The 72,089-nt window shown below is 38.7% G+C and overlaps 1 protein-coding gene across 2 annotated transcripts; it reads right to left on the bottom strand.

The window, feature by feature from the left end:
• Window positions 1-27,688: 27,688 nt before the first annotated feature.
• LOC107766286 (putative protein phosphatase 2C 75) lies at window positions 27,689-49,407 on the bottom strand. 2 transcript variants are annotated; one of them, XM_016585038.2, is made up of 4 exons: window positions 48,820-49,407; window positions 46,719-47,102; window positions 46,017-46,122; window positions 27,689-28,190 (listed from the first exon to the last, which is right to left on the bottom strand). In XM_016585038.2, exons 1-4 carry the CDS (start codon window positions 49,207-49,209, stop codon window positions 27,859-27,861), a joined length of 1,212 nt encoding a protein of 403 aa, XP_016440524.2. In that variant the 5' UTR covers window positions 49,210-49,407; the 3' UTR covers window positions 27,689-27,858. The 2 variants fall into 2 exon arrangements, with proteins under 2 accessions (XP_016440524.2, XP_016440523.2); XM_016585037.2 differs by having other exon boundaries at window positions 48,808-49,403.
• Window positions 49,408-72,089: the final 22,682 nt, after the last annotated feature.

Genomic DNA, 72,089 nt, shown 5'->3' with positions numbered 1-72,089 from the left:
ACTTCCTTCAAAACTTTTCTCTCTCAACATTGTTAGGGATAAAATGTTATCAGCTGGGGATAACGCTGTCGAGGATAACATTGCTGGGGGATTTTGATTCCTTCCAAACTAGTGCTTCACTCTTCTGAAGGCTGCTGGGAATGACACTGGCCTTTTGCTTTTTCCGAGCCCAAGTTTCATCCTTTTGTTCTGTCCGCTGGGGAACAACTTCCTTCATTAAAACTTGTTATGCTGGGGGGTAACACTGGTTCAAAGACCACTTCCCTTTAGATTGGTGCTATTTTTATTCTTCCCCAAATGGATAATTGACTTCCAGAAAATTTGCTAAATGAAAGGAAAATTTTCTGCCCAAGTTTGATAATCTCCCTTGTGGCATGCATTTCCGTCATCAATGCCATTTCTTTTACCTGTTTCAAATCAAACAAAATTTGTTAGTTTAAAACGTGGTGGTTGGTTGTGATACTCCTACTGGGGATGGATTTTCCCTTTCTCGTTTCCTACTCTGCGTTCCTATTACACTATCAAAACTTGCTTGGGATGATATTATTTGTTGGGGATGATATTCCTGCTGGTCTTAGAACGACTTGCCCTGCTTTGCGTCGTTTGACTATCTTGAAACTTGGGTGATAACCTCCGACCTTATCGTCGAATCCTTATTCACTAACCTCTCAACGTTTTTTTTTCATCTGACCAGGTATCTTTTCAATGATAGTTGATTCCCCTTGAGGATTTTGCAATGTTTTGCTGGTAAACCGCATTCTTTGTTCATTCGTGCCACTGAAAACAACCTTTTCTGCTGAGGATATCCCTCTTCTTTTGTGGCATAGCTCGAAAACTGGCATTTCCACGACCTTTTAGTCTCATATGAATTTCTCAAATCATGCCCATTGCTCTCCGTATTGTTCTTTCTTGATTTGTCCACGGGCCTTGGCCTTGAGGTTTATAACTTTTGATTTCGGCAGGGATATCCCTCTTGACACTCGTCCATCCTTTTGTCAATCTCCTTTTGCTGGGGATATCTTTCTTGACACTGTCCTCGCGCTTGTTCCTTCCTAACTTAGACCATTTGGATGTTCTAATCGGATCTGGTCTTGCATAATTGGAAAGCTGATGACAGATTTTGAAGTCATTTCTCACTTGTTCTGACCAAACAGACTCTACTGGGGAATTTTTCTATGAAAGGAGAAAGATAAACAAAAAGGAACCGAATAAAAGACAAAGGAAAAAGAGGACTCTTTAACAAGAAAAACTATAAATAAAAACCTATCAAACGCAGATACCGACTCCAATGGTCATGACATGCACATGTGGCCTATCCTCTGCCGTCAATCGTCTTTCAAGATCTTCATTTGGCGATTCCCCACCTGATTCTCAATCTTATTCGACTTGTAGTGCCCGAAGGATTTTCACTATCAAGCCTCTCTCATTTTGGTTTTTCTCTCAGCTTTCATCGCCTTATGGTGCCCGTGAAGGTTTTCACCGATAAAACTCTCTTATTTGTATTACTTTCCAGTTGGGGATTGGGGTGTTACTGATAAGACTCTCCTTTCTATTTCTTTTCTGCAGGGGCCGGAGTCTTTTCTGCTGGGGATCAGAGTCTTCTCTATGCTGGGGATTAGAGTTCTTTCTGCTGTGGATCAGAGTGTTATGTTTATCGGTAAGACTCTCATTTGTCTGACTTGGCATCTTTTGAAGACTGATCAGAAGGTCTTTCTTTGGACCGTAATGTGGGTTTTTGGATAGGCTAGAAAGAAAGGGTATTAAAGGCTCAAAAACAAATCAATTTGGGGTTCAAAATTACAACCTTCGGAACCATATTTGTTTACAACAAGCGCAACCCTTGCCCCAGTTTCTTGCTTGGGGATTTTTTAATTTTTTGTTACACTATGACCGAGCCGTGAGGCGCCTACGTATCCTCTTTGAGGAATCAGGTCGAACGTAGTTCACAATTCCTTTGTTTTCTTGTGACTTTTTTTTTGTTTTTTTTTGTTTTTTTTTTGTTTTTGTTGTTTTCTCTTTTTCTTTTCTTTTCTTATCTTTTTCTGTTTGTGTTTCTACTCTTTGCTACTGATTCCGAAAGAGGGATATGAAAGAAAATAAATAAGGCTCAAAGGGTTAACGAAGGATAAAGTGGTTGGATAGCAGAATAAAAATGCCTCCGTCATTCCAATCTTCAAAACATGTCAATCACAAACAACACAATTAAACATCGCAACATTTTCTGATTGTGCCAGACTTGATAACCATATCCACGAATTCGCCTTTTTATTTGTCATTTTTAAAGTACCGTTGGGAAATACTCTCACTTTCATCACCACGAACGGCCCCCTTGTCAATATTACAGTTTTCTTTATGTTTTACCTCACCCCAGTTTCACACGGTTCGGGCTTCAAATGATCTCAAACTGTTCTTATTTTCAAAGGGGTCCCGATCATCCCCAAATGGCTTTATGATCAACTTTTAAGATTAGGCCTAAACTGTGCGCGCATATCGTGTCACTAGAATCGGCGTTGAACAAAAGCAAAACAAAAGGGTAAAGAAAACTAAACAAAGAAGATGACTGGAGATAATAAAAGACCGGAATTTGCATTTAGACAAACGGTGGAACTGTTTAAACAACAAAACAAACAGTTACAACCCTAAAACCAACCCAGATAACACCACATTAGGTACTAGACAAATAAAAGGATAAGGGGGTTTGACCACAAGACAATATCCGGATTACAACCCTGAAATAATCCGAACGACAGAAATGACAACAAAATAAACCACCAAAACTCCTCTCTGGCTGACCAAGAGATGGAGCGCCTTTCCAATTACCAAGCACGACATTTTAGCCACTGAGTTCTGCATCATTATTGCCAAGACCATTACCAACTTCAATATCATTATCATCAGTTAGCAGGTTCCTGAGAGGATTTGCGTGCTCCCTGTTACTGTCATTGATCACAATCAGGTTTTCATGGGTCTTGTATTTCCGGCTTACCACAAACCGACCACCTCAATTTTCTTCACAATTCAAAGCAAAACAGGTTAGAATGGACTCAATCAGTCCTCATTATTAACAACATTTTTTTTCATTTCAACATTTTTTTTAGGTGTGGTCGAATCTTATAGAGATTGCCTACGTATCATGACCCCGCATGAATCAGACCTTGCGTAGTTCGGACACATAAAAGGTAAACAACAATAAAACATTTTTGAAATCATTTAAAGACGAACAACAGGATAGAAAGTCAAACGGCCCACATTCTCTAATCCAAAGAAATACAAATTCAAGCAAAATAAAATGACAGATTCCTTCCCTTATATGCAGATTTTGACCAAACGGCTGTTTTTGCAAACGTGGCCCCTTCCCAATTTCACATGAATTTTGAGGCCGGGAAGATTATTTTATGACATTTCACAAACTTGTCCGTTCTTTTACGAAAATAGCCTTTTGAAAATTGAAAGATACTTCAAGGCTATCTCGGCAAGAACGGTTTAAGACACCGCCGAAGTTGGCTCGGCTTATTTTGACTAAAAATCCAAACAGTATTCACCTGACCGCTGACTCTTTATTTTTTCTTTATTTTTTTAATTAAAATAAAAAACCTCGTGTTGCAAACACGGCCTTTCAGCGTCTCGGGTATGAGTATTTTAAGGTTGCGTTAGCTAACCAGCCAAAATCCTAAAAAAATGACCCAATGTGGCTGTTTATCCAAAGTCAGCCTTCTGGCGTCCCTTTCGGGAACATTCGGCTATTTTTGACAAAAACAGCATCACTCGACTTATTTATGACTCTCTTATTTTATTTTATATTTTTTTTTCAAAATAGAAGACCCAATATTGCAAACACGGCCTTTCAACGCCTCGGCGACGAAGATTTTAAGGCTGTGTGGGTCAATTGGCAAAAATCTTTAAAAAATGACCCAAAGGTGGCTGTTTATGCAAAGTCAGCCTTCCGGCGTCCCTTTCGGGAACATTCGGCTATTTTTGACAAAAACAACATCACCCGACTTATTTATGACAAAAATTAAAATTTTGACATTTTATTTTATTTTTTGGCTATTTTAGCAAAAGGGGAAGTTGGACCCGATTAGGGCTGCCTACGTATCTCACATCCGGTGAGAATCAAACCAGCGTAGTTCGTCATTAGGAATAAAGGAAATAAATTAAATTTATGTTTTTCTGGATTTTGAATTTTCTTTTCTTTTTTACTTTTTTTTTCAAAAGAAAGACTTATAAGGAAGAAAGAGAATATTTGTGGATGTTATTTTTCTTCAGCATTCTTGCAAAGAAAGACTTTTAAAGAAGAAAGATTTTTTTTTCTTCTGAATTTCGACTTTTATATATATATATATATATTTTTTTTTTTTTTTGTGATAGAAAAACTTCTAAGGAAGTAAAAGAATTTTTTTAAAAAAAAAATTGGGGGCCGGAACCGATGAGGTTTGCCTACGTATCTCACATCCGGTGAGAATCAGACCCGCGTAGTTCGGGCGATTAACTGAACTATTTTAAAACAAGACTTTTTTTTCATGGCAAGACAAACTATTTTCCTTTTCTATTTTTGAAAACAAGACAGAACAACGACTCTTTTTTTCTTTTTCTTTTAGTAAACAAGCTAATAAAACATTTTTTTTTATTTTCTCAAAATTTTGGCAAAGTTTCGACAATATTTGGGCATTGGGTTTTTCAAAAATAAACAATTAACTCCCTAACAGCTATTTCTCTTTTTTTTTTGTTTTCCTCAATTTCATAATATTCCTGATATTCAAAAGCCGGTCAGCATGCGGGCGCGAGACACATAAATGAACGAAAAACAAATAGGATGCATCAGGATGGTCTTTTCATCTCAGATTCCTAGTCCTAGTCGGACCCAACCCCTGTATTGAGTCCCCTAAGTCAAATGCAGCGTGATGCAAATAAGCGTTCCTACTAGGGATCCGGCATGAAGTCACGTTATTCTATGTTCAAAACCTGGGTCGGTGTTCTAGACAGTGTACCCGAGCGGACAACTCGAGTTGAGGAAGGAGCTCCTTTCCGGGAACCAAAAGGCCAGCCGGCTTAGAAACTTTTCGTGCCTCTTTTATTTAGGGTATGACACTAATAGAATAGGGAGTCTTAACCAGTAAGCACATCCCCAGAGGTAAGAAGAGAAGGTTTCGGCACAGTTTATATGTACAGTTCAAATAATATCAAAGCAGTAAAAGCATCATTTTGCACATTTTAGGCTAAAACATGTAATAAGATCAAATAATAAATAAAGCCAAATATAACAATTCATCTAAGCTCGACTTTTGAACCCTGAACCAGAGATTCTGGGTTAAAAATTCCCAAGCAGAGTCGCCAGATCTGTCACACCTCCTTTTTCACCCGCGCCGCCCGTGAAGGGACGCGGAAGGGAGTTTTTCCAATTAAAGGACGATCGAAACGGGATTTATTTATTTATTTCAGAGCCGCCACTTGGGAGATTTATGGTGTCCCAAGTCACCGGTTGAATCCCGAATCGAGGAAAAGAATGACTCTGTTTAACAGTCTGCGCACCAGAAATCCGGATAAGGAATTCTGTTAACCCGGGAGAAAGTGTTAGGCATTCCCGAGTTCCGTGGTTCTAGCACGGTCGCTCAACTGTCATATTCGGCTTGATTATCTGATTTTATACAAATATGAACTTATGTGCAGATTTTAACTCTTTACCGCTTTCATTATTATTATTATTATTTTACAGGGAATTGCAACGTTGTGAAAATGTATCTCGAACCGCGTCACAATCAATGTACCCGTGGTCGTCGACACACTTTGACTCCGTTGAGATTTGGATTTGGGTCACATCAATGTACACCCACATTTTAAGAAAGTAAATTATTAAAGGCGCGCCTAAAGCGACTAGCGCATTATTATTTTTGAGAAGGCCGTGAAATCTTGCTAAAACGGCCCATCCGAAGTTCAATTAATTATTAACCATTTATTGAGGGCCCTGTAGCTTGCGTTTTATTTGGCGAGGCTCGTCTCATTTATTTTTAAAAAGGGTAATCCTAAAGTGACTACATTTCTATTAAGTTTGTTTCTAAAAATTAAGGGAAGAATCCTAGTTAATAATACTTCCTAACTCATATTGCAATTAACCTTAACTAATTATCCACAATCATTCAAATATCCAATTATTAAAAATGCAAGTCCAGAATCAATTTCCAAACTTATTTCCGTTAACAGAGTTAATCAATAAACTATTCTAGGCTAATTAGTGTCAAGCAAATCCAACAGTCAAATTACACCTCCCGTTTTGAAGTAACTCACAATTGCCATTACTAAGTACAAAACAGTATGACTCCGGGATTGCACTGCCAATTATTAGGACGAGTGAGGACTGTGAATCACAAGATCGCTTTATGTCTTGAATAACTTCTGATTTTTAAAACTTAACTACACTAAATGAAATTAAATTACCACATGTCTTAACAAACTATCAAATATCCCGAACAGTCCATGAGTTCGACAGTCCGAACCAATCTAAATCGTTGTAAAACAATTTTAATTACATTCCAAACTACTACAATCCATTATGATAAAATACGGCAAGAACTAAAGCTTTCAATGAAGTTATATTTCCATTTTTCATTTCATTCCAAATGGACAGCTACATGGTTTGAGATTCAGGATATATACCTGGAAATGGCAATACAAGAAGAAAAGAAGGAGGAGTCAGCAACAGTAATAACACAGCAACGCAACAGCAACCCAACCGCAGCAAGTCGAACCAGATTCGAGGCCCGGGAAAGTTTGAAGAAAACCAAGCAAGCTCAATAGAACAAACCCCAAATGTTTGTAGAAGACTAAACAACAACAACCAACCTCACCACAAACAGACTCAACCACGCGTGTATTAAACCCAAAACTAAACTCGTCCCTCACTTTGTTTTTGTTTTCTCTTTTTAAACTCTCCAACACTCTCTTAAGATTTTCAGAATGTATTCCTCTCTCTAAAAAAATCCTCTCTCAAAAAAACCTCCCTACTTGTGTCAAAAATGACTCTTATTTATAGCAAGACTCTTGTCTTGAACCACTAACCCGAAATATTCTTTTAAATGCATGTCTTGCCCCCACTACTTAATGTTTTTCTTATTTAATTCTCTTGTCCCCCATGCATACATGTTTTGTCCCCCACTACATTAAACAAATACATTATTCTCACTCCACTATATCTTGTCCCCCATGCCTACCTTAAACAATTATATTATTCCCCCACTATATTATGTCTTGTCCCCCACTATATTAAACAATTATATCAACCCCCCACTACCTCATGTCTTGTCCCCCACCATGTACTATTTTAATATTATTAATGCCTAGTGGACGGAGCACTCAGATTAAATAATTGTTCAAATTTTCAATTCCGAAAATACCCCTCCGACCTTACTGAAATTACCATTTTACCCCTGAAAATACTGCAATTTACCAATCTACCCTCATCAGCTATAACCAATTCACCTAATCAATTTCAACCAAAATACAGCAAATATAACCAATTCCTAAACAAATTTAATCAACAAATTCAAACTAAATCTAACAATATTACAGTCAAGACGAAGGACTAACATATTTCTATATTAAAAACTAAATCCTCTTAAATTAATAAGAACAAACTGAAGAAATAATTAATTGAACTTCAACTTAAAACTAGCAACATTATAATTAAACTAACAATTTCTACATAAAATCCTCTTAAATTAATAAGAACAAACTGAAGAAATAATTAATTGAACTTCAACTTAAAACTAGCAACATTATAATTAAACTAACAATTTCTACATAAAAATAAACAAGAAAAAAAATGAAACAAACTGAAGAAGATAACAAAATGATAAACACGAAATTAATATCAAACATATCTGATTTCATATCCGAACACATCAAACAAATTACGGACAGAAATGAAACTTAAACCAACTAACCGGATCGGAACGACGATGAACTCGAACGAAAACAAATCTGCCCGGAAACAATTATCGCACCAAAATAACTCGACGCCGAAGACGACCACGAACGGACCATCGAAGAAGATGGTCATTTGGTGTCGTTTGAAAAACGAAGCAGTTGCGAGGAGAACGAAGCTGGACCAAGCAGAAGGCAGCAGCAACGCAGCAGGTGCAGCTGGTTTTGAAGCAGATGCTCGACGAGGCAGTCATGGGAGGTGAAGCAGAAGCGATGGTAGTGGTTTGGGCAGTGGTGAGCGGAGGAGAACGACGAAGAAGACGAAGTAGCAGAAGTAGCAGACATGGTGATTTGGACGTGAAGCAGATGCAAAAAGGGCAACCATGGGACGTGAGATGTTTGGGTTTGCTGGAGGTCAACGAGCTGTTCGTCGTTGATGTCTGGATATAGCAGGAGCAGCAGTGGCGATGAAGCAGTGGCAGCGGGGTCGTTCATGGCTGGTCGTTGGTTGAAGATGTGAGCTGAGTGGTCGTTTGAGAAGATGAAGGTGAAGGGGCAACCATTGTCGAGCTTGAGATAGACATGGAGAAGACGAATCTGAAGGGGAGGTCGTTCATGGCTTGGGGGGTCGACGACTGTGTGCGTGCGTGCGTGTGTGTTGAAGGAGAAGAGGAGGCAGCCATGGTTGGGAGCTTGGAGGGGTTGTTCATGGTGAGGGTGAAGAGAGAAAGAGAGGGGGGCGGATGGGTTTAGGTTTAGGTTTAGTAAAAATGAAGTAAAGATTATGAGGGGTTAGGTCATTTGGGGTTATGGGGCGGACCGGGTCGGGTCGACCCGGTGGGTCTTTGGGTTGTATAAGGGGTTATTTAGTTTGGGTAGAGGTGTTTTGGGCCTAGGTTCAAAATTGAAGAAGAGGCCCAATTCCGATTTTTCTTTATTTTTTGCTCTCTTTTCTTTTACTTTCTAATTAATAAAACTAAAATTCTAAATTAAGTTATAAACTAAATTAACTTATCAAAAATACTAACTAATTCCTAGCAACATTTATCATACATAATTAAACACTCATTAAAACAAAATTGCACAATTTGACATTGAATGCTAAAAATGCAAACGATGCATATTTTTGTAATTTTCATTCTTGTAAAACAAACTTAATTACTCCTAATTGTAAAATTAAATCCTAAATGCAAATGCGACATATTTTGTATTTTTTGTTAATTTAACAAATAAACATGCATGGACAAATACAAATAATTATCCTAAAATGCCGCAAAAATTCTCAAAATTGCACACAAAGGAAAATCCTTTTATTTTGAATTTTTTGGGAGTAATTCTTTCATAGGGAAAAAATCACGTGCTTACAGTTGGTTCCGCTCCTGAGCGTTGATTCCTCCAGTTCCAGGCAGCTTTCAGGGATTACGAGGTAGTTGTTAACGTCCGCAGCCCCATGTCTCCATTATCTTGTCATTTCTATTCCTATCGAACATTGTACTAGTTATTGGATCTAGCATACTTGTATTATAACTCGTAGATGCTCATGACTTGTGACACCCCAGTTAGGGCTGTGTCTGAATTTTCTGCATTGTTATCGATATTTCCGCTATTCAGTATTATTAATCATGTTTAGACTATTTTGTGTTGATTAGCTGCTTTAAAAGACGAAATGGGTTAAACTGGCTAGCCTTGTCTTCATGAGAGGCGCCACCACGACCGAGTTTAGGGTTAGGGTCGTGATAGTTAGACAGCAGAGAGAATGTTCTAGTATATTTAGTATGGAGCAACAGATGTTTCCAAAATGATAAGGATCTCCTTTATATAAGAGGGGGAATCCCAACATGGTACAAGTGTATTTATTACAAAGATATGGAGATGGGACACCTAGTTAATGCCCCGATACGGGCTCAAACTAGCCTGACAGATTTGTCAGCTCTAACTTCACGCCTTGGGAACTCCCCACTTTCTTTTCATAACCGTTGGTCTCATACAGTCTTGAGGTCAAGCATCGATATCCCTCGAGGGATGAAACTCGACCGTGATTTTGAGACTTCGAGACATTACAACGATGGAGAATTGGACCCTCTGATTTTACCGAATACAGAAGGCTAACCATTGGTTATGCCTTGAATGTCATAGGTGGTACTATTGGTTGTAACGACCTGACTTGTCGTTTTTAGAATTTACTCCTCGTTCAGCTACTAATGTCATAAAGAAGCTTCATAATATGCATTATGACCCGCATGTGTGGTCGAGTTTGCTTTTCGTAAGATTTAGAGTTAAATTTAAAGAAAAAAAATCTTAATTATAAGCTTAAATGGAAAGAGTTGACCGAAGAGTTGACTTTTGAGCAAAAGAACTCAGAATGGAATTTTAATAATGTCAATAGCTTCTTATGATAATTTCAGAGTTAGGCGTATGTCCGAAATTGGGGTTGGAAGGATGTAGAACAATTCGGCACATTTTGGCGAAATTAGAATATTGACGTGTTCTAATTATATTATTGTATGTGCGAACGAGGACTAATAATATGATGGATATCAATTTGATATTATAATAAGTGTACGAGGAATATTATAAGAGATATGGAGTCTAAGGAAAGACCTAAGTCTAGGTCAAGTTGGAAAATTGCATGATAGTCTAAAATTTTGAAGAGTACGCACAAGACCACACTTTGGATGAGCATATCTACATATATATAAGGTGTTATATTATGAACAACCTATCAAATGAAATATTTTTGAGTCTAGTTTCCAACTCTTCAAATTATTCATCATTTGGGCACTCCTACACAAAGTTATGACCATATTACCAAAAGCTGGAAAAATGCGATTCTGCGGCCAATTATGCAAACCGCAAAATTATTTTGCGATCGCAAAATGGTCGCAGAATGGCCCAGTGTAGCCCAGTTCTGGGAACCTTTTTTGTGATCTATTCCGCAACCCACATAGCTATTGCGCGATGCATTCTGTGATCGCATACCTGGTTTTGGAGGCTTCATTTTTCTATTTTCATAACTCGACCCTATTTGATAAATAGGCTTTGGGGTTTATTTTGGGGTGATTTTTGGAGCATTCTAGAGAGAGGTGAGAGCTTTTTATAGAGATAAGGAAGAAACCCAACATTCAAATCATCCAATCTTGCATCAATCTTCAAGAATCAAGAAACACAATCACAAGATCTTCATCTAAGATGTAAGGATTTGATACCCTAGTCTTTAATTTCGAGTTTGGGGGGTAAAGATGGGTGATTAGGAGTATGATTCTTGGTTGTAAGAGTATTATGAATACATGTATGTAAAAATAAGGTTTGTTGGAAGATTGTTGAGTTCAAATGAGTAAAGATTAGGTTGAAAATGGTAGAAATTTTCAAAGATTTTAATTGAAGATTTGAAAGGCAATCCGATGTCGGAATTCGATAATTTTTGTATGGTTGAACTTGTATCAGAACAGGTGTTCGGATTTTGTAAGTTTTTTGAATTCAAAATGTGGGTCTCGCGTCGATTTTTAAATGAATTTTGGATTTTAATCCGGAATATTAGTAATTTCATATGGAATTAATTCCTATGACTCGTATTGAGTATATTGAATTGTTTGTGACTAGATTTGAAGCTTTCAGACACGAATTCGCGAGGCGAAAGTTTATTGGAATCTTGAATTTGGTTGCAAAACTAGGTAAGTATCTTGTCTAATGTTATATGGGGGACTTTCCCTTAGGATTTGAGTCTTCTATATTAATTGTCGTCCGTGTACGCGAGGTGACGAGTGCATGCTCAGACTTATTTGTGGAAGTTGGCCATTAGGGTTCTTAGGTTCTTATATTCACTGTGTATGATGTTGTTCGTGATACGTTTGAGTTTCTATTTGCTGGTTTCACTTCTACATACTTCAATTAGAATTAATTGCCTTAGGATTCACTCTTATTGCCTATTTGACTTAACTGAAGATTTTGCCTCTTCTATCGTCATGCTATCTTTTCACAATTGTTTACTTTTAATTGAAATTATTACTATCTTATCCTATAATTGTTTATTCTTAATTGGAGCTATGATTATCTTTTGCTGCCTACCATTATTTGAATTGTTGAATATCTCTCGCAAATTGCTCAGCCTTAAAAGGAGTTTAGATAACCTATATCTTAGTTGACTTGCCTTTATTTAGGACTGGACTCGTGTTGACTTCCTTATTATTGACTTGTATATGTGGAATCGTTGCTATATAATTGTCTTCCTTTGTTGAACTGTTTCCTTTATGCCTAGTATTCTTTATTGTAGTTATTCCTTGTGAACTGGTTCTACCGTTTCTTTGTGATTTAAAGTTCTTGAGTTGATTTACTCGTCGTACTTTGTATTATTATCATTTTTGCTGTTGCACTTGTTGTGGTGATGTGTGAGGTTTCTGCCATGCTATAACTGTTATTTCTGTTGGTTGCGCTGCATATTTACTTTGGGGCTATGGGACGGTATCCCGGTAGATCCCCCTGTTCTGCATATTTACCTTGGGAGTACGGAACGGTATTCCAATATATCCCCCTACACATTTACGTTTGGGACTACGGGACGGTATCCCGGTAGATTCCCATGTTCTGCATATTTACTTTGGAACTACGGAACGGGATTCCGGTAGATCCCCCTGCACATTTATATTTGGGACTACGGGATGGTATCTTGAGAGATCCCCTATTATTATCATTGTGTTCTAAGTTGTGCTTTTCATTGATCATATCCCTGTGTAAATATTCTACATGTTGTCCGTTCTTTTCCTTATGCTTACTAGCTGGCATGAACCATGTTAGGACACTTGCACAAGTATACACGTGGCTAAGCACCCTTATCGGATAAAAGGCTTCTTGATATTGCTGAGTATAGACGCACACCCTTGTTTATTTACCTTCCATGTGAGAATGGTTCTATTTGGCACGTGAGTTGTCAGTACGATTTTGAGGCGTGATGAGGGCACATGATGTCAAGTGTTAGGGTTCAGGTATTGAGACCTGTATTGTGTGATTATGAGATGAGGTATCACAGGGTAACTTATAACCGAAGGATATTTATTCGGAAAGATTATATCCGAAAGCTATTTATTTTGAAAGAACTATTTTTGAAAATATTTATTTGAAGAAAGTATATTTCGAAATATTTTTATCACTTGAAGGATTTGACTAATTGATTGGAGTTTGTTGGCCAAGACCTAATGTGAAAACTGTCGTAGTTGCTAAGTTATGACTTGCTTTTATTGCTTTCAGATTCAGATTTGGGTTGTATTTCCGTTCACTCGTTTGTGTCCTTATTATGGTGTTCCACTGTTACTTGCTATTTTCTTTCCTTATTTCAATTATTGTATTGTTAGCCGCATCGCATAATCTTTATATAGATGTCATGTTCTGTTGTTTCTATACTTATACTTGTTCAGTTTATTAGACCAGTAGGTGTCTTGACTGTCCCTCGTCACTACTCCACCGAGGTTAGTCTTGATACTTACTGGGCATCGCTGTGGTATGCTCATACTACACTTCTGCATATTTTTGTGCAGATCCAGGTATTGTTCGTTAGTAGCTGTGCGGATTCTTGTCAAGGAGACTCAAGGTAACCCTGCTGTTGCGTTCGCATGCTTCGGAGTCCCCTTCCTATTTTGTATTCACATTATTGTACTTATTTCCTACAGTAGTGTTAGAAGTTGTAGCGAAACTCTGTAGAGCCTAAGACTTAAACTACCGGTTTTGGGAATTTGTAAGTATTGTGAAGATTTCTATATCGAAACTGTTAGACTTTCTTTATTATGGTTGTTTTCAATAAATATTAGGCTTACCTAGTCTTTAAGATTAGGTGCCATCACAAAACCCAATAGAGAAAAAATTGGGTGGATACATTGGCATTGAACGTTTCATGTTTAGCTTCTCTAAAAAAGTCCACTTAAGAAAAATAAAAGCCTCTATAAACAACTTTTCTGCCTATATAAATGTATAGCTCATACTCTTTGCATCCACCATGCAGCATCAGCTCATTCCATTTATATAGGCCACTCATGAGTTGATTAGTCTTGGAGCGAAAGACAATATTTGTTCTGGGATCGATACTTCACCTAGTTAGAAGTATCCTTATATAATGATTTTCAAATAATGTTTGTTGCATCAACAGGCCTAGCAATCATAGGATATAACCTAACATTCCTATGTCATGGTAATTCCCATAATATTGCATGAGATCAATATCGAAAATGCACCAAGTTGTATCAAATATTATTATTTTCTTGAGGAGGGTCCTTCTTTGATTTTATACTATAAATAAGTTTCCTAAAAAATCTTATCTCATTGAAGATTTAAGATTTATACAAATACTAGTATTTATGCACATACGTTGCACGTGCATAAAAAGATGCACAACGTACGTACGTGCATAAAAAATGCACATACACTATACATGCATAAAAATTGCACCTACACTATACGTGCATAAAAATTGCACCTACATTGTATGTGCATAAAAAATGCACATGCATTGCACATATGTTTCACGTCAGCTAATATAAAATTAAAGAAGATAAAATAATGTGACACATATCTTTAAAATTAACTTATATAAATGAAGATTACTTAACCTTGAATTTTAAAGGAATACACTATATAGAATTTTTTTTTAAAGAAGTAAAGATGATTCATTTTCTACATGAAGTTAAATAATTCTAACACTTCATAGAAAAAAAATATAAAGAGAAAAACTACATTCCTGCAATTCCAAATGTAAATAAAAAAGGTAAAAAAGTACATTCATAAAAAATTTAATATAAATAAGTGAGAAAAGTACTTTTGGAAGAAGGAATAAACCAACATCCAATAATTCTTCTTGAATCTCATCGAATGAAATGCCATTGCTGGTAATAGTGACACATTTATTTCTGATATGCCGAGATCAGCTAATGAAGATGAAATAGTTTCTGAAGCTAGTGATGTAGATCGTCAATCACGATTTACTTTAGTCATTGCTAGCAACTTAATGCCAATATTTAGGGGGCTAACCATTGGTTATGTCTTGAATGTCACATGTGGTACTGTTGGAATTGAAGATTTCATGGTTAGATTCTCCAAAGAAATTCACTTAAGACCAATAAAACCTCTATAAACAACTTTTATGCGTATATAAATGTATGACTCCGTAACACTTCGTAAATTCGGATTACAATTCAGTCAGCTTCAATATTTACAGTTCTTAGTTTTAGTTGTTTTACACACCAGTACAATTCAAATGTACCGACATCCTTTTTGCCTGGGGCCTGCATCTCACAATGCAGGTAACAATTTACAGGTTGACGATTCTTCTTGCTCGGACATCTTATATCAGCTATTGGTGAGCCCTAGTCTCTCGGGGCACTATCCCTCCTTTTTTCTCAGTCTTTATAGTATTTCAGTTAGTAAGGTATGTGGGGTACTTTGTCCTAATAAATAGTTAACATTTCAGTATTCTTTCGAGGCTTCGTAAACTAAAGTCTAATCAGTCAGATGTTAGCAGGCTTTTATGTGTTAGCCATGTTGGCTACTCATTATACTTGCAGACTTTTCAGCACTTTCCGTATTTGTGATATTTCAGTCATATTATTTAGTAGATCAAAATGTTGCATGTTTATTCAGCTTACAATTATAGCACATGTTGGTCCAGCCATCCACTTGGTTCGCTCGGTCACAAGCAGTCAGCCACCGAGTGCCATGTTATGCCTAGGTCATGGTTCGGGGTGTGACAGACTCATTCTTTTTGCATCCACTATACAGCTCTCAGCCATTCCATCTGTATAGGCTACTCATGGAATGATGTAGTCTTGGAGCGGAAACCAATACTTATTCTTGGATCGATACTTCACCTAGTAGAAAGTCTCGTTTATACGGGTTTCTAAATAATATTGTGGCATCAACAGGCTTAGCAATCATTGGTTGTAGCCTGACATTCCCATGTCATGGTGATTCTCGTAATATTACATGAGATCAACGTCGAAAATGCACGAAAGTGTATCGAATTTATTATTTCTTGAGGGAGATCCTTCTTTGATTTTATAATGTAAATAAAACTCCTCAAAAATCTCGTCTCATTAAACTTCTAATGCTTATACAAATAATAGTCTTGATGCATATACGTTGCACGTGCACAAAAAGATGCACATACGTATGTACGTGTATCAATAAACATATATATTGTGTGTGCATAATAAATGCACATGCATTGCACGTACATTTTATATTAGCTAATATAAAATCAAAAAAGATAAAATAACGAAATGCATATACCTTAAAAATTAACTTAGAGAATTTTTATAAAGATAAAGATAATTCATTTTCTATATGAAGTTAAATAAATCTAACACTTCACTAAAAGATAGGATCTCCTACTGAAAAGAAGAGACCCAACAAAGAAGCATGCCTAAGCATGCAGAGACTAGAGTCCTCCGTCGATCGAAGAAGTTGTAACTCAAGTAGATTAATTTCTTTTTGCGAAGTATTAGATTTATTTAACTTCATGTAGCGATTGAATTATCTTTATCTTTATAAAAATTCTCTATAGTGTATTTTCCTCTAAGTTTCAGGATTAAGTAATCTTCTTTTATAAGTTCATTTATGTTGGCATAGCATTTGTTATCCCCTGATAGTCTGCAATATTTAATGTTCTCTTAGACTTGTGATTGGATCGAGGCATCCTACTTCAACAAGATCAGAGTGGTAGGTGCACCTTGAGAGACGTGCATAGCTTTGCTCATGCCACTAGTCATGAATCCGACAATTTTGTTGCTCCTTCGTTCTCTCAAAGTTTGGATATTCATGCTTTTTGCTGCTCTGACTCTAGAAATATGCTTCTTAATTTACAAGCTATTACCTGAGAGAGAAAAGAAAGATGGTGAAGCATTAAGGAAGAAATTTGAAAGCAACATTGGCTTTGGAAGAGATTTCTTCCTGAAAATGGCAATGGCAATAACACTACTAAATATTTCTGAAGAATAATATAATGTCATGTGAAAATAACTAATAAAATTGTCAAATTCGGATACACTAATATAAATGAACTCCTCAAAAACCTTATCTCATTGAAGGTGTAACGTTAATATAGATACTAGTCTTGTGCACATACATTGCACGTGCATAAAAATGCACATACATTGCACGTGTATTTTAGTCTTAGGAATAAATTTTGGATTAGCAAAGCTAGAGAAGAATTTGATTTACTTAACTTTTGCAGGTATCATTTTGACGGCTATCAAGACACCTTATATACACAGAAGTAGATAGTTCTATAGGAATTGTGAAACTTTTGGCACCATAGATTTCTTCTTGTTCCAGAACTGCTTAATCGAATCGCCCATGCTATTGCCCCAGCAGTATAGCACAATCACGGCATAAGAGAGAGAATAAGAGAACACCAAACTAGAATTATGCTACAAAACTGCAAGTTAAAGCAATGCCGCAGTTGGAAAATGGGTAATGTCACTACATATTTAGTTTGGCTGAAATTTAGAGAATAATACACCATAGAGAATTTTGATAAAGAAGTAAAAATAATTTTTTCTGTATATGAAGTTAAATAAACCTGACATTTCGCAAAAAAGAATTAAATTATAAAGATAAAAACTACATTCCTACAATTCCAAAAGTTAAATATAAAAAGAGAAAAAATATATTCGCAAAATTTCTAACATAAATAAAAGAAAAAAATACTTTTGAAAGAAGGAATAACCCAATATCCTACTTGCATTTTATTAACGTGATGTCATCGCTGGTAGTAGTGTCACATTTATCCCTGACATGTGGAGATCGCCTAATAAAGATGAAATAGTTTCTGAAGCCTGTGATGTAGAGATTTAATCACGGTTTACTTCAGTTGTTGCTAGCAACTTAATAACAATATTTGGGAGGCTAACTATTGGTTATGCCTTGAATGTCACAGGTGGCACTATTGCCATTGAATGTTTCATGGTTAGATTCTCTAAATAAATTCATGTAAGAGCAATGAAGGCCTTTACAAACAACTTTTATGCCTACATAAATGTATGGCTCATCCTCTTTGCATCCATCTTGTAGCTCTTGGCCATTCCATCTGTATAGGCCGCTCATGGAATGACATAGTCTTGGAGTTGGAAGCCAGTACTTGTTCTTGGCTCGATACTTCACCTAGTTGGTAGTTTCCTTATGTACTGGTTTACAAATAATGTTGTAACATCAATAAGTCTAGCAATGATTGGATGTAGCATGTCGTTCCTATGTCATAGTAATTCCTATAATATTGCACAAGATCAATATTGAAAATGCACCAAAGTGATCTCACTTGCTTTCAGCTCTATGATGCTATGGAGAAGCACCTTGACAAAACGTGTAAAGATGGCGATATCTCACAATTTTCGATACAGATGGCGCTGATCATTTGCATTTATAATTCCAGTTCTTGTACTATCTTTATTTCTTAATGAGACCCCAAGGTTTCTCATTAAGAAAGGGTTAATGGAGGAGGGAAAAGTAGCGCTCATGAGATGAAGGAAAAGTGAAGCAGAAGCAAATTCACATAGATGTTCGCGGGCTTAATAGAAAATAAAGGCAAGGAAAAGAAAGAAGCTATTACACCCACTACTTTTAGTGTTTAATATAGTGTGCAAGTTTTCAAGCAAGTTTTGGGCTTATACTCAATATTCTTCTTCGGACCTTTATTTCTTTAATCAATTGGATACACATATAACTATTTCATTTGTCGCTCCACTCATTGCTGGAGTTGTTCGAGCTGGAATTGCCGGACTTACTTATTTGAGTTATAGCTTCTTCGATCGACAAAGGACTCTGGTCCGCATGCTTAGGCATCCTTCTGGCACATGTTTCTTTGTTGGTTCTCTTCCTTTCAATAGGAGTACTCTTGTCTTTTAGCTGAGCCGACAGAGTGCCTATGTTGGCATAGCATTTGTCATCCCCCTCATAGTCTGCTATTTAATGTTCTATGGGCCTTGTGATTGGACTTAAACATCCTTACTCGATGAGATCAGAATGCTAGGCGCATCTTACGAGCTTATGTCACCAATCATGACTTCGGCAATTTTGCTCCCTTTGTCCTCTCAAAGCTTGGATATTCGCGCATTTTGCTGCTCTGACTCTAGGAATATAATTTTCAATCTACAAAAGGTTACTCAAGAGGGAAAAGAAATATGGTGAAGTAGTTGAGGAAGAAATCTGAAAGCAACACTAGATTTGGAAGAGATTTCTTCCTAAAAAGGGCAATGCTAAAATATTAGCACTACTAAATATTTCCTAAGAATATTATCATGCATGTCAGGTGAAAATAAGTAATAAAATTGTCAAATTATGACTTAATAATATAAATGAACCCCTCAAAAACCTGATCTTATTGAAGGTTTAAAGCTTATGTAAATACTAGTCTTTGTGCATGTACATAGCACATGCATAAAAAATGCAAATATATTGTACGTGTATTTTTACCTTTAGGAATAATGTTGGACAGAGAAGCTACTTGTAGTATAAGAGCAAAAGCTGATTCACTTACTTTCTATAGGTATCGTTTTGATGGCTATCATGACACTTAATACACATAAAAAGCAGACAGTTCTACAATGATTGTAAACTTTTTGGCACCATAGATTTCATCTGTGGTGAGGTGATAACCTTGTTCTATATTGCACCGGCAGCATAATACAATCACGGCACAAGGGAGAGAATTTGAAAATGCTACAACTGAGGTCGTACAACAAAACAGCACATTTGGAGAAAATGGGTAATGTCGCTAAATATTTAGTTTAGTCATGAGCACATTTGGAGAAAATGGGTAATGTTGCTACATATTTAGTTTAGTCATGAGGTGAATTCTCTAGGACAATGGTCTTATATTGGCTGATCATATATGAAGGAGAGAAAATGTTACTACATATTTATTGTTTACCGTGAAAATGGTAATAACAATTAAATTTGTTGATGGGACTCTAAAAATACGTGATCTATTTTTATGCTAGTTTGTTAAGCAATTGATGCTAAGTATATGAGATTTAGAGGCGAAATAGAATTAAGAAGAGAGCTACAATCAAACCGATAGGTCAGTTATTCAGGGCTCGAGCTTATCGATTCGGAGCCTCGAGGTCGATTCCGGGGATCAGACTCGAGCTATCGTGGGTGATCGGATTGGGGCTAACAGATATGAAATGATCAATGAAGGCTCTTTATGGCCAATGATAAGCAATAAATGATGAACAAATAAGAGGGTAATAAATGAAAGCAATAATATCAAGAAAGTATATGAGAGAGCAAAGAGAATGTTTTCTATATTTCTTGTGGAACAATGGGAGCAACAGGGGGTTACAAAGTGCCAAAGATCCTCCTTATATAGGAAGGGAAAAACCCCAACATGGTACAAAATACATTAATGATAAAGAAAACGGGATGGGACAGCTGGCTAACTTCATGATGCAGGTTCAGACTAGCTTCAGAGTAGCCTGACAGATTTTGCCGGCCCCGGCTGCACTCTTAGGAAAATACCCATGACCGTTGGGGTTACGGCCAACGTTATCCCTAGGTCGGGTGCCGATAGACCTCGAGGGAGGGTACTCGGTCCATGGTCCCGAGCCTTCGAGGCAAACTTCCGAGATGCCTTATTAGCAAGAAATTGGTTCCTCCGATTTCGACGTATACATTTATGTTTCATAATTCAAATTCATAAATTTTATATGTTGCCCTATTTGCTGAAAATGGTTTCTTTTAATACATTCTTTATTTCAGTCAGTTTGAAGTCAATTCTAAGTACCTAAAAAGTTTAAGGTTAGACATAAAGATTCTTTCACATTTTTAATTTTGAAACCACACGCAACATTAACTCAAAAAAGTTTAAGGATATGAAAGCATCAATAATGTTATACCGCTTCTGGCGATATACTTTTTTCAAAATTTAAATGAAATTATAAGTTAAAGATTTTGAAAATTAACTTCCATTCACTAATATTAAAAAAAAACTAATAGATCACCAAGAGACAACTGTAGGTACATCAAATGTGAAATAGTAACTTAAAAGATAAATTAAAATCCATGTAAAAAAATTTTGCACTGTCAATGTATTCTTCGATAGCCAAAATCCCATAAAACCACCATTTAAGAAATGAATTCACTAAGGATCCTTCTGTTGTATCGCTGATGTTAATTTTTACGATGAAATTTATTGGAATGGATCAATTCACTGGATTAATCCAAGTGGAAACTTGAATTGTTTATGTTACAATATTGATCTTGAGAGCTTAGCGGTGGTGCAAATGCCACCTATGCCCGATAATTATGAATCATTAACCATTAGCTATTTCGAGCAATCTTGTGACCGTTTGCACCCTATACAAATTTTTAGTATACAAATCCAGTTTAATGTATATCTTCTTTTGTTTTAGCAAAAAAGGGACTATTCCGAATGGTTTGTTAAATACAAGGTTGATCTTGAACCTGTTGCTACTGCTTTTCCTAAGATACTAGTAATACATATCTTGACCCTTTTGAAATTGATTATTATAACTTCGCGATATTATTTCGTGGTTGCGGTATAAGAGAAGATGATGCATTTTTGGTATTGACAATTCCTGGCAATCGTAAGGCAGTAGGTACAATCTTGTTTCTTAGTGCAGCTTGTGCTTTGTATTGTGTTTGACTCAATTGCAAAACTTTCGAAATATCATCTGATTTGATTTATAAATTGTGAACTTCATTTGGTTTGTATTTTAATAGTTTCAAGAATGATAACAGCTAAAGCTGAAAATAGCAAGCAGTATTAAAGTTGAAAATCTGTATCTAAATTTTCATTAGACTCCTTCTACAACTAAATATTCTAATAAATCAAATATTAAACTCCTTCTACAACTAAATAACTATTTATTCTAAACTCCTATTGTTAAGGTTACAACTTTCGAATATCAATGCACTCTCTAGGGCTTCATCTCTGCCGCTGCATGCAACCACCACACCTACCGGAGAATCCAACTTCTTCTTCTGACTGAATAAATGAATGAAATAACGTAACTGCCTTCTATGAATAGGAAATCCCCAAATTCATAACTCTTGGGTCGTCCAATCGAAACCGAATGTTCCGGCAAATGAAGACAGCACAGCTATAAGTCAAAGTATGAAACAACGATAATAAATGCTTATAATTGTTAAAGTGAGTGATCGTCCCATCTTAAAGCTTAAATTGTTAGAGATAATACATTTATAATAACTTAAATTATCTCATTGACATACCCCTAAGGCCCTCATGTGCAGCTCGACTCCTTTCATGGGCCAACCACATGAAAATTTTCTAATCTAGTAACGAGTAGCGATGAGACACAAATTCAACATTTTTATTTATATATATATATATATATATATATATATATATATATATATGACGAGCAAAATGAATCCTTCAAATGGAAAGTTTAACCACCAATCAAGAATTAAAACAGTGGATTAGAGATTAATTATTGTTTAATAGTTCAAAGTTCATACCACTAGTCTAAATTTGTAATACTAGTTCAAAATTCAGACCACTTATATTAACTTTGTTTACTTGCATGGTTGTCTGATGATAGTTAACTTTTTTCATGGGAGAAACAACGGCAATCAAAAATGGTTTTAGAATTCCGTTAATTTTATCATGCTTTAGTACATGTTGATAATTTTACGGACGATAAGTACATGTATAATATTTCCAATTCATTGATATGTGCGAGCACTATATAAACAAATTTATCAATTTTAGAAATATTGAGAGAGAATTGAAAATGTGGAATTTTGCCAAGGTGGAGATTTGTTGAAGTTTGGCAAAATGCCAAAGTCCCACAATGGTTGGGAGTTAAGTTTGGGGGGATTTTTCCCCTATAAAAGAAGGCCTAATGTTTAGGATTGAAATACACCTCTCATTTGCCTTCTCATCTGTTTAAGGCATTTGTATCTTCTCTCTTTAGTATTATTTCACTTGTATTTTTGGAGTGAAATAAAATATTGGTTGTGTCCGAGGAGTAGGCAAAATTAGCCGAACCTCGTAAATTCTGGTGTTCCCTTTATTGTTGCTTTATTGTCTTATTTATTATTTGGTGGCTGTCATAATTTTGGTATAGTAGTTGTGACTTATTCACACTATATACATTTGGCTTCCGCAACAATTGGTATCAGAGCCAAGGTACTGTCTAAGTATGCTCTGTGGTTGCAGCATAGTCTGATCTTCCACATCAGAAAAGATTTATCTTGGTAACTGAGTCAAGGTTCTGTCTGAGTATGCTCTGTAGTTGCAGCTTAGTCTGATCTTCTACATCAGAAAGGAAATAATCTTGATTTGTGTCGCCAGCTATTAAATAATATTTGTGTCAAATATGCAAGAAGAATCTACATCAAGTGTCAACAATACGTCATCATTGGCATCTTCGCTTATGACAAGAATTGTGTCAAATGCGAAATTTGCGGTAGAAATTTTTGACGGGTCCGGACATTTTGGGATGTGGCAAGGCGAGGTTCTAGATGTCCTTTTTCAACAAGGGCTAGATCTGGCCATTGAAGAAAAGAAACCAGATGTTATTGGAGAAGAAGATTGGAGAATTATCAACCGTGTTGCTTGCGGTACCATTCGATCCTACCTTGCTAGAGAGCAGAAATATCCATACACAAAGGAAACTTCTGCAAGTAAATTATGGAAAGCACTGGAGGATAAATTTTTGAAGAAAAACAGTCAAAATAAATTGTACATGAAGAAGAGACTGTTTCACTTCACCTATGTTCCTGGTACCACGATGAATGAACATATCACCAGTTTCAATAAGTTGGTCACAGATTTGCAAAATATGGATACAACTTATGATGATGGTGACTTGGCCTTAATGTTGTTGGCGTCACTTCCTGATGAGTACGAGCACCTTGAAACTACTCTACTCCATGGAAATGACGAAATTTCTCTCAGAGAAGTTTGTTCAGCTTTGTACAGCTATGAACAAAGAAAGCGAGAAAAACAGAAGGGCGGAGAAGGAGAAGCACTGTTTGTGAGGGGTCGTCCTCAAAATCAAACGAGGACAAAGAAGGGAAGATCCAAGTCAAGATCCAGACCCAGCAAAGATGAATGTGCCTTTTGTCGAGAAAAAGGGCACTGGAAGAAAGACTGTCCGAAGTTGAAGAATAAGGCCAAACATAACAATGGAAAGGCTATTATGGATTCAAATGTAGCTGATTGTGATGATTCAGACTTCTCATTAGTTACAACAGAGTCATCAACATCATCAGACATATGGTTGATGGACTCGGCTTGTAGCTATCATATGTGTCCCAACAGGGACTGGTTCGTGGAATTTCAAGAAGGAGAATATGGAGTCATCCACACGGCGGATAATAGCCCTCTTACCTCATATGGCATTGGTTCAATACGATTAAGGAACCATGATGGAATGATCAGAACATTGATAGATGTTCGATATGTACCGGATTTGAAGAAGAATCTCATCTCTGTGGGAGCCCTAGAATCAAAAGGGTTCAAAATCATTGCAGAAAATGGAGTGATGAGAGTATGCTCCGGTGCACTAGTGGTAATGAAGGCTAATCGGAAGAATAATAATATGTACCGCTATCGTGGCAGTACAGTTATTGGGACAGCGACAGTAACATCCAGTGACGACAAAGAGGCAGAAGCAACCAAGCTATGGCACATGCGCTTGGGACATGCTGGAGGAAAATCCTTGAAAACTCTATCAGATCAAGGATTGTTAAAAGGAGTAAAGGCTTGCAACTTGGAGTTTTGTGAGCATTGTGTTAAAGGGAAACAGACAAGGGTTAAATTTAGTACAGCGATCCATAATACTAAAGGCATTTTGGATTATGTACACTCTGATGTTTGGGGTCCTTCCAAAACACCTTCATTGGGTGGGAAGCACTATTTTGTAACCTTTGTTGATGATTTTTCCCGAAGAGTATGGGTGTATACAATGAAGAGCAAAGATGAAGTGTTGGGAATTTTTCTCAAATGGAAGACGATGGTGGAGAATAACACAGGCAGGAGAATCAAGTGTATTCGCACAGACAATGGAGGTGAATACAAAAATGATCATTTCAATAAGGTCTGTGAAAATGATGGCATCGTCCGACACTTCACTGTTAGACATACACCACAACAGAATGGAGTGGCAGAACGTATGAACCGGACCTTGCTGGAGAAGGTACGGTGTATGTTGTCCAATGCTGGTTTGGGCAAAGAATTTTGGGCTGAGGCAATTACATATGCATGTCACCTCATTAATCGTCTACCATCTGCTGCTATTAATGGCAAAACACCATTTGAAAAATGGTACGGAAAACCTGCTGTAGATTATAACTCTTTGCACGTGTTTGGCTCAACTGCATATTATCATGTGACGGAGTCAAAATTGGATCCAAGGGCAAAGAAGGCTATTTTTATGGGAATTACTTCTGGAGTCAAAGGATATCGCTTATGGTGTCCTATGACAAAGAAAGTAATATTCAGCAGAGATGTTACCTTTGATGAATTTGCTATGGTAAATAAGGTAACAGAAGATACCAAACAAAATGAAGGTGCTTCTAAGCAGGTGGAGTTTGAGGGAAAATTTATTTTTCCTACACAAGAAGCAGAGGAGGAAACAAATGAAGATTACCCTCTGGAAGGAGAGCCAGTAGAGGAGATTCCAACTCAGGAATCTCAACAACAACTTGAATCAATAGCAACCAGCAGGCCAAAAAGAACAATAACGAAACCTGTTCGTCTCATAGAGACGGTTGCTTGTGCAACCTCAATTGTGGCTGATGATGTTCCTACTACTTATAAAGACGCTGTCCAAAGTTCAGAAGAAAATAAGTGGAGTATTGCCATGAATGATGAAATACAGTCCCTTCATCAGAATCATACATGGAGATTGGCCAATCTCCCGAAGGGAAAGAAAGCAATTGGGTGCAAATGGGTATTTGCAAAAAAAGAAGGATTTCCTAACCAATTAGATGTTCGCTACAAAGCAAGATTGGTGGCCAAAGGATATGCTCAAAAGGAGGGAATTGATTACAATGAAGTGTTTTCTCCAGTTGTAAAACATTCCTCCATTAGAATTATGTTGGCTTTGGTAGCACAATTGGATTTGGAACTAGTTCAGATGGATGTAAAAACTGCGTTTTTACATGGAAACTTGGAGGAGGAAATCTACATGACTCAGCCAGAAGGATTCAAAGTTGCTGGAAAAGAAAATATGGTGTGCAAACTTGAAAAATCGTTGTACGGATTGAAACAATCTTCTAGACAATGGTACAAGCGATTTGACGAGTTTATGTTGCGGCAAGGGTACAAGAGAAGCAAATACGATCATTGTGTGTATTTGCACAAGCTTAAAGATGGTTCCTTTGTATATCTTCTCCTATATGTTGATGATATGTTGATAGCTTCCAAGAATTTGGAAGAAATTGATAAGTTGAAGATTCAACTGAAGAAGGAGTTCGAGATGAAGGATTTGGGTGAGGCAAAGAAAATTCTTGGCATGGAGATAATTAGAGATAGACGTTCAAAGAAACTCTGTTTATCTCAAAAGGAATATTTGAAGAGAGTACTTCAACGTTTTGGCATAGATGACAAGACTAAGCCAGTTAGTACTCCACTTGCTTCCCATTTTAAGCTAAGTACTACTATGTCGCCAATGGATGAAGCTGAACGAGAGTATATGTCAAAGGTACCATACGCAAATGTTGTTGGTAGCTTGATGTATGCAATGGTTTGCACAAGGCCTGACATTTCACAAGCTGTTGGAGTTATTAGCAGATATATGCACAATCCAGGGAAGGAGCATTGGCAAGCTGTGAAGTGGATTCTACGGTATATTCATAATACTGTAGATGTCGGGTTAGTTTTTGAGCAGGAAGACAATCAGTCTGTAGTTGGATATTGTGACTCAGATTTTGCGGGTGATATGGACAAACGAAGATCAACTACTGGTTATGTGTTTACTTTTGCAAAGGCACCAGTTAGTTGGAAGTCTACTTTGCAGTCAACAGTTGCTTTGTCTACAACAGAGGCAGAGTACATGGCTATTACAGATGCTGTGAAAGAGGCAATTTGGCTTCAAGGATTGCTAAAGGAGCTTGGTGTTGAACAAAAAGGTATCACAATTTTTTGTGATAGTTAAAGTGCTATTCAATTAGCGAAGAACCAAGTTTATCATGCAAGGACGAAGCACATTGATGTTCGGTATCATTTCGTACGAGAAATCATAGAAGAAGGTGGAGTCACGGTGAAGAAAATTCATACTACAGAGAATCCTGCTGATATGCTGACAAAGGTGGTGACTGCGGTCAAGTTTCAACATTGTTTGGATTTGATCAACATTGTTGAACACTGAAGATTGAAGATGAAGACACAACCAAATTTGTTATTGAGAGAGAATTGAAAATGTGGAATTTTGCCAAGGTGGAGATTTGTTGAAGTTTGGCAAAATGCCAAAGTCCCACATTGGTTGGGAGTTAAGTTTGGGGGGATTTTTCCCCTATAAAAGAAGGCCTAATGTTTAGGATTGAAATACACCTCTCATTTGCCTTCTCATCTGTTTAAGGCATTTGTATCTTCTCTCTTTAGTATTATTTCACTTGTATTTTTGGAGTGAAATAAAATATTGGTTGTGTCCGAGGAGTAGGCAAAATTAGCCGAACCTCGTAAATTCTGGTGTTCCCTTTATTGTTGCTTTATTGTCTTATTTATTATTTGGTGGCTGTCATAATTTTAGTATAGTAGTTGTGACTTATTCACACTATATACATTTGGCTTCCACAACAATTATAACCTGAACTATACATTGACCGACTATCACATCATCATCCAGAAGATCAACTTCTAATGGCTGTAAAAGACATACATAAAAAAAAAGTCTCATATGTTGGTTACACTAGCTATATATCCGAGACCATTCATATTCATGTCAAGAAGTAATTACCTTACTCTATAAACTATAGACCAGTATGATTTGATCTTTTTAAATCAACCACTATCACGCTAATGTTATCACAGCTATTCCGTCCCAGAGCAAGCCGAGTCAGTAGCGCTGCTGCTGATGCACTTCGTGAAGAAAACATTGCTCCTTCGCCAACACCTTCTACCCAGGGACTGAAACTATGGTCTTCTTCTCGAAGACACTCTCTGGCCACCGCACACGCCATTTCACTTGATAAAACATCCCACAAGCCGTCGCTGGCAAGGATCAGGCACTCATCCTCTGCTTCCCTTTTTGTGAAGGTTATCTCAGGCTCGGATGTGACATATGGTTTTAGATAATTGTCTCCTGTTTGCAATAAGAAACAAATATTTAACACTATAGAGATCTATGTACCAAACGCAGTACAGAAACGACGTCAAGCATTTCTTCAAAGAAACAATGGAAAAGCAGCTTCTCATGTAAATCTGGTGATTCTGCATTCAACAACTGGGACAACGGTGGAGCCAGAATTTTCACAAAGGGAATTTAAAATATAAAAAGTAAAAATTTGATGAAGCCAAGGGGATTCAACAGTAAGAAAATAATTTTGACCTTGTATATGTAGTATACGAATGAACCCCGTTGCATCCCCTAATTGCGGCTTTGACAGACTAAGCTAAAAGTTAATAAAAAGAAATAATGGTTTGTGCAATACCATCTTTGGATTTTCCTTTTTCTTTTAAGGAGCTATGTATTTTCCTTTTAAATCTAAAACTTTCCAATTATAATATCCACTACTAGATGCAGGTTTTATGCAAATTCCTGTAACTACTCACGCATGGGAGAAAACTACACCTCTGTATCAGGTTTTATATAAATTCTGTTGTGAACAATTAACAAATGATAGCAAAGAAAAAGAGAAAGGATGCATCACTGATATATTAATAGCTTTTCTGTCACTCCTAAGAATAAACACACTGAAGAATTTGAAAAACAAATTGCATACACCAGATTATCCAACACTTAAATGGCTTCTGAAAAATTAAGAATTTTCGTTTGCATAAAATTATGGTTACTAATAGTGAGCACACTTCTTTGCAGGAAAGTCAATGAGCATAGCAGGAAATAAGAAATGTTTTAAGCAAATGAAACATCAATAACACTCTTAATTGCTTACTCCTTTTTCACTTGAGCACGCACAACTAAAGTGTCTTACCTCAAAAGCCTCTTTACTACTTAGGATCCACAACCCTATGAATCCCGATACTCAATACCACCAAAATCCCCGGACATTGAGCATGATAAAACTATTCCAAACGAATTAATGACCAAATCTTCCTTCAAGAACATGTTACTTGCTTCTGACCCAATGAGTTTTGCCCCAAACCTAGGACAATCCGACATGGACCTGACAAAGATTTCCACAGAAGGGGAAACGTCCAAGCACTCATCAAACTATAGCGCACGAGGCATCAAACAGATTCCTCTAACTGAAGAAGACAAGCAGCGTATTTATGAGCCATGGAAATATTCTATCATCGTTAAATTAGTAGGAAAACGTATGTTACACCAATATTTAAAAAAAAAAGATTCAGGAACTTTGGCATCCAACGGAGGATTTTTCCCTAATAGATCTTGGAAAAGACTACTACATTATCAAATTCAAAAAGAAGGAAAATATGGAGAAAGCAATTAATCAAGGTCTATGGTTCATCAATGGCCATTTCCTATCTATTTCAAAATGGAAACCAAATTTTGTGGCTATAAAGAAGAAACTAACCACCTCAGCAGCATGGATTAGGCTGCACCATCTACCAACAGAATTTTACGATACAAAAATTCTAGAAAAAATCAGAAATGCAATTGGACGTTTATTAAAAATTGATGTTTGTACATTAACAACTGAAAGGGGACGTTATGCAAGAATTTGTGTGGAAATTCCATTAGAAATCCCAATCCAACCTTTTCTCTATATTGGCCTTCATAAACAATACATTTACTATGAAGGAGAAAACATTTTATGCAAAAGATGTGGAAGATTTGGACACACGATGGGAAATTGTAGCTATGTCCTAAAATCCCCAGAAAATACAAATTCATCCAAGGACCAAGTCATCACAGTAATAGAAAACTCAGAGGAAGAATAGAAAACTGTCTCATTTAGCAAAGGAAGAAAACAAAGTCCAAGAAATCCTCATCCAATTCTCACAAATTCAACCAACTATTCCAAAGGCCAGGTATCTCTGTAAATCTCTTCAATGCTAATACAGGTAAATTCTTAAATACCCAATTATTACAATATAAAACTAAGGAATCCTCAAATTATCAACAACATAGTAAGAACCCGACCACGACAAACACAGACCAAAATACCTTGTCTATGGAAAACCACTTTTCCCTCCTGAAAAGAGAGCAAATGATTTTAGAAGATACCATTGATCCTTTAATTAACAATAAATTAAAAAATGTTAATACAACTGCTTGTGAACACTTGTCTCCTTAAAATAAGGACTTAGCCATGCTGGATAATAATGTGGCAACAAACATTATTAACGAAAATAAAGATAAAAAGGCCATGCAAAATGATACCCAAATGGATGAAAATAACCCTCCTACTAATGATAACCCTATTAAGAAACTAACCCACAAATATGGTAATAATCCTCCTTTAGACAAAGAAAATGAACAAAATCTTTCCTTTAGATATGGAAACATACCCACTCCTGGGCATGCAAGCCAAATGGCAACTCAGACTAATGAAAATGGACAAATGTCATGCGCCCTTGAGGAAGAAATGGATACCATATCCATGGAGGATACTCGTATAAGACAAGGCATTGGGCAACCAAAGGCCATGCAATCATCACCTACCATTACCCTACCCCCCCCCCCCCCAATCAATTGCCTTTTGCCAATAGCCCTAATCCCACGCCTACTACCACTTCTTTAAACCCTCAATCCCCCATTAAAAATGCCAAGACTACCTTCAACCCTAAGAAAAAGGAACAGACTCATCCAATTCCTACGATAACACAGAACACAAACCATGGAGAACCTACCACTCTTTTCTCCACTCGAGAACCCACAAATTGTGTATGCTCAACATCCACAGGCACAGGATTACCAACTTGCCTCGTGGATGGAACTAGGTCTAACGGGTCATGCAATATCCTTCAATGTCCAAATCAATGGGCAAGAAGCGATTGTGATACTCCACAACACTCGGTACCTAGCTCAGCTAGCAACAGAGGGAATGAGACTTTCCATGAACAACTATCTAAATCAAATATGGTTAAACAACATTATCCAATCACTAATGCCTTCCTTAAACCCTCAAATGGTTCATGCAATGATGAATCAATGGAATATGCCACCACAGTTCAACCCAATTCACCCACAAAATACTCCACTAGACATGCCCTTCTTTCCAACAGAAATGTACACCCACCTGAACCCCATATTCCTACCATGGGAGATCAACCCAGTACCCCAAGAACAACCACACCCCCCATGCAACAAGAAGCTCCACCATCCACCTCCACAGGATCAAGAAAACCAAATACCAGGACCAGTAGAAGCAGCAATGGAGGAGGAGGAAGAACCCATCAACCTAAACTTAGAGCGAGTCCTAGAGTTCTCAAGTCTAGATAGGATAAAGGTATTTCTCTTCAGAGAGATGCAAGAGAAAAGGCATGTGCTTAGTTGCCCACTGGCACTCTTCAAGTGTTCGATGGATATCAGACCACCTCAGGATCCAACAGTGGCCAACAGAGCCATGATCCCAGTGCCATCACTGAGAAGGAATCCTGTGTTTCCAGGAAGGATCAGGGAGAACGGGGAACCAGAAAACTAAACCATTAATCAAGCCATGCAACGTCCAACCAACATTATTATATGGAATATAAGGGGAGGAAACAATGACAACTTAGAAGAAATTTCAGGGAAATGGTGGATACTTATAGACCTTGTTTGGTAACTCTTCTAGAAACAAGAATGGGGAATCATGCAGAATTGCTTAATGATTTTGGCTTTATGGAATTGATAGAGGTTCCAGCGGAGGGGCAATCAGGAGGTATGGTCATGATGTGGAATCATGAAGTAGTTAGTGTCCACAATGCAGTTCGTAGAAACCAGGAGATCCATGCAACAATAGAGGTATTACCTATTCGTAAAAAGTGGCTCTGTTCTTCAATTTATGCTAGTACTAATATCCATAACAGAAACTTGATGTGGGATAACCTAGTAAATATTAGTAAGACATACAAAGGACCTTGGATAGTTGGAGGTGACTTCAATGATATCTTAGCTTCAAATGAAAAATTTGGGGGAAGACCTATCAAAGATAGTAGAGCTAATTTTATTTGGTCTAAGCTAAATACTTGTAACTTAATAGATTTAGGGTTCAAAGGGTGTAAGTATACTTGGTCCAATCTTAGACATAGGAACAAGGGTCTCATCATGGAACGTCTAGAGAAAATTTTAGGAAATGAAGACTAGATTGAATTGTTCCCAAAAAGTTCTATAATTAATCTACCCAAAACCCACTCGGACCATAATACATTATTAATTGAATTAATTCCTAAGAATAGGTTAACACCATAATGCTCCATTTAAACTAGAAACCTTCTTGTGCAAGCATCCAGAGTTTCAAACAATAGTCGAAAACAACTAGCTAAAGAATGACTATTTGAAAGGCAGTAAAAACTTTATAGACAAAATTAAGCCTTGGAAGAATAATACATTTGGTAACATAATGGGGAAAAAAAGGAAGCTACTGGCTAGGCTTCAAGGAATTCAAAATTACAATAGTTACAATACTAGTACTTTTCTTCAACAATTAGAACAAGACTTAAAAAGGGATTATAATGATATCCTAAAAATCGAAGAAGATTACTGGAAGTTAAGGTCTAGGATTCTTTAGCTAAACGAAAGAAGCAAACACTATATTTTTCCATATCTCTACTACGAATAGAAAAAGAAGAAACAAAATTAATTTTTTTAAAGATGATAATGGAAATTGGATTAATAAAGATCACCAAATTATGTCACATGTTCTTAATTACTTTACAAATACCTTCACAACCTCTTATTCCTCAACTAAGTGGAATGCCCCACTAGGAAGTACTTCCTCATATCCTAAGTTAGACCTAATATCCTTAGATACACCCCTACTAGATATTGAAATTATAAAAAGGCTATATACTCTTTCAAACCTTTTAAGGCCCCAGGACCGTATGGTCTACATCCATTCTTTTTCCAGAAATATCGGTTGGCTCGGGTTCGGAAAGGATTTGGTAAGGTTTGAGACACTTAGTCTCTTTTAAGGAAGTTTAAGTTGGAAAAGTCAACCGGATGTTGACTTATGTGTTAGAAGGCTTGGATGTGAGTTCCAATGATTCGGATAGATTCGAAAGGTGATTTGAGACGTGCGTGATTAGAATGTGTTTTGGAGGTCCGGAGTAGATTTAGGCTTGAATTGGCGAAATTAGATTTTTGGCGTTTTCCGGTTGATAGGTGAGATATTGATATAGGGGTCGGAATGGAGTTCCGGGAGTTGGAGTAGTTTTGTTGTGTCATTTAGGATGTGTGTGCAAAATTTTAGGTCATTCAGATGTGGTTTGGTTGGGTTTTTTTATCAAAAGCGTAATTTAGAAGATTTTGGAATTCTTAGGCTTGAATACGATGCGAATTTGGTGTTTTGATGTTGTTTTGAGCGTTCCAAAGGTTGGAACAAGTTTGAATGAGGTTATGGTATATGTTGGTATGTTTGGTTGAGGTCCCGGGGGCCTCGGGTGAGTTTCGGGAGGTCAATCGGACCATTTCATGATCTTTGGAATTGCAGAAATGCTGAAGTATTATACAGAACTAGACCTTCGCATTCGCGAAGGGTTAGCTGGAGAAGGATGAGATTTTTTCCTCCGCGATCGCGAATAAGACTCCGCGTTCACGAAGGGCTGGATGTGTATGCATCGCGTTCGCGAGGAAAGCTCCGCGTTCACGTAGAGGAATTTGGTCAGCTGGGCTTGAGGTGTTTCATTCATCGCGTTCGCGAGAGAGGTAACACGATCGCGAAGGGTCAAGCTGAGGAGCCATCGCGTTCGCGATGGCCAGGTCGCGATCGCAAAGAAGAATTTTTGGTCAAAGTTATTTTGTGCTTCGCAAACGCGAGGCGTTGACTGCGTTCGCGAAGAAGGAAATGGGGCCTCGGCAGAATATTTAAATAGTCGTCTTGTCCGCAATTTTGGTGTTTATTTCTACCATTTTTGAGCGTTTTTGGAGCTTTTTGAAGAGGGATTCAAGGGGAATCACTTGGAGGTAAGATTCACGGACTCAATACTCGATTCTAATGTGAAATATACCTAATTAATCATGGAAATTAAGCTTAAAATTGAAGAACTAGGGCTTGAAATTGGAGACCTAGAAATTCGGATTTGAGGGGTCGTTTGTGGTTGGATTTTTGGTATGAATGAACTCGGGGAGTGATAAGGAATCCATTGATGTGAATTTTATCGACTTACGAGCCGTGGGCCCGGGGTTGGGTTATTGTAATTTCGGGATTTAAGTTGTGAATTGATTATTTTCGCTTGGGCTTCGTTCCCTTAGCATATTTTGACATCGTGATTCTGATTTTGGATAGATTTGACGCGAGTGGAGGCCGATTCGAGGGGCAAAGGCATCGCGGGCTAGAGATTTGACCGGATTGAGGTGAGTAATGATTGTAAATGATATCCAGAGTGTATAAAACCACAGATTGCACATCGTTGTGCTATATTGAGGTGACACACATGCTAGATGACGAACGTGAGGTCGTGCACTGTTGGGGATTATGACTTAGTCCATCCCGAATGATTATTTTACCGCGTATTTGACTGAAAACTATTTGATATCGTCATGTTTTGGGCTGAATGTCATATTTGGGCCTCGTACCAACTATTTGAATCCTTAGGGGATTTTTATTGATATTTCATCACTGTTTTGACTTTATACTTGAACTCAGTCATATTTTATTCTACTGTTTTCATAACTCAGCCATGTCTACTCTACTTTAACACTTAAAATGATATTTTAACTGATGTTTTGGGATGAGCACCATGTTTTACTGTTGCCCGAATGGCTTGTGAGATTCTTACTGAGTAAGGCTGAAGGCCTATGTTGTGAGGAAACACTGATTATGATTATGAGGTCGGGGGCCTGAGATTTGTACGCCACAAGGTGGCTTGCTGATATGAGGCTGAGAGCCTAGTGATGATGCCACGAGATGGCTTGATATTGCGCTTGGGCCGTAAGGGGCCCCTCCAGGAGTCTGCACACCCCCAGTGAGTGTGGGTACCCATTGTGATGTGAGATATTTCCCGAGGGGCGGATTGTTGACATTATGCCCGAGAGGCTATCCTTTATGTGTTTATCTTTCATGTTTGCCTGTTAGTTACTTGCTTAATTGCTAAAAAGGCATTTTATGAAGTTTAAACTGAACTCAGTGACTTTACACATCTTTACTACCTCACTGTTTTTACTGGCTTTTACTACTTCCTTATAGCCTCTTATGTGCCTTACGTGATTTCGTACTTCTCAGTCTTTATTTATGGTTATTACTCACTAAGTTGGAGTACTCACTTTACTCCCTTCACCCCGTGTGCAGATTCAAGCGTTGCTGATCCTGCTAGCGAGGGTTGAGATCTCCCGAAAGATTTCAGAGTTCACGAGGTAGCTATTTGGCGTCCGCAGTCCCGTGTTTCTCCCCCTTTATCTCTTTTCTATCTCTTTTCCGTTATATGTAATAGCTTGGTAGGCATTTCAGACTTGTAGTGTATTGATAGATGCTCATGACTGGTGACACCTTGGTATCGGGCTGTGTTGGGTTTATTTTCCGCAAACTGTTCGGTTAACTGCTTACCTTTGGATTATTTATTATGTTTTAGACTTATTTGTTATTATTTAATTGCTTAAAACTAGAATGGGAAAGTGTCGGTTGGCATTGCCTTCATGAGAGGTGTCATCACGACCGGGTCCGAGTTTAGGATCGTGACAAATTGGTATCAGAGCCTAGGTTAAATAGGTCTCACGAGTCATGAGCTGGTTTAGTAGAGTCTCGCGGATCGGTACAGAGACGTCTGTATTTATCCTCGAGAGGTTGCAGAACCTTTGGGAAAAACTTCATATTCTTGAAATTCTTATCGTGTGACTTTGTTGATCCGAGTACTAAACTTCTACTATTTTATTCTCTTACAGATGGTGAGGACACGCGCTACCGGTCAAGATGGACGACCACCAGTACTACCAGTTATGGCCACTAGAGGCCGAGGACGCAATCGTAGTCGCGGTTGGGGCAGAGGTGTGGCCAGCACAGTAGCTAGGGCAGCACCTGCAGATCCTCTAGCCACCCTAATTCAGGATCAGATCCCAGTTGTGGACGCTCCAACAGCACCAACTCAGGCACTAGTTGTGCCCATTGTGATTCCGGGTCTTCAAGAGACCTTGGCTCAGATCCTATCAGTTTGCACGGGCCTAACTCAGGCGATTTCAGTCACTACAGCTGCAACTACTTCTCAGGCCGGGGGAGGCACTCAGGCTCCCGTCGTTCGCACACTTGAGCAGGTCGTGCAGGGACTTCAGACGCCGGGGCCACATCCAGCCCAGCCAATTGCAGCTTCTCAGGACTATGTAGTTCCTGCCATGCTAGAGGACGAGCAGCGTAGGTTGGAGAGGTTTGGTAGACTTCAGCCTCCGACTTTCAGTGGTGTAGAGGGTGAGGATGCCCAGGGTTTCTTGGATAAGTGTCAGAGGATGCTTCGTACAGTGGGTATTCTGGAGACCAGTGGGCTCGCTTTCAGTACTTATCAGTTTTCTGGAGCTGCCTTCACTTGGTGGGAGACTTTTGAGAGGTGTAGGCATGTTGGTGCAGCACCCCTTACCTAGCAGTAGTTCTCCATTCTCTTTCTCGAGAAGTATGTGCCACAGTCTCGCAGAGAGGAGCTGCACAGGCAGTTTGAGTGGTTGCGTCAGGGAGAGATGACTGTGACGCAGTATGAGATGAGGTTCTCCGAGTTAGCTCGTCATGCTATTTGGTTGGTTCTGACAGATAGAGAGAGGATTAAGAGGTTTGTTGATGGCCTCACCTATCAGCTTCGTATTCTCATGAACAAGGACAGGGTGACTGGTGCTACCTTTGAGGAGGTTGTAGACATTGCTCGTAAGATTGAGTCTGTTCGCCACCATGAGCGAGAGGAGAGAGAGGCCAAGAGGCCTCGAGGATCTGGTAGTTATAGCGGTGCTCCTTCGAAAGGTCAGTTTCAGCACGGCAGAGGCCGTCCATTCAGGCATGCTCAGCCAGCTCGCCCAGGTTATCGTGGGGCGTCATCGGGTCATGGTTCTCACAGTTTTCTCAGGGCTAGTCATCACTTAGTGCCCTTCCAGCTTAGAGTTCGTCCCGTGCTCCATCAGTTCAGGGCTCTTCTATGCCAAGTGCATCTGCTAGTCATTCCGGTGCTAGGTGTACCCTTCAGTCACCTTCTCCAGCACCTGGGAGTTGTTATGAGTGTGGAGAGATGGGCCATATATGGAGGTAGTTTCCTCATCATCTTGCGGGTTCATCTTAGCAGAGGGGTCAGTCATCGGCTTCAGCACCAGTTACTTCACCACCACCTACCCAAACCAGCTAGGGGTGGAGGTCAGTCAGCTAGGGGTCGCCCTAGAGAGGGAGGTCGATCAGGTGGCGGTCAGGCCGGTTTCTATGCACTTCCAGCTAGACCCGATGTTATTGCTTCTGATGCTGTTATCACAGGTATAGTTTCAGTCTGCCACAGAGATGCCTCTGTATTATTTGATCCCAGTTCCATCTTTTCTTATGTGTCATCATACTTTGCTCATTATTTGGGTATGCCCTGTGAGTTTCTTACTTTACCTGTTCATGTATCTACCCCGGTAGGTGATACTGTTGTTGTAGACCGTGTGTACCGGTCGTGTGTGGTGACTATTAGGGGTCTGGAGAACCAAGTGGATATTTCATTATTATGTATGGTGGATTTTGATGTTATTTTGGGCATGTATTGGTTATCTCCGTGTCGTGCTATTCTGGACTATCATGCTAAGACAGTCACATTGGCTATACTGGGTGTACCACGGATTGAGTGGCAAGGTTTGATTGATTATATTCCCAGTAGGGTAATCTTATTCTTGAAAGCCCAGTGTATGGTTGGGAAGGGTTGCCTTTCATATCTAGCCTTTGTGAGGGATGTCGGTGCAGACTCCCAATATTGATTCGGTTCCAGTTGTGAGGGATTTTCCCAATGTGTTTCCTGCAGACCTTCCAGGCTTGCCACCGGACAGGGATATTGACTTTAGTATTGACCTGGTGCCGGGCACTCACCCTATTTCTATTCCGTCGTATCGTATGGCACTAGCGAAGTTGAAGGAGTTAAAGGAGCAGCTTCAGGAACTCCTCGATAAGAGGTTCATTCGGCCTAGTGTATCACCTTGGGGTGTGCTGGTTCTATTTGTGAAGAAGAAGGATGGCACAATGAGGATGTGCACTGATTATAGGCAGTTGAACAAAGTAATAGTTAAGAACAAGTATCCTTTGCCTCACATTGATGATTTATGTGACCAACTTCAGGGAGCGAGAGTGTTCTGCAAGATTGATCTCCGTTCAGGTTATCATCAGTTAAAGATCAGGGACTCGGATATTCTTAAGACAGCTTTCAGGACCCGAAATGGTCATTATGAGTTCTTGGTGATGTCTTTTGGGCTGACCAATGCCCCAACAACGTTCATGCATTTGATGAACAGCGTGTTCCAGCCTTATCTCGACTCGTTTGTCATAGTCTTCATTGATGATATTCTGGTGTATTCGCGTAGTCAGGAGGAGAACGAGGAGCATTTGAGAGTTGTGTTGCAGAGATTGAGGGAGGAGAAGCTTTATGCAATGTTCTCCAAGTGTGAGTTTTGGCTCAGGTCAGTGGCTTTCTTGGGGCACATGGTGTCCAGCGATGGTATTCAGGTTGATCCAAAGAAGATAGAAGCGGTTCAGAGTTGGCCCAGACCATCCTCAGCCACAGCGATTCGTAGCTTTCTTGGTTTGGCAGGCTATTATCGTCTATCGCATCGCCCTTGACTAAGTTGACTCAGAAGGGTGCTTCATTTGTATGGTCGGATGAGTGTGAGGAGAGCTTCAGAAGCTCAAGGCAGCCTTGACCATAACTCCAGTATTAGTTCTGCCATCAGCTTCAGGTTCAAATACCGTGTATTATGATGCTTCGAGAGTTGGTATTGGTTGTGTATTGATGAAGAAGGGTAGAGTTACTGCTTATGCTTCTCGTCAGTTGAAACCCCATGAGAAGAACTACCCCATTCATGATTTTGGGTTGGCTGCCATAGTTCATGCGTTGAAGATTTGGAGGCATTACTTGTATGGTGTGTCTTGTGAGGTATTTACCAGCACTTGTTCAAATAGAACGATCTCAATTTGAGGCAGCGGAAGTGGTTGGAGTTGCTTAAGGATTATGATATCACTATATTGTACCATCCGGGAAAGGCCGATGTGGTGGCCGATGCTTTGAGCCAAAAGGCGGCGAGTATGGGGAGTTTGGCATATATTCCAGTTGGGGAGAGACCTCTTGCAGTTGATGTTCAGGCCTTGGCCAATCGTTTCGTGAGGGTGGATATTTCGGAGCCTAGTCGGGTATTGGCTTGTGTGGTTTCTCGATCTTCCTTATATGATCGCATCAGAGAGCGCCAGTATGATGATCTGCATTTGCTTGTCCTCAAGGACAGAGTTCAGCATGATGATGCCAGAGATGTGACCATTGGTGATGATGGGGTGTTGAGGATGCTGGGCCGGATATGTGTGCCCAATGTGGATGGGCTTCGGGAGTTGATTCTGGAGGAGGCCCATAGTTCGCGATATTCCATTCATCCGGGTGCCCGCGAAAATGTATCAAGATTTGAGGCAGCATTATTGGTGGAGGAGAATGAAGAAGGATATTGTGGGATTTGTACCTCGGCATCTCAATTGTCAGCAGGTGAAATATGAGCATCAAAGACCGGGTGGCTTGCTTCAGCAGATGGATATTCTAGAGTGAAAGTGAGAGCGAATCACTATGGACTTTGTAGTTGGACTTCCACGGACTTTGAAGAAGTTCGATTCTATTTGGGTGATTGTGGATCGGCTGACCAAGTCCGCGCAGTTCATTTCTGTGTGTACTACCTATTCTTCGGAGCGGTTGGCTGAGATCTATATCCGGGAGATTGTTTGTTTGCATAGTGTCCCAGTTTCCATCATTTTAGATAGGGGCACTCAGTTTACTTCGCAGTTTTGGAGGTTTGTGCAGTGAGAGTTGGGTACTCAGGTTGAGTTGAGCACAACTTTTCACCCTCAAACGGACGGGCAGTCCAAGTGCACTATTCAAATATTGGAGGACATGTTGCGTGCTTGTGTCATTGATTTCGGAGGGTCATGGGATCAGTTTCTACTGCTTGTAGAGTTTGCATATAACAACAACTACCAGTCGAGTATTCAGATGGCTCCATATGAGGCTTTGTTTGAGAGGCAGTGTAGATCTCCAGTTGGTTGGTTCGAGCCCGGTGAGGCTAGGCTATTGGGGACAGACTTGTTGCAGGATGCTTTAGAAAAAGTGAAGGTGATTCAGGAGAGACTTCGTACAGCGCAGTCGAGACAAAAACGCTATGCTGACAGGAAGGTTCGAGATGTGTCCTACATGGTTGGCGAGAAGGTTCTGTTGAAGGTTTCGGCCATGAAGGGTGTTATGAGATTTGGGAAGAAAGGTAAGTTGAGTCCTCGTTTCATTGGGCCTTTTGAGGTGCTTCGAAGGATTGGGGAGGTGGCTTATGGGCTTGCTTTGCCGCCCAGCTTGTCGAGTGTGCATCCGGTATTTAATGTTTCTATGCTCCGAAAGTATATTGGGGATCCGTCTCATGTTCTGGATTTCAGCATGGTTAAGTTGGATGGTGATTTGACTTATGATGTGGAGCCAGCAGCTATTTTGGAGCGTCAGGTTCGAAAGTTGAAATCAAAGGATATAGCTTCAGTGAAGGTGCAGTGGAGAGGTTGGCCCGTGAAGGAGGCTACCTGGGAGACTGAGCGGGAGATGCGGAGCATATATCCTCTCCTATTTGAGGCTTCAGGTATGTTTCTCGACTCGTTCGAGGACGAACGTTTGTTTAAGTTGGGGAGGATGTGATGACCCGGCCAGTCGTCTCATGACTTGCCGCTCCGTTTCCCCTATTTCTTCTTCTTATTGCTTTGTCTATCAGTTTTATATATGATCGGGTTGGTTGGCTCGGGTTTGGAAAGGATTTGGTATAGTTTGAGACACTTAGTCTCTTTTAAGGAAGCTTAAGTTGGAAAAGTCAACCGGATATTGACTTATGTGTTAGAGGGCTCGGATGTGAGTTCCGATAATTCGGATAGCTTCGGGAGGTAATTTGGGACTTAGGTACATGATCGTAATATGTTTCGGAGGTCCGAAGTAGATTTAGGATTGAATTGGCGAAATTGGTTTTTTGGCGTTTTCCTGTTGATAGGTGAGATTTTAATATAGGGGTCCAAATGGAATTCCGGGAGTTGTAGTAGTTCCATTATGTCATTTGGGATGTGTGTGCAAAATTGCAGGTCATTCGGATGTGGTTTGGTTGGGTTTTTTATCAAAAGCGTAATTTAGAAGATTTTGAAATTCTTAGGCTTGAATCCGATGCGAATTTGGTGTTTTGATGTTGTTTTGAGCGTTCCGAAGGTTGGAACAAGTTTGAATGAGGTTATGGGATATGTTGGTATGTTTGGTTGAGGTCCCGGGGGCCTCGGGTGAGTTTGGGTGGTCAATCGGACCATTTCATGATGTTTGGAATTTCAGAAAAACTGATGAAGTGTTGCAGAGAATTAGACCTTCGCGTTAGCAAGTAGGTCCTCGCGTTCGCGAAGGGTTAGCTGGAGAAGGCTAAGATTTTGGCCTTCGCGTTCGCGAGGAAGGCTCCGCGTTCGCGAAGGGCTGGATGTTTATGCATTGCGTTCACGAGGAAAGCTCTGCGTTCGCATAGAGGAATTTGGTCAGCTGGGCTTGAGGTGTTTTATTCATCGCGTTCGCGAGAGAAGTAACGCAATCGCGAAGGGTCAAGCTGAGGAGCCATCGCGTTTGCGATGGGCAGGTCACGATCGCAAAGAAGAATTTTTGGTCAAAATTATTTTGTGCTTCGCGAACGCGAGGCGTTGACCGCGTTCGCGAAGAAGGAAATGAGGCCTGGGCAAAATATTTAAATAGTCGTCTTGTCCGCGATTTTAGGGTTTATTTTTACCATTTTTGAGTGTTTTCGGAGTTTTTTGAAGAGGATTGTAGAGGGATTAAAGAGGAATCATTTGGAGGTAAGATTCATGGACTCAATACTCGATTCTAATATGAAATCTACCTAATTAATCATGGAAATTAAGCTTAAAATTGAAGAACTAGGGCTTGAAATTGGAGACTTAGAAATTGGGATCTGAGGGGATGTTTATGGTTGGATTTTGGTGCTTTTGGTATGAATGAACTCGGGGAGTGATAAGGAATACATTGATGTGAATTTTATCGACTTCTGAGATGTGGGCCCGGGGGTCAGGTTTTGGTAATTTCGGGATTTAAGTTGTAAATTTATTATTTTTGCTTGGACTTCGTTCCCTTAGCATATTTTGACGTTGTGATTATGATTTTGGATAGATTTTACGCGGGTGGAGGCCGATTCGAGAGGCAAAGACGTCGCAAGCTAGAGATTTGACCAGATTGAGGTGAGTAATGATTGTAAATGATGTCCTGAGGGTAAGAAACTTCGGATTGCACATCGTTGTGCTATATTGAGGTGACGCACACACTAGATGACGAGCGTGGGGTCGTGCACTGTTGGTGATTGTGACTTAGTCCATCCCGAATGACTATTTTACCGCATATTTGATTGAAAACTATTTGCTATCGTCATGTTTTGGGCTGAATGTCATATTTGGGCCTCGTGCCAACTATTTGAACCCTTAGGGGATTTTTATTGATATTTTATTATTGTTTTGACTTTATACTTGAACTCAGTCATGTTATATTCTATTGTTTCATAACTCAGTCATGTCTACTCTACTTTAACACTTAAAATGATATTTTTAACTGATATTTTGAGCTAAGCACCATGTTTTACTGTTGCCCGAGTGGCTTGTGAGATTCTGAATGAGTAAGGCCGAGGGCCCATGTTGTGAGGAAACACTGATTATGAAAATGAGGCCGAAGGCCTGAGATTTGTATGTCACGAGGTGGCTTGTTGATATGAGGCCGAGAGCCTAATGATGATGCCACGAGATGGCTTGATATTGTGCTTGGGCCGTAAGGGGCCCCTCCAGGAGTCTGCACACCCCTAGTGAGCGCTGGTACCCATTGTGATGTGAGATATTGCCCGAGGGGCTATCCTTTATGTGTTTATCTTTTCTTTTTGCCTGTCAGTTACTTGCTTAATTGTTAAAAAGGCATTTTATGAAGTTTAAACTGAACTTAGTGACTTTACACATCTTTACTGTCTCACTGTTTTTACTGGTTTTTACTACTTCCTTATAGCCTGTTATGTGCCTTACGCGATTTTGTACTTCTCAATCTTTATTTATGGTTATTACTCACTAAGTTGGAGTACTCACTTTACTCCCTCTACCCCGTGTGCAGATTCAGGCGTTGCTAATCCTGCTAGCGAGGGTTGAGAGCTCCCGGTAGATTTCGAAGTTCACAAGGTAGCTGCTTGGCGTTCGCAGTCCCGTGTTTCTCCCCTTTATCTCATTTCTATCTCTTTTCAGTTATGTTGTAATAGCTTGGTAGTCATTTCAGACTTGTAGTGTATTGATAGATGCTCATGACTGGTGACACCCCGGTAACGGGCTGTGTTGAGTTTATTTTCCGCAAACTGTTCGGTTAACTGCTTACCTTTGTGTTATTTATTACGTTTTACACTTAATTCTTATTGTTTAATTGCTTAAAACTGGAATGGGAAAGTGTCGGCTGGCCTTGCAATCATGAGAGGCGCCATCACGACCGGGTCCGGGTTTAGGATCGTGATAGTAATGGGATCCACAACTGACCTCTCAATAAAAATAAGAGATATTTGTAACAAAAAAACTTGGTGCTTTGATAATTTAAGCCTTGACCTGCCTAACAATATCAAGGAGAATATCTCTAACACTAAAATTCGCAAGAAATGGCCTAACAAAGACATCTATATATGGTCCTTAAATACAAAAGGTTTTTTCACATCAAAATCATGTTATACCTTAGTAGAACCACCTTTAGCCAATCAACTAGACTTCTCTTGGATTTGGAACCTAAATTGCCTTAATAAAATTAAATTTTTCTTGTGGCAGTGTCTTTATAATAGACTACCATGCCGGAAATATCTCTCACAAATTGGCATGAATATTGACCCATTGTGTCCTATTTGTAACTGTCAAGAAGAAGAGACTATAATCCACATCTTTCTTCGTTGTCAAGCGGTAAATTCCTTTTGGGAAAAACTAGGGTGAGATAAATCAAATAACAATAACAATAAGCATTGGCTCCTTCAAGTAAAAGGCTTAGATTTTACCCTTGCAAATAACCTTCTGAACTGGAGTTCTTTCTTCCCTTTTGCCATTTGGCATATTTGGCTCAATAGAAATAATAACAATCAAAACAACACGGACTATCCTATTAATATTAACCATATCATCCAAAAAACAACAGAATTTATGCTTCTCACTGAAAAATGCCCTAATACACATACCAAAATCCCCATTCAGATTAAATGGAACAAGCCACCTAGAGGGTGGTTTAAACTAAATATCGATGCTAGTTTTAAAAATCACAGCGAAAAAATTGGCCTTGGAGGAGTAATTAGAGATACCCATGAAAATTGGATAGTTGGATTTGCTAAAACTACCCAGGCTATTGGATCACTACAAGCATAAATGAAAGCACTCATGGAGGGGCTAAAAACAACACAAGAATGGGGAATGTTCCTGCTAGAAATAGAGACGGACTCCACAGAGGTGATTCATTCAATACAACAAGGGAACAAATTATATAACAACATTGTTGATAATTGCAGGTTGTTCATGCACCAGCAGAAGGTGATCCTCCAACACACCTTCAGGCAAGGGAATAGGATTGCACATCACTTGGCAAAAAAGGCAAGGCAAAAAGGGAAACAAGTTTTTGTATTACCACCATGCTATGTAAACTCTCTAGTAGAAAGTGACTAAAAGGAACTCTATGTTTGTATTAAGACTTTATCTTATGATGCTTGTAATATCCTAGCAAGCTTAAGAAATCGAAGTGTCCTTAGTGACACAAACTATGAAGGTTATGTACGCAACTAGTTATTAATATATAATATTCCGGTTTGCTCAAAAAAACATCAATATTCAATACAATTTGCACCGAAGCTGGTCTTTTAGTCGTTGAAGACGACTTTTGTTTCATTTACAAATTCCCCTAGTATTATTGGTACAGTACAGTTTACATATCACAGCATCCAAACATGGTTGATCAAGGAAAGTAGAGTAAAGACTTACATTTAATCTCTACATCCTCTTCTCTCTACGTTGACTCGAGATGAACTTAAATGGAGAATTATGGCCAGTGAGGATTCATATAGCTGACCCAAACCCAAACTTATTTGGGACAGATGCATAGTTGCTGTTATTTAATCCTATTCTCTCTACAACTAATCCACTTCTTCCCCATAAACTAGGATGAGTTTGGCACTTGTATCTGCCATGATAATATTTTTGTCCCACTGAGTGCTACCATTAAATGATAATCAATCTTCTTTATCTCTAATCTTTTCTTCATGCATGACACAAGATGCGTGCCCTTAATTTAATTGAGGTTAAAAATCAGCTAAGGCTTTTATCATAGCTAAACTGCTCCACAACAAAAGGTTGCAGTTGTCCCTTACAGGAGTAAATATTGTTGCTTGAAGAAGGAATATTATCTACGATGCTAAAGGCAATCTGAATTCTTAACTCTTGAAACTAAAGCATGCTGCTAAGAAAGAAAAAACGAACAAGCAATAGTTTCTATGCGAGTTTTTTCGACTGAAGCAGTAATCTGGCAAGACAAGATTAAGCACACAAGTAATATTTCCATATACAACTGCAATTATGTATTGCATAGAGAAACATGTTTTGCAAAAGGAAAAGTATATTACCTATTGCCCTAGATATGGCGAGAATTCCTTCAACTCGTGCTCCATCTGTAAAAACAACTTGGCCTCCACATGCCTCTATTCTGGCACGTTCTTCTTGTCTGTCTGGCTGCAATAGAGTCAAGTTACTTTTAATGAGGACAAATCATTTTCTTCGAGTAGTGAACTACTACATGGTACCGTCAGTCGTTCTCCATGGAGTTAAAAATAAATGGAGACTCCCATACTTCAGCTTGCAACTTTCCAAGGGAGAGAAGGCATGCAGACAGTAAATCATGCATGAACCTACCCATGCTCAACCATCAACTCGATAAAACGCCAGAAGTACGCTTACAGCTCTCTTAGTACATGCTCTTCTTAGGTGCACCATTAACCATTTAGTGTGCTTTGTGAATAAAAGGACCAAAAAGTGTGTATATTTAATTAAGGGTACTTAAAAGGAACAGGGCATGTTATTATACGTTTTTTTTTTTAAAACAAGGCATGTTATACGTGTAATTGAACATATGCAGTACAAATAAACTGCATTAATCTTTTATATGACTATGCATTAGCTTGATTTATGAGTACTTACGAGGACCAACACGTATGCTTTTAAGAATTCAATGTAATTTGCATTAATATAATGTTAAGGAAACAAATACTTAATAAATTGCTAAATAGTCTAGTGACTGCATGCAGTCCTGCCATGCGAGTGAGACATACCTTATGATCATAAGAAAGAGGGATGGGACTTCCACCGTGGCTAAGGACGGCGCGTGAGTCACCACAGTTGGCGACAATGATAGTTTCATCTGTCAAAATTGCAACCACGGCGGTGGATCCCGTCAGGCCCAAGGTGTCGGGTGGGCAGCCGCATTGGTAGCCTACAGTTCCACACTCGGGACATGTGCATGAAGCCATCTCATCCATTCTCAGAAAGCAGCTTCTCAACACTCTTTTCCATGCCTCCTCCGTCCTCTGCCCTTCTGATGGTCGTCGTCTTTCACCACGTGAGTTGCTGCTACCACTAATGTCTGCGTTGTTTCTTACGCGCATGAGCTCTTCTTCTAGTATGATGTGCATCCTCTTGCTACATAGTGAAGCTACCTGCATTGGCATAGTATATGATACTTAGCAAGCTTTATATGGTTATAATGTACTCTCTAAAGTACAATCTTCAGTTTATTTCCTTTAGTATGATATTTATTCCCAGTTCGCTTCACTTTTTATTTTTGGGATGATCATTTCCTTAATTTTTCAACAATTTTTTAACTGTAACTTACTTAGGCAATTATTAATACAAGTATTATTTAAACAAAGAACGTGTGAGGGGTCTAACTGGGTCACAACCATAGGTGGAGCTAGCTAGGGGGCGGAAGGTTCATCCAAGCCCTCTTCAAATATTAGACTATGTAGGTAAGGCCATGTTTTTTCATGTATAAATAATATTAAATTCCGTCGACTTCTTCGAATATTTACTTTTTAAACTTTTGAATCCCCTAAAAACCCCGCCTTCACCGCTAGTCACGACTATAAGACCATCTCCAACCCAACTTTATTTTTTACACCAAACACTATTTTGATGTAAGATTTGGTGTTTTGGTGCTCCAATCCAAAATCATTTCTTACACCATTTTGATGTGTGAATAGTGTTATACCAGATTTGGTGTAACACTATACATCAACATTATTACTATTCATCAATATTTTATTATTATCTTTTATTGTATAATACTTTTAATTTAACATATTATAAATTTTGTAATTACTTATACTTTTTATGTAATATATTTATAATATTTATTTTATATTTTAATTTTGGTGTATAATTTTTATTAATTAATTTTCGTATATTTTATTTTTATATAAAATTATAAGTTAATTTTATTATAAGTTATAATTGTATATATATAACCATCAAAAAAATGAAAAGTGCAAATCTGAAATATAATACTCCTATGTTGTTAATAAATAACACAATGTTTTGCAAATCTGAAAGGATTTATTTTATGAAATAAAAAAATAAATTTAAATAAAAGAAAATGATATAATATAGAAGGAGAGAAGAATATAAAAGGAATATTCTTTTTTGGTGTAAAAAAATAGTGTAATGGATTGAAGTTAATTTGTATCATTTTAGTGTTTATACCATTTTGGTGTAAAAAAATAGTGCAAGGATTGGAGATGCCATAACAGGTAGATATTCACTTTTAGTTTATCAAGAGTCAAACAACCAGAATTTTTTTTTGTAGATTTAAATCATAATTTAAAATAATATTTTTACTACTCCCTCTGTTTGAATTTATGTGGCGGTTTGTGAATTTCGAGAATCAATCGTGAGTTTGGATATAAAATCTTTAAACTTTTGTGAATTCTTTTTTTTTACATACTCCCTCCGTTTCAACTCATGTGAACCCATTTGACTGGGCACAAAATTTTAGAAAAGAGAGAAGACTTTTAAATTTGTGGTGTAAAATAAAGCACATATATTTTGTGTGGCTATAAATCATTGCATAAAGGTAAATTGTTTCCAAATAGGGAAAGGGGTCATTCTTTTTTGCACGGACTAAAAAGTAAATAGGTTCACATAAATTGAAACGGGTAGTATTTAGAAACTACGATAAAAGTATTACTAAGTCATAATAATTAATTATTCAAATATTTAATTGCTAGATTGTAATTAAAAAAAAAAAAGACTTGTTTGGCACACACGGAGGGAGTAGCAGTTATTGAAAAATGGTGAATCTAACTCTATGAAGTGGTAAACGCATGTAAAATTAATGGTCAAACAAAGAGAGAGGTGGAGAAAAACCGTATGGTTTACATGACGTCCACCATGTCCATCGTAAATAGCAAAGAAATCAACTGGTCGGCGGCTATTGATCTCCGGCGAACAAAGATTTGGTCGAATAGAAACTGCATCTTCCATTACTCGCTGCCTTCCTGATACAGAAATTGCACCAACCATCGGCCCTGCACCTGTTGCTGTCTGACTTGCGGCGGCCGAAGACTCCATCTCCACTAAACCGACTCCCACGCGCACTCCCTTTCCTTGGCCGAAAGCTTTTGACGAGGAACAACCACCAGAGGCAAGTAGTTTCGCCTGCAGAAGCCTTCTCATTCGAATTCTACGGCGGCGGTGCTTGGGGCATTTCTCGCTATCTTCGTCGCTGAACATTCCAGTTGTGTAACCTCTACTGACGTTAAATGGCATTTATATGAAAAGCAAATACTAGTAGCTACTTGTAGTTCTGTACCTTCAAGTCGTTAACGTACGATACATGTGTGTGTATACGTGTACGTATATATGTCTGCATGTCGTTTATTTTCATAGAGTGACCAAAAAAAAAGGTGCCGGGCCGGAGTGGTGTGTTTAAGTTGACTAGCTAGGATGCATTACAGAAAATAATATAGGCATTAATATTTGGTATTACTAATTTCTTATTTGGTATATTTTTTTAACCTTTGTATTATCAATATAAGTATTAATTATATAACTTATTTTGTATTATCTTGTGTATAATTAATAGTATATAACAAACTATAATATTAATAATACCAAAGCTATTAATACATATAATAATATGGTTAAAGATAAAATTATCCTAAAAGTCTCTTAAAACTAAATAATATGGGAGGTACTCCCTCCGTTTCAATTTATATAAACATGTTTGACTGAGCATGGAGTTTAAGAAAAAATAAAAATTTTTGAAATTTGTGATCCTAAACAAGTCAAAAATGGGCCCAGAGTATTTGTATGGTTATAAAGCTTCTCATTAAGAATATAATTAAAAATTTAAGCTAAATTATTTTCAAAAGAGATTTTTTTTTTTAAAACGGACCAAAAAAATATATTTAGATAAACTAGAACGAAAGAAGTATTTTTGTAAACAATTACTGAGTACATCTTATTCAACACTACTGGTGTAGACCGTACCAAAGTCCACTAAGGGATGCGTAAAGTGTGTGGAAACAAGCTGTGTACGCAGCAACTTCTTCTTCCAGAGAAATGCCCGAGGTAACCATTTTGAGCTACTGAACTGACACGTCTCGAAGATGACACTTTTATCTTTTCAACTTGTATTCTCCACCTAGTCAAATCCTCGTCGACATCGAAAGTTGCTTGACACTTGTCGACAATGACCTGTACGCAACATTGACAATGAAAAAGTCTTAAGCCAAGAGGTGGCCCACTTTTACTCTTTAGAACTAGCTTTGCCTTTTTTTCTACGTACTTTGCTGAGTAGTCTTTTGTAATAGGGCCAAGTTGCAAATTTATTTTGAAAATTATTTTCTTAAAAGTAATTTTAGTGAGAAATAGTTTGTATTTGGTTAATTAATTAAAAAGTATTTTTAAGCAGCAATTAGTGTTTGGTCAAGTTTTTAAAAACTGCTTCTAAGTATATTTTTCTCAAAAATATTTTTTAAAAAATACTTTTGGTGAGAAACTACTTTTTTCTACTTCTCCTCAAAAACACTTTTTTTCTTCCAAAAGTTTGGCCAAACACTTCCGTATGGGTCTAAATTTTCCTTCAAGAGATTTAAAATGAAGTGGCATTGTGAAAAGTAATATGGCCGAGGTCGAAAGCTAAACAGTGGAGATTATAACTGAGCAGTCGATAACGACTGAGGTCAAGAATCGAAGGCGGCAGTAACAGCTAGTTTTGTAATAGGATCTTTAGAAGAATATTCTAGTGAATATTCTTTGTATTTGTATTTTTAGGGTTGACTGGGAATATGTCCCGAATAAATAGAAAGAGATAAGGCGAAAGGCATGTAATATTCTCTGATAAGAACATTCTTCAAAAAAGCGGACTTTCTCTCTAGATAAAAGACAAACATTACCTTTCTAAAGAGATTCGATTGTCTATTATTCCATAACTTTTCCATCAGATCCGAAAAGGATCCCAATATTCTCGTATTTGTCTTTCATCCATCATTGTCAGGAGAAGGAGTCATCCACCTCATTCAATATTGGGTTAATCATTCTCCTTATTTAATTTAATGTCATTTATTGTTATTTAATTCTTGACATTCCCTCCACATTAATGGTCTTGAAACATTAAATCTTCTTCCATCGCTACTCTACATCACTCTATTAACCGATTATAGAACTGAAATTATTATTATTAACTAAGTTTAACCCCTCATTATATATATTTAATTAATTTAATCAAAAATCTACATTTTTTGGTCAAACAACTCAACTTTGAAACAAAAGAACTTTGTTTGAAAAAAAAAGTGCTTGTAGGATTGAAGAAACTTGGCCAAGTAGACTATAATTCTGGAACTCACGTAGAAATAAAAAATTCTCCCTCCGTTCACTTTTACTTGTTCAGTATTTTAAAAATAAATTTTCACTTTTAGTCATCACTTTTATTTTAATTTTTTTTCTTGTTATACCTGTAAGCATTTAAATTTTATCGGATTTAAATTCATAAAATTATTTGGACTATATTTTAAATTCGAGATATATTGGTCCAAATAAATATTATGGGCTAATATATAAATGAAGTAATTATATAGGTCCAATATAAATGGATTAAATAAATAAGTCTTAATCCATTGGGCTAGCCTATTTAATTGGGCTAAAGTGATGAGCTCACTCCATTAAGCCCAAGATGTCATCTTCCTAGAGGCCCAGTTTGGTGCCACGTGTCAAATGACGTGGCGCGCCAAATCAAACGGAAGAGCCAATAGGATCATTCCACGTGTCAAAGTGACAAGGCATTCCAAATCACACTAAAAGGCCAATGAAACTGCGCCACGTGTGCAAATGACATGTTCTGGCCAATCAAATGCGGTCATGTCACACTTCAATTTGATTGGTCGAAAAGAGTTTGTTCTTATCACAACTCCTCCTTTTCACAACTATAAATAGGGGTCTTTATAACTCAGAAAAGAGATCAGAAGTTATAGCAAGAAGCAAGAGAGAACTCGTGGATCAAATGCCGTAAATTTCTCTACAAGTTTCAAGCTTCAAGCAATCAAATTCAAGCTCAAGAACGAAGAACAAATCAAGGTCAAGTTCAAGCAATCAAACTCAAGCTCAAGAACAAGATCATCGTTCGTGGCAACAAACATAGATTCAAGATCAAGCTCAAAGGCCCTTGAATTTATTTACTATTGAAAAGAAGAATCAGAGGATTCATAGAGATTGTAACACTCAAATATTCGAAATAAAATACTACGATTGTTGTGATATTTTCGATCTTGATTTTATTTTCTCAATGCAAATTTATTGTCTACAAATTCTGGCACGCCCACTGGGACAATCTCTACCTCTCATCTCAACTTTTCAATCACCAAAGTTCAAGAACATTGAAATGGCTTCGAAGAAAATCAACTCCAGATCAACATCCACCAAGGTTGCTAACTCCAGGTTCTATGCAGATTTGGAAAGCATCCTCGATGTCACATTTGGAAGCTTCGGACCAGTTACGAGGAGCAAAGCAAGCTCTTTAGGACAACAAGCACCCCAAGTGTCGTCCGCATCAACCCCTGTTTTTGGATCTTCATCCTCAAAAGGAGCAAGATCTTCCACAAACGCATCTGAAGGAGGAAGCGATGTTGCTGAAAAGATCAAGAAAACTCTTGCTCTGCTTGACCTCTCCGGCTCCAAGCACTCTACTGTGAAGGAAGATGATGATGCTTCAAGCGATGGATCCTCCCCACTTACACCACATAGCGTGAGCCAGTCAAGGATCAATCTGTGTGAAAATCCATGCTACTCTCCGTCATCCACGACAATCATGCAAGCCATGGTGACAAACACTTCATCTATGGAGGAGCAGTTGGCAAACTTGATGGAAGCAATCGCTGGCTTGACCAAATGCATGCAAAATCAAGAGGCTAGAATTGACAAGCTAACAAATAGGGTGGGAATCTTGATGGAAGAAGAATCTACCCATACACCTGGCAAGTTCCCAGAAGTTCTAGAGAGTGACTCTCTCCCAAGACAAGCAGCATCCACTAAGGCTATCCTTGTCTCATCTGAAGGGATGATTCCAATCGATCAACTGAAGGAGTTCATCGAAGGAACCATTAAGAACAAATATGAAGTTGCTGTCAAATCCTCCCTTACATATGCAAAGTTGTACACTGCAAGGGTCGATATGTTGAAGATACCTGCTGGCTATCAACCTCCGAAGTTTCAACAGTTTGATGGTAAAAGTAACCCAAAGCAACATATGTGCACTTCGTGGAGACGTGCAACAATGCTAGGACTTATGGAGATTACCTCATCAAGTAGTTTGTCCGCTCGCTAAAAGGAAATGCTTTTGACTGGTACACGGACCTCGAGACTGGATCTATCGACAGCTGGGATCAACTAGAGCAAGAGTTTCTCAATTGCTTTTATAGCACAAGACGCACAGTGAGTATGATAGAGCTTACAAATACTCGTCAACAAAAGGGGGAACCAGTTATCGACTTTATCAATCGTTGGAGGATTGCAAGCTTCAACTGCAAAGACAGGCTTAGTGAAGCTTCAGGCATAGAGATGTGCATCCAAGGCATGCATTGGGGATTGTGCTACATCTTGCAAGGTATCAAGCCTAGCACATTTGAAGAACTTGCAACTCGTGCCCATGACATGGAATTGAGCATGGCCTCCGCTGGAAATGAAAGGCTACCCATCTATGAACCTCGCAAAGTGAATGACAAGCAAGAAGTCAGGAAGTGGGGCAAGTTCGTACCCAAGACTGAAAGCAAAGAAGCTATGAATGTCAATACGTCACCTATGAAGTTCACGATGAAGGTGAGCAAGAAGCAGAGTATGAAATCCACTTCTTTTCAAGACAAGCCAAGTGGAAAGTTGACTCTAAAAGAAATGCAGGAAAAAGAGTACCCATTCCCGGATTCTGATGTGCCAACCATTTTCTAAGAACTCCTCGAGTTAAATCTCATTGAGCTTCCGGAGATGAAGCGACCAAATGAAGCTGGTAAAACAAATGACTCAAACTACTGCAAATATCACCGGTTTGTAAGCCACCCTCTGGAGAAGTGCTTTGTCTTCAAGGATAAAGTCATGGATTTGGATCGTGAAAAGAAGATTGTGCTTGAAGATGAGAAATCAAGTGCAAACCAAGTCTCTATAACCTTTGGCTCATTCAGTCCGGATGACTTATGTGGTTTTAAAGAAAGTAAAGATGAAGAATTATTGGAGAGCGATAAAGCTGAAGTCAATCAACCTGATGACGATGAAGTTTGGACATTTGTGACTTGTCGTAGACACCACAAAAGGAGCCCACAGAAAGAATCAATAGAACAACCAACAAGGAAGATGATGGTAAAAAGGCCAACGAAAAAGAATCCAGTTAGGCATTTGAGGAAAGCAAAAGTGGAGATGCACCATTCTCAAAAGCCACGATATCCAGTAACCTTGGAGGAGTTCTTACCAAGTTGGTTCCGCACGAAGATTTCCCATGAGGGCAATGATGCCTCTTGTTGCCATGCTGACAAAGGGGAAGAAAAGAGTGATGACCTACCATTGGCGCCATCTTCGGAAAAACCCATCAAGTCCACTCCTCAAGAAGTTAATGCTTGTGAGGAAAAGGTCATGTTCACAAATGACGATCTTTTGCTAGGTGACACTCCTCATAACCGCCCATTGTACCTGGTTGGCTATATGCGCGACGAAAGGGTAAATCGAATTTTGGTTGATGGAGGATCCTCAGTGAACATTTTGCCAATACATACTGTGAAAGAACTTGGTATTCCCATGAACGAACTCTCAGAAAGTCGTGTGATGATCCAAGGATTCAACCAAGGGGGGCAAAGAGCCATAGGCGCGATCAGGCTGGGAATCACTATTGAAGATATGCAATCAAGTGCATGGCTGCATGTGATCGACGCGAAGACTTCATACAATGTTTTGCTTAGGAGGCCTTGGATACATGAGAATAAAGTAGTTCCATCTACCTACCATCGATGTTTAAAATATTACGAGGGTAAAGTTGAGAAGACGGTAGTTGCCGATGATGAGCCATTCACCGAAGCTGAGTCACACTTTGCTGATGCAAAGTTCTACTTGAAGAACCGCATTGTGAAGGAGCTGAAAGTTGATGATGGTACGAAAAGCAAGAATGACGAACCCATAACTAAAAGAGCTGATGTGACTATTGGTAAATCCAAAACTGTTACTAAGGAGGTACCCGCCAATGTGAATAAATCTCATAAAGGGGGTATTGCGTATTATGGAAAGAAAGTAAGTCATGCACTCCAATATGTCCCTAAAAGGAAGAAAGACGAGGGCGGATCACATAATCTCCAAACCAAGACTCTAAGGGAGTTAACTCTTCCGGTAAAACAAATTGAGGCAGTAAAGTTGTCCTCAAAGCCGCTTGCAGGGTTTGTAGCCCAAAATCGTTTGTAGAATGTGGCACTCCCTACAAAGCGAACAGATGAATGTTTCGATCCTAACGCTTACAAGCTATTTGCAAAAGCTGGATACAATCCCAATGAGCCATCAAAGTTAGGGAAACTCCCATCAGAAGCTGCAATGAGGCAACCACGTAAAGGTCTGGGATACAAGCAACCGTCACCAGTGCGCATCTCAATAAGAAGGGCGAGTAGAAATTATATCAGTGTATAAGACGAATCTGTCGCTTCTAACATGCCTTCTGTCTTTGATCGGCTTGGAAAATCAACTGTGAGAACTTCTATATTTGAGAGATTGGGTCCATTAAAGAAGGGGAATAAGTTCCAGAGAGATCATCAAAATACAAGAACACCCGCTTCACCCAAAATTCAGGAGATCTCTAAGGATTTCCAAAGTTTGGTTCCTTGCAGAATGAGGCGACAAACAAAAACTATTGGTTTCATGTAAAGAAGTTCTGAAGGTAAAGCCATATACTGTGGTCTACACAAAGGAACGTGACGAAAATGAAAAAAGTGTAGGTTCTTCGTATCATGTCACTGTACAAGGCGAGAATGGTGTTTCGTCTTTGATGGAAAATAATGCAGAATTGGAGGATGTTTCATCGTGTTATCACATATCCTTCAATGATGGGGACCCTCAAGAAGATGAAGATGCGAAAGATGCTCCACCTGAACTTGAAGAAGGAGTGAAGACGACAGTTGATGCCTTAAAAGAAGTTAACCTTGGCACCGATGAGGAACCAAGACCCACCTACGTAAGTGCTTTACTAGAAGCTGATGAAGAGAGAACTTATATTGAGTTACTCAAAGAATTCAGGGACGTCTTTGCTTGGAGTTACAAAGAGATGCCTGGCTTGGACCCGAAAGTAGCAGTTCATCACCTTACAGTCAAAAATGGTGCTCGCCCTGTTAAACAAGCTCAAAGGCATTTTAGGCCTGACTTGGTTCCCCTGATTGAAACTGAAGTTAACAAACTCATTGAAGCTGGATTTATTCGGGAAGTTAAATATCCAACATGGGTTTCAAGTATTGTCCCTGTAAGGAAGAAGAATGGCCAGATTCGAGTATGCGTTGACTTTAGGGACCTCAATAATGCATGTACCAAAGATGAATTCCTGCTTCCTATTCCAGAGATGATGATCGATGCTACTACTGGTTACGAGGCAATGTCTTTCATGGACTGTTCGTCGGGCTATAACCAAATTTGCATGGCACCAAAAAATGAAGAGCTTACTGTGTTTCGCACCCCAAGGGTATTTATTGCTACAAGGTAATGCCTTTTGGCTTGAAGAATGCTGGTGCTACTTACCAAAGGGCTATGCAGAATATTTTCGACGATCTTCTCCACAAGAATGTCGAATGCTATGTTGACGACTTGGTGGTGAAATCAATAGAGAAGGGTGACCACATGAAAGACTTGAGGATGGTATTTGAATTGCTCTGGAGGTACCAACTTAGGATGAATCCGTTGAAATGTGCCTTTGGAGTTACTTCTGGAAAGTTCCTTGGTTTCATTGTCCGACATCGAGGGATCGAAATTGATCAAGCCAAAGTGGATGCCATTTTGAAAATGCCTTAGCCTCAAGATACTCATGAATTGAAAAGTCTGCAAGGAAAGCTAGCATACCTTAGAAGATTCATATCAAACCTGGCTGGGAGGTGCCAACCATTTAGTGACCTCATGAAGAAAGGCGTTCCTTTCAAGTGGGATCAAGCTTGTGGCAATGCCTTCGAAAATATCAAAACCTACTTGATGAAGCCTCTAGTTTTAGCAGCTCATATACCAGGAAAGCCATTGATAATATACATTACGGCGCAGGAAATGTCTGTTGGAGCCTGTTGGCCCAAGAAAATAGAGAGGGGAAAGAAAACTCTCTTTACTACTTGAGCAGGATGATGACACCTAACGAGTTGAACTATTCGCCAATTGAAAAGTTGTGTTTGGCGCTAGTCTTCTCAATTCAAAAGTTGAAGCACTACTTTCAAGCTCATGTTGTCCGTCTTGTTTCTAAAGCAAATCCCATCAAGTTCGTGACGTCAAAACCTATTCTTAGTGATCGACTAGCGAGATGGTACCTCCAATTTCAACAATTCGAGATTTTGTACATCCCTCAAAAGGCTGTAAAAGGACAAGCATTGGCAGACTTCTTGGCAGGCGATCTGATACCTAATGACTGGGAGCTAACCGATGAACTACCTGATGAGGACGCAATGGTCGTTGAAGTTCAACCTCATTGGAAGATGTACTTTGATGGTGCTGCGCATCGTGGGGGAGCCGGGGCTGGCGTAGTATTTGTCACTCCTCAAGGTGAAGTCTTGCCTTACTCCTTCACATTGACACAACTCTGTTCCAACAATGTTGCTGAATATCAAACATTAATACTTGGGCTTGAAATGGCCATTGATATGAAGCAATTGCAATTACAAGTCTTTGGTGACTTCCAGTTAGTGGTCAATCACTTTTGGATAGCTACGAGGTCAAAAAGCCTGAACTACGCCCATATCATGATTACGCAAAAAAGTTGATGGGGTGGCTCAGCGATGTGACTATTCAGTATGTACCAAGGAAAAAAAATAAGAAGGCTGATGCTTTAGCTGCTCTGGCTTCATTATTAGCCCTTCCTGACCAAGTGTAAGTTACAGTCTGCTAAAAATGGGTAGTACCGCCGCCAAATGAGGTCGAAGGTGAAGATAACGAATTCAAGCATCTTGTTGCTATTTCTGAAGTTGAGAAAGAAGAATGGCGGTAACCCATTATCTACTACTTATGCTATGGGATACTTCCAAAAAATTCGAGGAGAAGGACTAAAATCCGTCATTGTGCACCTCGTTTCCTTTACTATAAGGATACTCTATACAGAAGGTCGTTCGAGGGAGTACTCTTGCGATGCCTAGAAGAAGAAGAAGCTCTCCAAGCTTTGCAAGAGGAACATTCTGGGGTATGTGGGTCACACCAGTCCAGACCAAAGCTCCACTTCCATATAAAAAGGATGGGATATTATTGTCCAACGATGGTAAAAGATTGCTTGGACTACGCTCGAAGATGCAAGGCTTGTCAATTCCATGCGAATTTTATTCATCAACCTCCTGAATTATTACACCCGACTATTGCATCCTAGCCATTTTATGCTTGGGGATTGGATGTTGTTGGACCACTGCCAAAGTTCTCTGGTGGGCACCTATACATTTTGGCTACAACTGACTACTTCTCAAAATTGGCTGAAGCTATTGCTCGTATGGAAGTAAAAAAGGAAAATGTTGCAAGTTTCATCCGAGTAAACATTATTTATCGCTTTGGCATTCCTCGTTACATAATAACGGATAATGGAAATCCATTCGATAATAGGTTGATGAACAAGATTTGTGATCTCTTTGGCTTCAAGCAACGTAACTCTTCGATGTACAATGCTGCCGCCAATGGTCTAGCTGAGGCATTCAACAAGACTCTATGCAACTTGTTAAAGAAAGTTGTCTCCAAATCCAAACGAGATTGGAATGACCGTATGGAAGAAGCTCTATGGGCATATAGAACGACTCATCGCACGCCAACACAGGTGACTCCTTATTCACTCATTTATGGAGTCGAAGCCATCTTGCCACTTGAGCGTCAAATACCTTCGTTATGACTGGCTATTCAAGAAGGGATCACTGATGAAGAAAATGCTCGACTTCGATTAACAGAGTTGTAAGATCTTGATGAAAAGAGATTGGAAGCTCAACAGAGTCTTGAATGTTATCAAGCTCGATTGTCTCGTGCCTTCAATAAAAGAGTTCGTCCGAGATCCTTTCAAGTAGGAGATCAAGTCCTTGCCGTACGAAGACCCATAATTACTTCCCATAAACTTGTAGGGAAGTTCACTTCAAAATGGGATGGGTCATATGTCGTACAAGAAGCTTATTCAAGTGGGGCTTACAAGCTGGTTGATGCAGATGGTATGAGAATCGGCCCTATCAACGGCAAGTTTTTGAAGAAGTATTATCCATGAAGTTGCAAGTCATGACGCTCCTCGACGTATGAGCCTAAACTGCAAGTCATGATGCTCCTCGACGTACAAGCCTAAACTGCAAGTCATGACACTCCTCAACGTACGAGCTTAAACTACAAGTCATGACACTCCTCGACGTACGAGCCTAAACTGCAAGTCATGACACTCCTTGACGCACGAGCCTAAACTGCATGTTGCTACACTCTTGGCCCGCAAGAGTATAAACTGTGTACGGTCCAAAAAAAGTCTGCTAGGTTGAAAATCTCAAAAGAGACGGCCTAGGCAAAAGTTAGGATGTGAAAACAAAAGTCCGCTAGGCTGAAAATCTCGAAAGAGGCGGCCTAGGCAAAAGTTAGGATGTAAAAAAAAAGAAGAAAAAAAATCTACTCAGTCTGAACTACGGTATGACTTGATCCTCTTCACCGAGGTACGTAGGCAGCTTAGAGTTTCATTCTAAGTTCAATCGCATAAGTTCAAAGATACATATTGCCCCAATTGTTGTTTGAATGAAGTATGAAGGAATGTAAGATCAAGCTGAAATATCATCCTCCTACTGAACTTTGACCTCATTTGATTTAAAGGGGGCGACCCTCCATGGTAAATTGATATCTTCGATGGGCCGATTTTAGGAGGATGTCAAGTATTTACATTAAAGTCCAGGGATTCTCTATGTCTTCAGGTTCGCCCTCTGCCTTAAAAAAGGAAGAGAGACATCAAAAGAAAACACAAGTCTAAGGAAAGGATTGCTTGGCACAACGTTTCAAATTCAGTGAGACTTAAGTCTAGTTTTCTTGAAATCAACAAAGTTGAAGTCTTCAAATCCGTTGATCTTCAAGTTTAAATATTTAGGCCCTCCAAGTCTTGAAGTCTTCAAGTCCGTCGGTTTTCAAGTTGAAGTCTTCAAATTTGCTGATCTTCAAGTTGAAATATTTAGGCCTTCCAAGTCTCAAAGTTGAAGTGTTCAAGTTCGTCGGTCTTCAAGTTTCCGTCTTCAAATTCATCGGTCTTAAAGTTGAATTGTTCAAACCCTCCGAATCTTCGAGTTGAAGTCTGCAAAGCCCGCCAAATCTTCAAAGTTTTCCAAGTGTTCAAGTCGATGTCGTCTTCGAGTTGAAGCTTTATAACTTTTCAATCTTAAGGTGGACATATAAGTGCCTTTGCACCTTAAGCTGGTCTCTCCGGTAGTCAGGCCACTTTGAGAGTCATCTCTCCAAGAACTAGGCCACATTGAGAGTAATCTCTCCAAGAATCGGGCCATTTTGAGAGTAATCTCTCCAAGAATTGGGCCACATTGAGAGTAATCTTTCCAAGAATCGGGCCATTTTGAGAGTCATCTCTCCAAGAATTGGGCCACATTGAGAGTAATCTCTCCAAAAATTGGGCCACATTGAGAGTAATCTCTCAAAGAATCGGGCCATTTTGAGAGTAATCTCTCCAAGAATTGGGCCACATTGAGAGTAATCTCTCCAAGAATCAGGCCATTTTGAGAATCATCTCTCCAAGAATTGGGCCACATTGAGAGTAATCTCTCCAAGAATCGGGCCATTTTGAGAGTAATCTCTCCAAGAATTGGGCCAAATTGAGAGTAATCTCTCCAAGAATCGGGCCATTTTGAGAGTAATCTCTCCGGTAGTCGGGCCATGAAAGTAATCCCTCCGATATTTAGGCAGGGATGGGTACACCCCAAGATTATCTTCTTCATGCGTGGATCATCTTGTTGAACAAGAACATATTTTTCTCGCTTGACCTACAAAAAAAGGGAAAAAAATAGATAACAAAGAAGAAATCACAAGAAAAGAAGAACAAATCACCTTCGCGTTAATCCTTTCGGGTCTACAAAATAGACTCAGGTGGCTTGTAAATACTCCGATGTGGGAGTTAGATTATACAATTGGTATCCTAGATGGATTCAGTTAATGGTGACGGGTCGGTTATTGATAGTGCAACGTCGATTGGCTATTTAGAGTTCAAGTAGGATTTGGAGGCTTTTAAGCATTCCTTATATATTCGGTGATTGAGGCGGCAGTGCTATATGGATAGATATCTTCTAATCATGGATAATCGCATGCCTTGGTGGAGCAAATTTCTATGTCAAATTAAAATGAAAACTTTTCTTTAATGTAAAGAATGACAAAAGTTTTTACAAATTTGTCCTACGTGATGGCTAATGTTTGGTCATCATATATCTTTATGCATGCCATTAGTAATATGGAAGTTATTTTCTTGATTCAAGGAAATAGAAAGTTTGATTCCGGATAACTTTTAAAAGGACAACTGTCTTCCATGTGTACTTCAAGACCAATTTTTGAGTTTCGATTAGTCTACACTCCGATTAATCTTGAAGTGGGGGAATTTGTAAGAATTTAAATTTTATCGGATTTAAATCCATAAAATTATTTGGACTATATTTTAAATTCGAGATATATTGGTCCAAAAAAATATTATGGGTAATATATAAATGAAGTAATTATATAGGTCCAATATAAATGGATTAAATAAATAAGTCTTAATCCATTGGGCTAGCCCATTTAATTGGGCTAAAGTGATGAGCCCACTCCATTAAGCCCAAGATGTCATCTTCCTAGAGGCCCAGTTTGGTGCCACGTGTCAAATGACATGGCGCATCAATTCAAACGGAAGAGCCAATAGGATCATGCCACGTGTCAAAATGACAAGGCATGCCAAGTCACACTAAAAGGCCAAAGAAATCGCGCCACGTGTGCAAGTGACATGTTCTGGCCAATCAAATACGGCCATATCACACTTCAATTTGATTGGTCAAAAAGAGTTTGTTCTTATCACAATTCCTCCTTTCCACAACTATAAATAGGGGTCTTTATAACTCAGAAAAGAGACCAAAAGTTATAGCAAGAAGCAAGAGAGAGCTCGTGGATCAAACGCCGCAAGTTTCTCTACAAGTTTCAAGCTTCAAGCAATCAAATTCAAGCTCAAGAACGAAGAACAAATCAAGGACAAGTTCAAGCAATCAAACTCAAGCTCAAGAACAAGATCATCGTTCGTGGCAACAAACACAGATTCAAGATCAAGCTCAAAGGCCCTTGAATTTATTTACCATTGAAAAGAAGAATCAGAGGATTCATAGAGATTGTAACACTCAAATATTCGAAATAAAATACTACGATTGTTGCGATATTTTCGATCTTGATTTTATTTTCTCGACGCAAATTTATTGTCTACAATACCCACAATATTAATTACTCATTTTAAATTATTTTCTCAAATTCATTAAAAATATGCGTCAATTAATATGGGTATCATGATAAATTATGCACTTCATTTATTATTTTAAGGGGTATATAAAGTCTATAATGAATAAGTAAAATGAACGAAGTGAGTATAATATATAAAAAATTCGAACAATTTTAGTAATTAAGTTTTAAATATTAAGGAATGAAATTCCCTATAATATATCCTCCACGACCTACGTGGGAAGAGGAGACTGTCTTCTTATGTGTAATGGGAAGAGCGCGCGAGAAAACCCTCACGCTCTGCGCCTACTACGTGGACATAGTGAGACAAGCAAGAGAGAAGATTTTGAGTTGTGGGTTCCGTAGACTCTGGTAACTGAAAGAAGCTCATCCAACATTTCATCAAAGGAGTTTAATATGCCAAAAAATTAATAGTGTAATTAGACATATTATTCGACAAATTCTTCTGGTGGTTAATTGGGAGCAGAAACAAAAGATTTCAATAGGAAAAATTCAGCTTAATTATTAGATTAAGAAAGAGACTAAATAGGTATAAAGAGATCAAATAGATGATTCATCCAAGATCTAAATTTCCACCAATATATGTTCACATAGCCGTAGCCTATAATTTATAACAGATAATTTATAAAATGCAAAAAAAGGGTTTAAAGTGCCCCTATCGTATGCTAAATGGTTTATAAAAATCCCTTTTCCATCTATCCGTCTGAAAATATATACATAGGACGTTATTTCTATTGTCAAAGTGTCCCGCGACTAACGGCACTTCATGTGGGCCTTTCATTAAATATGTGCCATTTTTTCATTTGGCCGTGTGTCTCTGTGGGGATGAAATTGTATTTGGGTAAATTTCATCCATTTAACCGATACGACCCACTCTTGTTACCTTATACCCACTTCTTTAACCATATACCCACATATTCTTTACTCGTCTTCTTCCCCAATTTAGAACCTAGGTCATCAGGTTTCTCATATAATCTTCTTCTCCAAAATTAGGGTTGTAGGTTAGTAGGTGATTGAGTCTTGCTTTACTTCGTACCGTTGTGAGACTAGTCTGGTAGGGTTTTGTCTAAAATAGCTAGTGGCAATGTTGTGTCTTACTATTTCACTTTCCAGTGCATGACCTATTTACTAGCTATCATTTTTGCTTTGCATCTTTCTTCTGAATTTCATGTTGTTCCTATTTTTCCTATGATTTCTGTGGTGATACTAATATTGCCTCCTTTTATCTTTTTGTTTTCTTGAGTCGATGGTCTTTCGGAAATAACCTCTCTACTCTTTCGGGGTAGGGGTAAGGCCTGCGTACACACTACCCTCCCCAGACCCCACTAGTGGAATTTTACTGGGTTGTTGTTGTTGGTGGTGGTGGTGTTGTTGTTGTCTTCTTCCCCAAAATTTCTCTATTTCAACTAATTAATTCTTGTCTTTTTCCTTCGAATCTTGTGGTTGTTGTAAAAGTTGCACCTTTATTGATTAAAAAAATTAAAATGTCTAAAAATTTTGTCTCTTCTGGTTCATTGCGTCGTTGTGGTTGTGGTTTAATTGCAAATCATTTTCTCACTAAGACTTATTTGAACGGTGGTTGTCGATTCTACAAATGCCCTTGTTTTGACGAGGAAGCTTCATGTGGTTTGTGGGAATGGAAGGATTAAGAGATGCCACCACATGTGATGATGTTAATCAATAACTTGAATACTTCACTGAAGTCAGTGGAAGTTGAAAGAAATTATCTGAAGAAGATGGTGGCTAACTTGGAAGATGTTGTTTCTGCTGAAAGACCGAAAATGGAGAAAATAATAGAAGATATGGAGGGAATTAATTCAGCAAACTTAGAGAATGTCGCTAGAATGGAAGGATAAACTACAAATGATGAAGTGGTTTTATTGTATTTTCTTGGGTTGTCTTTGTGTTGGTGCTAGTTTTCAAGATGATGTAGTGTAGTTAGGTTATTTTGTAATTCTGTCGATGTTGTAATTTGTAGATGTTTATCGATTTGGTTCAGATGTTGTAATGCTGCAGTTGTAATGGTTCTTTTTTGGTATGAAATAAAGTTTTTGGTTATCCTTCACTCTCATACAACTTTTTGCATACACGGAAAATCACTAAGTCAAATAGAATCATCTCTTATAGATAGACAAGAAGAACATTACCATTAATCGAGTAGAAAACACACATTGTTTCAAGATTTAAACCTAACAAAATATTACAATTAGACAAGTAAATGTGTGATCCAAAAACCTGTACCACTATCACAACATTTACTAGTCTAAAAACCTAGAACATGAACAAACATCATATAGTCGAACAGTCATGCAAAAAAAATAGGATTTAAATGTATATTACATTCATCAGTTCTTGTTACACTACTCCCCCTTTCCTCTTCCCTTGCCTCTTCCAGCTTTAAGTTTACCAATCTTTTTCTCTTTCACACCTAATAGTTGAGTTGTTGTCATTGCCTCATTTCCTTTCCAGGTAGTTCTCTTTGTGGAGTATGGCAGTTTTGTCGGTTGTAAGCTACCAGTGTGATCCTCTGTGAATTGTATCTTCCTAATCCCAGAATTTATTGAGTCCTACGCTGAATTCTAGTCTTAATATCAGATACAACCTTAGACCTCAAAAGTGGGTCAGCTTCTGCACCAAAGTTTGCTTGAATAAGCCTTCTTCTGGTATGAATATTCTGACTTGGCATTTGAGTTGCCTAGGTGTATTCACTGGAGTGCTTACTTGGCATCTGAGTGTAGTGACTAGATTGCTGACTTGGCTGTTGAGTGTACTGATTGGATTTCTGACTTGGCATCTAAGTGTACTGACTGAAATGCTGACTGGTTTGATAACTATACAACTGACTTGGTTGGCTAACCTGACTTGGCATTTGTTTGTCTTATACTTTAAAACCCGGATTAGGGACCATGAAAAATTCTGATTCTTGGCCTTGAGTTGTTTGAGTGTGGTCTTGCACATTCTTGGATTGTAAGTATAAAAAGTATATTATAAGTATAAAAAATAGATTGTAAGTATAAAAGCAGATTGTAAGTATACCTTATTGGCGAATGGGCAACTTCTTTTATTATGGTTTGGCTTGCCACAAAAACCACAAGTCATTTGAAAACCTTTCCTAGAAGTTAACCATCCTCCTTGCCTTTTCGTAGCTTCATCCTTCTCTCTTGACCTTTTCACTTTAGGTCTACCAACCATCTTTTCTATTAGTGGTTGTTCCATGAATTAGTGTGTCTCAACTTTCTAAATTTTTTTTCCTATAATAGGTTGCAGTTTGTGCTGATACACCAACTGCCAAGCTTGTTTAGAATACCACCAGTGAATCCCAAGTGTTAGGTCTTATTTCTTATAGTAGAATGCTTTGATATCATGAACACAAGGGATTCCAAACAAGTTCCAAAGTCTGCATGTGCACCTTTATTGCTCCAAAATCACTATGTGCCTGTCTTCACTTTCACTTATTTCAAAACCCCTATCACCATTGAAATTTTCCTTGCACTTTGAAGTCATCTCTCTATAATCATTGTATAGCTCCATTGCATATGGGTTGTATTCACCTCTCCAACTGCTAACTTCATTAGATGATCCTTTAGTCGATTCATCACCTTCAATTATCAACCAGTAAACAATCAGTTAGTCAACAGTAGACTATTTAACAAGCAGTTGTTGATCTTTCACTCTTACATCAATTAGATAAATTAACAAGCAGTTAGTCAATTAGACAACAGTAGACAAATGAACAAATTAACAGTAGACTTTACCTTCACTCTTATATCCTCAAGCATCTTCACAATTGGCTTATGTCTAGCTTCAAAAATCCAAGAGTTGAAAGACCCTGTAAACTTATTGTCCACCATTGGCGTCTTATATTGGGTATAAAAGTAAGCTCTATGCCAGCTTACTAGAGGATATTTCAGCAAGTCCCTGATAGCATCCTCAGACACTTCACCTAACTGTTTTAACATATCCTTAAATTCTTCCTCATATGTGCTCCAAGAACATCATCACATAAATTTTTTCACCTCATCAGTCTTCCAATATTTGCTCTAGTTTGCTTCAATATGCCTGGCACAATATCTGTGATATGAATGTGGATATATATTCCTTACAACATCTAATAGACCCTGCACATGAAGAAACATTACATTAACAAACTAAATAACATAATCTGTTGAGTGTAAAAGTTTTGAGCATATGGTAATATACCTTCTACATATCTAACATGAATGTATACCTTTCACCATCTTTCAAGTCCAAAGAAGCCTTCAAATTCTCTATGAACCACTACCATATTCTTTTTGTTTCCTTATCCACCACAGCCTAAGCTAGTGGATACGCATGCTTGCAAGAATCTTGAACAACAACAACTAACAACATCCCTTGGAATTTGTCTTTTAAAAATGTTGCATCTACACCTATAAAAGGTCTCAAACCTGCTTTGAATCCGCTCTTGAGGGTCTGGAAGCAGACATACATCCTCAAAAATATTCTCTTACCTTCCTCCATCGTATCCTTGCATATCTGTATCACCACATCAGTATCGAGGTTGGTTTCTCTCAACTCTTAAGCATATGCCTCCAACTTGTTGTACTCATCCAAGTAACTGCTCTCCAATTCTCTAAAACCATTCTCTTTACCCTTTTTAACTTTGAATCACTCACATTCAAACTAAATCTATCCTCTAAATCAACCTTTATCTCTTTAACCTTAAACTTAGGATTATTTTGAATCTTTCTCTTAAAATAATGTGCTAAAGTAGCAGGAGTAACTCTTCTATTCTAAAAAACTTTACCACATTCATGTTCATCCCTCCAAGTTTTTATATTTACCCCTTAATCTCTGTCATCCTTAGAAATAAGACATTTAAAGGGACACCCAATTTGACACTTGTATCTAAGTCTTCTTCTATAACTCTTATCTACCTGAAGGCCCCTCTTATTGGAAACATCATAAAAAATAGCTTGAGCAAGATCTTTGAAAGTCATACCTTTTTCCAATATTTTATACCTATCAAGTTGGCCAGTTACCTCAAACGTCTTATGCCTCTCAAATAAACCTAGGGCATCACTACATTAATCACTATCAACACTTTCAATATATGTATCATCTTCACTACAATCACAGTCAGAAGTTACAACAACAGGTACACTATCTGTTGCTGCTGTAAACTGGGTAAATACAGGAACATTTAGAGTATCATCCAAAAGGTCAACACCAAATAATTGTACATCGGTGAAACCACCATTAATAGGGCTTGAAGCTTCCTAATCTCTTCATCCCCATCCAACAAAAAATACCTCCCAGATGGGTCAATAAATACTAATTGTTGTATCTCAATAAATTCTATTACTTCAATGTATTTTTTACACAAATCAATATAACATAGGTGGTCTACTTCATAACCACTCAACAAGTGCAAATTTTTCTTAGTATAAGACAGTGTATGTTCCAATACCCACTCACCCCCATAATTAAAATATAATTTCACTTTATCCACCATCCTTCGGATAAAATCACATGTAACAACAATAAAAATGCAAAATGGGACTACATCAGCAATATTCAAGGCTTAAACAATAATAATATAAAGATCAACAATATACCCCCACCATCAATTAATTATACAAATCGACAAAAACCCTAGCTTTAATATAAATAAATCTAGAAAGGTACAAAAAATAGCTCAGATAACATAAAAACATCACATGCAAAAGACAAAAACTTGTCAGTTCCCAAATATTCCCCAACCCTACAATTTAATAACTTAAAGCTATAAATACTTATTTAAATTGAATGATATTTCAAGATAGTGCTGGAAATCAAGTTGTTTCTGTTTTGTGCGCACCAAATCGGAGCAAACTACGAATCCTAAAGAAACCGTAAAATCGCCATTTGATGGTTTAGATAGAGGAAATGAGAGAAATGATAAAAAGTGAGTGTTTTGTCGTTGGGTATAAGGTAAAAGAACTGACCCACATAAAAAAGAGTGGATCAGATCGGTTAAATGGATCGAAATTTACCCAAATACAATTTCAGTCTCATAGAGTCACTTGGCCAAATGAAAGAATGTCACATCATTTAATGAGAGGCCACATGAAGTGCGTTAGTCGCGGGGGCACTTTTCACAATAGAATTAACGTCTTATATATTTTCGGATGGATAGATGGACAAAGATTTTAATAAACCATTTAGCATATGATAGGGGTATTTTAGGCCCTTTTGTCACGTCCTTAGTTGTTAACTAAGTACACGTGCGACACTTGACAACTCGCTCACGATCTTGCACAACTTGCTCACGTTCTTGCTATGTCAAGTCAGCCTTACTACACTTAAGATCGCTAAGAGAATGGAAGGAAGAATACAAGAGAATTGTTAAAGGAAGCTTTGTATTAGAGAAAACTTGAATTGTTTGCTTGATGGGTTACAAATGAATGACCCCCTTTATATACTAGTCTCCTAGGGGCTAGTGTGTAAATATTAATTATTACACAAGTCCTTGATATTTACAAGATAATGGCTTTTTCTAGAATTCTCTACAAGCCTAGAAGATTCCAAGGACTTTCCTAGCAAATCCATAAGGATCTAGGTTCTTCCTAAGGAAATGTCCATACCTCTCTAGAATCTTCTCATAAATGCTAGCCTTCTTCTTATGTAAGCTTCCACATGGCATTAATATATGCCAAATGGCACCTATGTAGCATGATGACATGGCGGTTCATCACACTCTCCCCCACCTAATATTGCGATGAATACGGCGCAATGCTGCTACATAAACTCTCTGATCTTATCTTTGAATTGCCACAAGTCTTCATACCGTTCCCACATGGCCTCCTCCGGTGATTGCCCTTTCCAATGGACGAGGAACATAGCGGTGGCTTTTTTCCCTTGTTTTTGCCTGGCCTAGTAATCTATGATAGCTTCAATCTCCCGATCATGCAAGACGGTGATAGTCATTGGCGCCCGACTTGATTGGCCCCTACTCGGATCATCCTTATCTTCATGATATGGCTTAAGCATGCTAGCATGGAAGACAGGGTAGATCTTGAGATACGATGGCATGTCAATCTTGTATGAGATCTTGCCTACCTTGGTGACGATCTTAAATGGCCCCTCATACTTGAGAATCAGATTTTGATGCATGCCCCGTAGTGCCTTGAACTGTCTTGGGTTAAACTTCACCATGACCATGTCCCCAACTCTATAGTATGTGGGACGCCTCTTACGGTCCACAAACTTCTTCATCTTCTTAGCTGCCTTATCCAAGTAGGACTTAGCAGTGTCGAGCTGTTCCTCCCAACCTTTGGCCATATGATAAGCCCTCAAACTCTTTCCCTCGAACGCGGCTGGTAAGGAATGTGGAGTTTGTGGTTATTGACCTGTGGCTAGCTCAAATGGTGTCCGTCCCGTGGACTCACTCCGCTGCAAGTTATAAGAGAATTGGGCGATTTCTATGAGCCTTGCCCAATCTTTCTGATGCTCGCTTACATAATGCCTCAAGTAGCATTCTAGTAAGGCATTGACTCATTCCGTTTGTCCATCCGTCCGTGGGTGGAAACTAGTAGAAAAGTGCATCTCCGTACCAAGTATGTCAAACAACTCTCTCCAAAAGTTTCCAGTTTAATGGGGGTCTCGATCACTAATTATATGCCTTGGTAAGCCCCAATACTTCACCACGTTCTTAAAGAACAGCTTGGCGGCTTCCTTGGCTGTGCAACATGGTGAGGCGGGCATGAAGGTGACATATTTGGAAAATCTATCCACGACCACCATAATAGTACCATAACCGTCGGACTTCGGTAGACAAGTAATAAAGTCCATAGTTACGCTCTCCCATGGACGCTCTGCAACTGGTAGTGGCTCCAAAAGTCCTTCGGGTTGTTGTTGTTCAACCTTGTCCTGTTGACAGACAAGACAAGTCTGCACATAGCACTCTATGTCATCACGCATGTGTGGCCAATAGTAGGCTGACTCAACCAGGGCCCTAGTGCGATGTTGACCTGGATGACCAGCCCATATTGTGTCATGACTCTCCCTTATGATCCGTCATCTAATGTCTCCAAATTTAGGCACGTAGACCCGCCGACCTGTGGTAAGTAGTAGGCTGTCTTCTATCCAAAAACGTCTCATCTTGCCTTTGTTGGCTAACTCGATAAGTTGTTTCGCTGCTAGATCATGTTGCATGCCTTCTTTTATAGCCTCCATAATGTCCCATCTCACTGAAGTAATTGAAGCAAGCTCAACTTTCTGGCTCAAGGCATCGACTACAACATTACCTTTTCCCGGCTTATACTCCAGCGCATAATCAAACTCGACCAAGAAATCCTGCCACCTAGCCTGCTTTGGTGTGAGCTTCTTCTATGTCTAAAAGTAGCTAGTAGCCACATTATCAGTTTTGACCACGAACCTCGACCCGAGCAGATAATGTCTCCATGTACGAAGGCAATGCACAATGGCAGTCATTTCCTTCTCTTGTACCGTGTAACGCCGCTCTGTCTCATTTAACTTGCGGCTCTCAAATGTTATGGGATGCTTATCCTGCATCAGGACATCCCCAATGGCGAAGTTTGAGGCATCTGTGTGCACCTCAAATGTATTGGAAAAGTCAGGTAATGCCAAGACTGGCTCCTCTGTTACAGCTGTCTTAAGGCATTCAAATGCCTTTTGGCAATGCTCCTTCCAAACCCATGGCTTGTTCTTTTTTAACAACTCAGTCAATGGTGCGGCCTTTGCTGAGTATCCACTGATGAACCGATGATAGTAGTTAACAAGGCCAAGGAAGGATCTCAACTCAGTTACCCTTATAGGTGCCTCCCTCTCCTAGATAGCATGTACCTTAGCCTCGTCCATGCGTAGCTCTCCATTGCTAATGACATGGCCCAAGAAGTGCACCTTTGATTGTGCGAACTCATATTTCTCCCTCTTGATGTATAGCTCGTTCTCTCGCAAGACTTGGAAAACCTTCCTTAAATGCTCCATGTGCTCCTCCAAGGTGTTGTTGTAGATGACTATGTCATCTAGGTAGACTACCACGAACTGATCAAGGTAGGGATGGAAGATCTTGTTCATAAGGGTGCAAAATGTGGTCGGTGCATTGGTTAAGCCGAAGGGCATCACCAACCACTCAAAGGCTCCATATCTCGTTACACATGTTGTCTTTGGCTCATCCCCTTACGCAATGCGAACCTGGTAGTAGCCCTTTCGAAGATCCATCTTGGTAAAGTACTTGGCTTGCCCAAGTCTATCAAACAAGTCAGAAATGAGCGGGATCGGGTACTTATTCTTCACGGTGACCTTATTAAGTGCTCGGTTGTCTATGCACAAACGCAACGATCCATCCTTCTTCTTCTAGAACAATACTGGTGCGCCAAAAGGTGCCTTTGATGGGCGAATGTGACCAGTATCTAGCAGCTCCTTCAATTGTTTCCTGAGATCCTCTAGCTCGGGAGGTGCCATACGATATAGGGCAAATGCGGGTGGTTTAGACCCTGGCTCCAACTCAATCT

Source organism: Nicotiana tabacum, chromosome 6 (genome assembly GCF_000715075.1).
Source record: "Nicotiana tabacum cultivar K326 chromosome 6, ASM71507v2, whole genome shotgun sequence".
Lineage (NCBI taxonomy): Eukaryota > Viridiplantae > Streptophyta > Magnoliopsida > Solanales > Solanaceae > Nicotiana > Nicotiana tabacum.
The sequence above is the reverse complement of the archived record's forward strand: the minus strand, read 5'-3'. Positions and strand labels throughout refer to the sequence as shown.

Coding starts and splice junctions, on each gene's coding strand:
- LOC107766286 (XM_016585037.2), bottom strand. CDS start 49,209: ATGCCATTTAACGTCAGTAGAGGTTACACAACTGGAATGTTCAGCGAC. Junction 47,103..48,807: donor GACGTCATGTAAACCATACG/GTTTTTCTCCAC, acceptor ATGCCAATGCAG/GTAGCTTCACTATGTAGCAA. Junction 46,123..46,718: donor CTCTTTCTTATGATCATAAG/GTATGTCTCACT, acceptor ACTCTATTGCAG/CCAGACAGACAAGAAGAACG.